Source organism: Capsicum annuum, chromosome 6 (genome assembly GCF_002878395.1).
Source record: "Capsicum annuum cultivar UCD-10X-F1 chromosome 6, UCD10Xv1.1, whole genome shotgun sequence".
In the NCBI taxonomy this organism is placed as follows: Eukaryota; Viridiplantae; Streptophyta; class Magnoliopsida; order Solanales; family Solanaceae; genus Capsicum; species Capsicum annuum.
In genome coordinates, this window is record NC_061116.1 from 173,523,118 (window position 1) to 173,595,206 (window position 72,089).

Below are 72,089 nucleotides of genomic sequence, written 5' to 3' on the forward strand. Positions count from 1 at the left end.
TTTCTTAATTATTTTAAAATTAGAATAAGATTTTATACATACGTATATCATATACATCATACACATTGTTCTAATGTGATGAACCACCCTCTTTCTTTTAAGAAAAAACTATACGCACTAAAATTTCAGTAATGATTGATTTATGTCTAACTTTTATATCATAACTAGATATCGATATATGTTATTTTTTATCTCAATTTAAATTAGAAAAAGGGATACTCTTTAACACTTTTTAAAATAAATAGCCCAAGTTTGAAAACTTTTCGAAAAGTGGTCAGTCGGATATACTAGTTCCGCTTTATAGTCATTTCTTAATTTGGATCATTTTGGCCTACGTAGTCCATATACAGTCCATATACAATACTGATACAGCCTATATACAATACTGATACAATATTCAACTTGGGCAGATCGACCATTTTAAAAATATTTTTATTTTTTTTTACTATAAATTTTTTAACCGATCAAATTTTCTATTTTTGTAATTGTTTAGAAATAATAATTAAATTATATTAAAAAGATATGATTGTTAAATAGAATATGTATCTATATAAGATATATGTATAGAAATTGTATAGTTCTATTAAATATGTATATGTATAAAATATATAGAAAGTGTATGAAAATTATATAATTATTGTATAAAATATGTAAAAAAAAATACAATTATTGTATAAATTGTGTATCAAAACTGTATAATTTTCGTAGTAGAATATTTATATGTATATGATTTGTATAGAAACTGTATAGAAGGTGTGAAGAAACGGTATAGAACAAGTCAGTAAATTGAAATGGCTAGAAAGTGGAATTTAAATTCCATGGCCATTTTCATGGAAATAGTTTAATTTGAAATGTCGTTTCTGTCCTTTTTCCAAATTATTAAAATAATTTATGTTCTTAATTATTGTGATTTATAATATTTTTTTGCCTTCTGTTTCAATTTAAATGATATAGGTATAATTTATAGAGTCAGTTAAATATTTTATATTTTAAAAATTTCTTAAGTTGTTAATTATGCAATTTATAATGTCTTTTACATTGTTTTTCAGTAATATATGAATATTCTTCCTGTCTCAATTTATGTGGCACATATAAAATTTCAACAGTCAATCAATTTTATATATATATATATATATATATATATATATATATATTAAGTTCTTAAATATGGTGATTTATAATACTTTATATTTTATTTTCAAATAATATACGTTATTTTATGTCTTGTTCTGTCCCATCCCAATTTATGTGCGCTAATATAGTTTTGATAGTCAATCAAATTTTTTATGTTGAAATATCATTTTATGTCTCTTTAACTTTTTTTATGAAATATTATCAATTTTTCAATACTTAGACGCTCATAATACTCAATTAGGGGTGATAGTGAAATCGTGATGAAAACAATGAAGCACACATGTCTTAAGTGACTTGTAATAACTAACTAGAAGCGACATAGTAAAATTACTACAAAAAATACTTGTATAATAATTAATTATCGATGGTATGGTAAAATTACGATTAAAACAATCATAAATGTCTATTTTATTTTTTTCTAATTAAATATTATTAATCTTTTAATATGTAAATGACTTCTAATATTTGATTAGGAATATAATAATTAATTAGGAATGATATAGTAAAATTACGATTGAAGCAACTGAAGCAGACATGTCATAAATATTTTTTTATTAAATATTATTAATTTTCTAATACATAAATAATTTATAATAATTAATTAGGGGTGATATAGTAAAATTACAGTTGAAATAGTTGAAGCAAGTATGTCCACCTCGTACTTGCTTTTCTGATATGATAAAATTATGATTGAAGCAGCTGAAACAGTCATAAATGTCTATTTTACTTTTTTTAATTGAACATTATTAATTTTATAATACGTAAATGACTTACAATATTTAATTAGAAATATAATAATTAATTAGGGGTGATATAGTAAAATTATGATTGAAACTGCTGAAACAGATATATCATAAATATCTATTTTAATTTTTATTAAATATTATTAATTTTAATATATAAATAATTTATAATAATTAATTAAAAATAATATAGTAAAATTACTATTGAAACAACTGAAGCAGGCATGTTGACCTCTTGTTTGTTCGGCTACTCAACTCCCTCTTATAAATACTCCGTAACTTATGGTTTTTTTAACTTAAATGATAAATTCGGCCATTTTCCCTAGACAGAACAATATAATTTGTTAGAATATCATGTCAAAAAGTCTAAACTTGAATAGGTAAAACCCATTTTCAATGTCAGAAAAACACATTTTTTTAATTAAAACCCATTTTCAATGTCAGAAAAACACATTTTTTTAATTAAAACTCATTTTCAATGTCAGAAAAACACATTTTTTTTAAATTCTTTATAGTTTAAAATTCATATAAAATAATAATGTTATTAAACTAGTGTCAAATATTTTATTGTAAAACAACTGTAAAAGTGCTATACGAGTTCAAATGAGGGGGAATCAACTTTTTAGTATTTAACTAAATAATGAAGGGCCATTTTACAGATCCAATATTACAATTTTAAATAAATCTATCGATATTTAATTAGTTTACAAAAAAATTAAATTAATATTTTTAAATAAATATACCCTTATTTAAATTTTATACCTCTTTTACAGATCCAATATTACAATTTTCTGACATTGAAAACCCATAAGTGAAAACAAAAATTGTGCGTACGAAGTCTTATACGAATATCACATATGTAATTATTTTCCATTTCTAGTAAAACATTTATAAACTGATTTAATGATAGTTTTTGTAAAAATATTTGATAATGAACGAAACATATATATTTGAATAGGTTAACAACTTAAATTTTAACCTGTCAAGTTCATGCGTGATAGTATTTTTTGAGAAAAAAACTAAAATATTAGAAGCTTAGAGTATTAAAAAATTCGACGGAGTCAGAATTTTCACTTAGAAAGTTTGAAATATAAGAAAATATATATATGAGGAAAAAAAATCAATATTTACCACATAAAAATTTAAAAATTATTTCTTTATAAACAATTTAATATTTCGTGAAAAGAGATTCAGATTATTTACTTAAAATATTACTTCATAAATAATGTGGTTGAATAAGTTGGAACTTTAAAGTAAAAATGTTGTTCGACACATAATGGATCCATTGAGAAAATAAAATACTATTTCATAAATAACATTGTTGAATAAGTTGAAACTTTGAAGTAAAAATGTTGTTAGACACATAATGAATCCATTGAGAAAATGTAGACACATAAGCTAGCAAAACAAAAATGGCTCATGAAATTCTTTATTAATATGATTATTGACTAATAATTGTATCTTTTAGACGTGAGATGATATTTATGTCCTTGATTGTCCTCCAACTCATATTTCTATATAATACTAGAGGAGCATGTCCTGTGTTAGCACGGGCCTAGCGTTAAGATATTTTTACTATGTACAGTAAGTTAAATTGATGTTAGTTCAAATTATGAATTATAAAATATGAATAAACAAAACATATTAACTGCTTGTAATATTTTTTCAAGGAACCAAATCTTACAAGATAATTATGTATAACTTACTCATATAAATAACAAAATTCGACGTATATAAAAGTCTATATATTTAATCATATGATTAAGATTTGCTACATTAAGTAGAAAATATGAGATTAAAATTAATACATAAGACTTGACACTTGTTGTATAAAATAGAAAATAATTGTTGAAAAAAATAAAAGATTATCTAATCATTACATATTACATCACATGTGGGTTGCATTTAATAACCCGCATTGTATTCCCTTACTAAGCCGCCATAAATATCATTTGCTTTCATTTTCTCCTTCTCTTTTATTTGTCAACTTGTTTTTTAAAGTTAAACTAAATTAATATTTTAAATTCAAATTTTATAGAACCATCTTTCATATTAATTTAAATTATTTGACTTTGAGAACACGATAAAACATACTTATGTAGATATTTTATTGAACTCTGCTTTTGTATATTCTCCTTCCATTTAAACGTGGAGTCGTTTGTTAGAGTGTATAAAAATAATGTTGATAGAATGTACTCCCTCCGTTTCATTTTATCCGTCTCAAATTTTCTAATCTGGTGTCTCATTTTACTTGTCATTTTTTACTTATCAAGACAAGACATTTTTTTTTTTTTGGCATGTTTTACCCTTTGCATTAATTACTTTTTCTTTAAATTAAAATATAAACATCATTTAATAGGGGTATTATGGTAAACTAGCCATGTTATTTTTTTTAATAGATGTGTCATCCCAATTTGGGACAGGTAAAATGGGACGGAGGGAGTATTAATAATGTTTGTATTAATAATATTGGTATTATTTATGCTTATATTATTTCTTATACACTGTTTGATGTACTGTATTAGAACTTGTATTTTCAATTTTGATATATTTAAACAAAAGTTTTTAAAAAAAGATGGATTGCATATACATCGTAAGATTCATCTGGGATTGAGAGTCAACCAAATATTTATATCGTTTAAATTTTTAAATTATTAATTATTGTGATTTATAGTATATTTTAAAAATATATAGTAAATCAAATTATTTTTAGATATTTCAAGTTTTTAATTATTGTAATCTATAATATTTTTTATGTAATTTTTAAAAAATATATACTACTTTCCTTGTCTAAAGTTTTGTGTCATTGATAGTTATATGTTTGATATGAAATTAAATAAGGAATAAAATTTATTTAATTGCATCAATTATAATTAATTTTTACAATAAATTATCATCCTACTAATCAATTTACTTAAATATATTTGAAACAATTTTATACATAAAAAAGATAAATAAGATTTAAAAATAAATAGAAGATAGAAGACCCACATGTGTGGAAATATATGCAAATGTGTTATGACATTATGGTAAATTCTTACATGACATTACTTGTAATTAAAGAGAAAAAAATGGGCTTTTATTCAAACTTTTGATGAGGTTTCAAAATCAAAGGACAAAAAATAATTAAATTGAGCTTATAATTTATTTTAATGACTTTAATACCTTTAAATATGAATTTAAAGACAAAAACTACCATGTTAAAACCACCTCTTCTATAATATAGAAACATAATAAAATAAATATAAAATAAAAGAAGTGTTTGACAAAGTAAATTTGAGAAGAAATCAGCGATTCATGGTAGGGATTTGAAACTTTATTCAATAATTAATAATACATATACAATTAAAACTAGATCATTGCTATAGTTACTTCCTTTTTTTTTTAATCCATTATGTTAAAATAGATATTAATTTTAAAATTTTTATAACATTTATCACTTAATTATTAATTATTTTTTTGATAACCATGGAGTCCGGCTAACTTGCACACACTTCAATTAAATCCACAAGATATCTGTTACCTCCCATTAGATGGGAAAAAAAATCTAGTGATTGTCTCTGAGAATTAAACCTGAGAACTCATGATATTCATCCCAACTTTATTGAATTATTAGGCCACACTTTTGGCTGCTAAATTTATTATATTTAAATAATGATACAATAAAATTATCAATTATTCATTGTTATAAAAAATATAAGCTAAATTAATACTGAACAAGTATAAATAGACAAAAGGAATATATCACTAGACCTACCAAACTTAAACCAAGCCAAAATTTAAGGATCGTTTGATTGGGAATGAGTTATTTCGAAATAATTAATTTTAAAATTAGTTATTCCAAGATTAGTTATCCACCATATATATGGGATAACTTATTTCATTACTAAGATATAAATGATGGAATAAATAATCCATTGACTAACTAATACCTCAACTAAACATGAGATAAAATAATCATACATTTTATTCTGGGACTAATATAAATTATATTTCACACTAAATGACCCCTTAGTATCTATTTGGACAAAAGAAGCAGGGATAGAGACGGATCTAAAATTTTAAATTTGTGGGTTTCTTAAGCAAAATAATTTTTTTTAAAAAAATGTCATTGATGGGGTTAAAAAGCACAACCAAGAGGGCAATAAGACTCCAACAAGTACCTTTCTTGCCATTAGATCAATCACACACTTTATTGTGGATTTTGAACTTATAATTTTTATATATTTACTAGATTTCTTAATATAAATACAAGATTCACACAAAAAGTTACTAGATTTTCAAAAATTCCACCCAACGCTCTAAATCCGCCCTAAAAAGAGGTCTCTTCTAACATTATTTTATGGAGATATTGTTCGCCTACAACTGTTTTGCTATTTTTTATTGTCTTTTATACCTACTTTTTAACTTTTTTTCGGATTGATTTTTATCTTGAGCTGAGTCTATTGAAAACAGTCTACTCAACCTCATAGATAGTAATATCAACAACATATACTTTATTCTCCCAAACTTCATTGTGTGGGAATACATTGTGTGTATTTTGTTGTTGCTGTAAATTCTTTTGAAATTAAAAAAATTCAAAACATTTGTTGCATTAACTTATTTATAAGAATTCAAAAACAACTTAAATTTATATTTATATTCAAAATACAAATCTAATTTTCATCTTTAAAATATTTTTTAATTTTTTTCATTAAAGTAAAATAATTTTTATGATTAAAAATTATTATTTTTATTAGAATGAAATAATTTTTTGAAAAAATATAATTTTTTTTATGACCATAGCCTACAAAATTAAAAAAACAAATTCAAATTTATATTCAAATACTATATCAATTTCAATTTCAGCTCCATTTTTAATTTTAAAAAATTATTATTTTAATAATCAAATTTACCCTTAATCATGTCAAAATGTAAACGTACCAAAACAAAAAATAGAAAGAATAAAAAGTTATTATTATTAGTATTTTTTTTAAAAAAGGAAGTGAAAAAGGGACTTACCTTTTTACAAATACAACACTAAGCAACAAATGTTAATAATGGCATTGTTCACTGTCCACGACCTTTCTTCTTCAAAACCTCTGACACTCTCCCCCTTTTTCACTTCCCTTCTTCAACCCTTTGGGCCCATCATAAACCCCTTTTCCTTTTTTTTTTTTTTTTTTTTTGTTTAAGACAAATCTAAATTTGCATTTTAGACCGGGAAAACAAAAATCACGCATAACAAAGCAATGAAGTAGAATTAGTACAAGAATTTCAAACATGAATAACACTTCTTTTTTTTTCTTCTCTATATCTTTGTTTACTGAAACTTCTGACAAAATTCACAAATCTCCATAAACATCACTCATCTCAATACATAATGTTTCTTGAATTGGGCATGTAAAAACAAATAATTTTCGAGCTTACTGATTATTATTATTATTATTAGAGTAAAAACAAACAATTTTGTCTACAAACTTCCATAGATCAGAGATTCGATTGATTTTGTTGCCCCCGCAAATTCGTATGGGCGGTCAAGATTCAACCCCCTCAATTTCAAAGGTCAGATTTTTATCCCCTCCTAAACCCCTCCTACCTTTCTTTTACTACTACTTTTTACTTTTTACTAGTACTAATACTTGCCAAATTTAAAGTCATTGTTTTCCCTTTTCACTTGGGATTTGGGATTTTTTGCATTCTTTTCACAATGCAATTTTGCAAACAGGTAAAGAGATGACCGGAGGCGGTGGAAAAGTTACAGTTATTAAAGGGGCTATATGGCTTGAGGACTGTTTGGTTATTCTTGATTTTGTTTTTGTTGTTGTTGTTGAGATGGGTTGTAATGAGTCTAAATCGGTGGATACAGAACTTGTAATTCGTTGTAAAGAGAGGAAAGAACTGATAAAGGCTGCTGCTAATTACCGTTATGCACTTGCTGCTGCTCATGTTTCCTATTTTCATTCACTTAAGGATGTTGGCGAAGCACTTAGGAAGTTTGTTGATGAAGAGCTTATTGTTGGTTCTTCATCTTCTTCCCTTTCTACGCCTTCTTCTCCTTCTTTAGTATTGCCTGGTGAAAGGAAAATTGCTGGTGGAACTCATCATAAGCATAAGTCTTCTGGATCTTCCATATCTGTTTCGTCTTCTAGTTCTATTTCGCGTTTCCATGATGAAGATGAACCTGTCCACGGCCACCTGCATTTGTCATCAGATTCATCTGAAGAGGATGATCAGGAGCATCTACATATGCCCCAAAAGGGTCATAGGAATGTACATAAACATGATGAGCCTTCGACTTCAAGGGGTCGTGGGAATGCTCATCAAGATTACGAGGGTGGAAGAGGTCATGGCAATGTACATGAAGACTATGAAGGTAGAAGGGGTCATGGGAATGCAAATCAACATTACGAGGGGATTCATATGGTTGAAGGTGGTGAACAATCAATTTCACCATATCCACAACCAGGTTGGTGGCCGGGGCCGAGGCCTGGGGGATTGCCATATGGGATGATGATGAATAATGAAGCTCCGCCACCACAAGGATTTTGGGATCCATTTTATGGAATGAATCCACAATTTCAAGCTCCTTGGACAGGAGGACAACAATATGGTGGAAATCCAAACACGTATGCTTACTACATGAAGAAATCTTCACCAGTGATGAAAACAGTATTTCATGAAGCAGATCCAGTGCCTACTGGGTATTCCAATTTGCATTGGAGCTACCCAAATGAAAATGGTGGGTATGGCTACCCAAATGGAAGTGGTGGGTATGGCTACCCAATGGCTCCTCCATTTGGTGAACGGGGCAATCAGAGTAATCAAGGTAAGAAACCAAGTCCACCTAAGGAGCCACCGCCGCCTCCGGCACCCAAGGCCTCTGCGTGGGACTATTTTAATCCGTTTGATGCTTTAGATAGTGGTTATATGGGCTACTTTCCGCATAAACAGAACAGTTCTGCATCAGTTAGTAGTAGTCCTAATTCAACTGAAGTGAGGGAGAGGGAGGGCATTCCTGATTTGGAAGAAGAAACCGAGACTGAGATGTATAAGGAGTACCATAAAGGAAAGAAATTGAGTGATGAGCCAAAGACAAAGCGCGCGGAAGCAAATTCATCCAGAAGTAGTGACAGTGGCAGAAAATCTATGCCATCAGTGCCTCATGGCATTGATTTAAGGGGTGTAGCAGGACACAGTAGTATGGGCAGTTCAAAACCAGATTCGTCATTACATAATTTGGATGGCTCATCAAGTTCAAAGGGAGTAAAATCTGAGGGTAGTGGTGGCAGGATGAAACCGATATCAACAATGTACGATTCAGGTTCTCACTATTCGACTGCAGAACCATCACATAGTAGTGGTGGCAGTACAAAGCCAATATCAACAATGTACGATTCAGGTTCTCACCTTTCGAGTGCAGAACCATCACATAGTAGTGGCGGCACAGGTTCAATTGACATTACTGAGGAAAAAAGCAATTTTGAAACTCTCGTTTCAGGAAGCCCAGAAGATGTGCATATGAAGAAGAAAGGGGTGACCTTTGAGGTGGATGAAATGTCAAAGAATGAGATTGAATCACCCAGGTCAAGTAGCTTGACCACATCACATGCTCAGGGCACCAGGGATCTACATGAGGTTGTTGCTGAAATTCGAGATGAATTTGAGATTGCTTCTAGTTATGGAAGGGAGGTTGCTTTGATGCTTGAGGTTGGAAAGCTGCCTTACCAGCCTAGCTTTGTTAAAGGTATGGTTTTGCCAATGTTCCTTAATCTCTTGAGTCAGTTGATGCTGGGTTTCCTTTACGTTTTTACTTTATGTCTGTATAACTTTTTCCCATTTCACTATGTTCGTAAGCTATTTCTGTTTTGCTGAGTGTAATTTGGTTCTGCTCAGTTTGATTTCTTTTCATGCCATATATTCGTAAATCTATTCAAATCAGACTAACTTGAAAACCTTTTCCATGGAATGATCGTGCAAATAGTTGCAGCAGTGGTGTCATTTTATATAGTTATTGTTCAATAAATTTGATACGATACAAACTTGGTATGCATCAAAAACACCCAAAAACAGTCCACAAATTCTAGACAAAACCGAGAGCTCAATAAACACACTTCTCGGCCAACAATATCAACAAAGAAGAACAAGATAATGAGGTGTTTTAGCACCAAATCAGCCAACCACAAACTAACCACAAACTAAGTTTAACAACACAAGATGAAGAACAACAATGTGATGAGAATAACAAGAACACAACTTCACTAGGAAAGAAGAACAAACGGATACAAGTCACAACACTAACAAGATTACAATAAGATAAAAGGATAGGTAGATAGACAATTGAAGATGTAATCTTAAGAACCCAAGAATTTGGTGGACTCTTGGACCCTTAACACCACACACAACAAAAACCTATTTCTTACGTGACACAAGATCGGATTCCACCTCTCAAGCATTGACGTTTCCAAGCAAAATGCAAACACAAGTGATTCCGCACTTGTATAAGCCCTAGTTTCGGGTTGGTGGTCTTCTCTCCTTAGAAAGGAAATGTTTCAAGTGTTATACACTCACAAATATCATCTAAAACTAATGAATGGAAACCCTAATATGTCCCTTATATAGTACATTACAATTAGAAGCTAAAAATGACCAAAAGGCCCTTAAGTGAGATCCAACATGCACTCCCGTAAGTCCATATCCGTGATTATTCTTGTATCCAAATCTGCACAGGTAGTTTGTACTGAGCATACTATATTGCTCATTATTTATGTGATGGGAAAATATTAGATCTCCAATGTAATTCGTCAAAATGTGGTACTAAATTCTAGAATTAATTATTGAAGCATGAGACTCTGTTTACTTAATGCTAATGTTGTTGGGAAATAGATAAAAATTTGACGCATTGCTTACATTCAAATTTCCGTTCATGTTGTCATTTGTCTTTCTTGTGCTTGTTCTCTGTCTCAATGTAAATTATGCATTCCCAGTGGATGTATGTGTTGCCTAGCTATTAGTAGTTTGTTAAATTATAATGTGAAAAGCATAAATGGCTATGGCCTGTGAATGGAAATTGTTCCAATGAGCATATCTAATGGCATAAGTGCACCCAGTTCAAGAATCTTCTGTGATCAGTACACTTATTTACCTTTATCGGGATTTGCTTGTTATCTTGGCTATCTTGGTAAATTCCCTGGGAGAAATGTGATGACATCCTTTTTGCTTGTCTAATTTTTACTATAACATCTATTTTTCTGCTCAGAGCTCCTATCCAGGATTCTATACCTGATTGTTCCATCCATGTCGGTTTCCCACACGGCGACAGTGCAGACAGTAAAGCTGGCTGCCAAAACAAGAAAGTTGGCGAAATCCTATTTCGGAGATGTTGGCCAAGACAATTCTGTGAAGCCTTGTAACCTGTCATCTACGCTGGACGAGCTATACGAATGGGAGAAGAAACTATATAAGGAAGTTAAGGTAATGAAAGGACCACTACTAAGATCTTTGTCTCGATTCTTAGTTTTTATAAAAAGGTTTATTCGTCTATATAATTTTTTGTCAAAATGTTCTCTAGAAGAGAAGAAAAAAACATGGTATTGCTCGTGTGCCATGTGAATTGATAATTATCCTTAAGTTAAAGCCGTTTTGTCTGATATGGTATTTGGTCTCTAGGGGGCAGGTCTTTTGATTTTCATCATCATCAAGAATTTTCATGTTATTCATAGTCTTCATTAATGATTTTAAGAACTTGTGCCCTTGTTAGAATTATAGAGGATAATGTGAAAGATTGATGGCATAAATTGGAATGGCAATGTGCAACTTTATTATATCCCACAATGATGTCAAGATCTCAAAGTGCTCAAGTCAGAGATGAATTAAAGAAGTCTTGAGTTCTTTCTGGTTAGCTCACTGAAGTTAGGAATTTGGATGACCTTATACTGACAAAAACTAGAACACTGCCTTCCATTAAAAGGTAAAAAGACTTTGGGGTGGGGGGTGGGGATACTAGTCTGTTCTATTTCCCCCTCCCCCCCCTCGTTTTCTTCTTAAGGATACTGCAAGCGTGAATGATCTCCAAGTGGTTTAGCTGACACATTCAGATGATTCATCCATTACTAATATTTTTCATTTACTTTCCCAAATTTGAAATTATTATCACAGTTATATTGTGGTTCTGGACTTTGTATTCATTGGGGTGGTTAGTCTGATGTAGGATGAAGAAAAACTGCGGATCATATATGAAAAGCAGTGCAGAAGGCTGAGGAGTTTGGATGAGCAAGGTGCTGAGTCTAGCAAGATAGATGCTACTCAGGCATCTATCAGAAAATTGCTGACAAAACTTAATGTCTGCATAAAAGCAATCGGTGCAATTTCCAGCAGAATTCACAAGTTAAGAGATGAAGAGTTGCAACCCCAAGTTGGAGAATTAATCCACGGGTATGTGCCTTCTCAAATTGGATCCGGGTCTTCCTTTAGTAGCAACTTTCCTTTTCTTCCTCTCTCAGTTGCCTTCAGGTTACTTGAAGTGACGTGTATCACTTTGTCCCCTTTTATATCTCTAAGCAACAATTGTATGTTTTCCTCTAGAGTTTAACTAACATCCACTTATTGTGTGAAGAATTTTTACACTATGAGATCAATTTACTCGATGTAATGGATAACCTTGGGTGACCTAAGAGTAATTCTTTACACTGATATATATAAGTTAAACTCTTTACAAAATACCTCTTCTCCCTCTACTTTTTACATCCCTGAGGCATATATTATATTTATAGATGATCGAGTGTCCGGTGTCCCTCATAGAGAACCATTTTAAGTTTTTTTTTAATTGTTTGGCATACTACTTGTTGAGGTGAGTCTAGAATTCCTAGAACAGGGGTGCACCTCTAGAAAAATAAGGAAAAATGGATCTAATGTGAATTGATCCCTAGTTCTCAAGGTAAATAACTCAACACTCAACCAAGTGCACTACTTATCCTTCTCGTAGCATGGGTGCTCAAATAAAATATTATATTAATTTTAAAAAATATATACCAAAAAATAACCAGTTTTACGAAGAGCACTGGTTCACGTGCCCCATTTTTCCCTTTACGCCACTCAGTCTACTTGTGCGCGAGTGGTTTTTTCCCTTTTTTAATAAAATTATTCAACAACGCCTCAGCCCAAATAAGTTGGGGTTGACTATTTATCTATTTAAGCTCATCATACTAAATAAAATAGAAGTGAAAAATAACTTAAATATTGTAAATTATAGTAGTAATAATTTCGATATTTTGCACTGGCTTATATATCTATGATAAGGTCAAAATACTCCTAGAAAAGCAATAGATCCAAAATGAATGTACTAACAAGACTAAAACCTATTCCTAGCTAGTAGATGTCACCTATATGGATCTTTTTCTTCCATTATGCCCCATCTTTAGCCAAGTCTGAATTGATTCCAAGTAATGGTAGTTCTTTTGAGACAACTTTCCAAGTAATTTTAGGTTTACCTCGTCCCTTTTAACACTTTCACTCACAATCGTTTTATCTAGATACTTGTGCATTGGTAGGTCGACGGAGGACATGACCAAACCATCTACAATGGCCTCTCATTTATCTTCAATCAGTGCTAGGCAAATGTGGTTCTTATCTAATCTTTGTTTGGCTGCACGTCTATCTTGGACTTCGCATCTCTATAATTGTGTTGGTGAAGTTATTTCAATTTGTTAGGCACCCTTATATCATATAACACCTGGGTTGCATTTTTCCATTTCAACCGTTTGTTTTTTGCACACCTTGACTAAATTCAGGAGATACCTACCATGTCCCATCAACAACAAATATTAGGTAACTTTGTCCACCAAGGCTACAACAGATGGAAGAGTCACCTAGTGTTTTTCTGATCTCTGCTGAGATTCGAAAATGAGACCTCAGGTTCGAAACCTACTTCATTGACCACTAGGCCACACCTTTGGGTGCTCAACCATTTGGTTGTAATTCAATGAACAATATCATCTATTATTGCATTCTCTTGAAATGGATTTTAGATATCTAAATTGTTTGCGTTTTGACACTAGAATCCCATTTAGTCTCACCTCAATTCATTCTTCTCATGCCGATTAAACTTTAGTCAGTAATGAATCTACTACATTGTGTCCATTGAGTGCTCAAGCAGCCATTGTTGTTTACTCAAACACTATATTTTATATTGGAAATTAGTAGCAATATGAGAAAAATAATGATTGAGCACCCAATCTTAGAAAGTAATCCTGTATTAAAGGTAGTTGAGCACTAACGACTCAAATCTTTGATCCACCACCGGTTGTAGTGCGTGTATTCAGTTTGTCTCTACTTATCCTAAAACCCTTTTCGTTAAGTGATTTTCCATAGTTCAACCTTTTGGTTGACACCCTCGTTAATTTCGTTAATTAACACAATATGTCAGCAAATAGCATATACCATGGGACCTCATCTTGTATTGTGTTGGTTGACTCATCATAACTAAGGTACAAATAGGGGCTCAACGTGACCCTGATTTACACCCATTGTTACATCAAGTTCCTGTGTATCTCCTATTACTATTCTCATGCTTGTTACGACCTCCTTTATATGTGTCCATTGTGGCATTTATATTTTTAGTATATTCTTTTCCTTCATTCCCAAAGGACCTCTTTGATGCCACTCTATCTTATGCTTTTTCTAGGTCAATGGACACCACGTGTAGATGTTCCTTTACTGTGCAATAAATTTTCATCTATCTTCATAGCAAGAGTATAATTTCCGTTGCACCCAAGGGTGCAGCCTATTGGTGAATGACGTGGGTTGAGAACCATGAGGATTTAGGTTTAAATCCCAACATATATCACCAAGTAATTTCTTCCCCATATGTTTTAGTCTTGGTGGACAGAGTTACCTGATGCTGGTGGGAACTGACAGGTATCATGTGGAATTAGTCAAGATGCATGCAAGCTGGCTCGAGCACCACAATTATTTTTAAAAAATAATATAAAGTCTATTGTAGGTCTGCCGGGCAGGACAAAGCAAGGAGGGAATATCGACATGGCCGTAGGAGGGTAGGGAGGTCCTTTTGTTAATATCTTCCTGTGTCTAGAAATGATGGTGCAGTCCTGTACTAAGTTGAATAAGCGTATGGTGGTCATGTATTGACTAGTTAACATTTCACTTTCATAAGAGATTGGAAATGCTTAGTGGTCTGTAGTGTTTAGCTTTTGAAGCTGCATTACAAATTTTGGACTCTCCTCTTCAGCAAGTTGAGAAGGTTTACAATATTTTTGGGTGTTATTGTACTTGGAGATGTTAAATGTCCTCTCGGGATATTTATTCGACAATAGTATTGAATTTTATCAAAAGAATTGACTGCATCTCCTTCTTGTGTGAATTTATTCTTAGGTGTGGGTAGCTTTAGTGTATAGCTGTGCATAATTCTTTTCTTCTCTTTTTTGGTAGGTGTAATTATCCAGCTGTTAAGAAACTACTAACTCTTAAATGGTTTCATACCTTGTGTAAACTTACGTTTGCTGTCAAGATATAGGAGTGTTTTTATCTGAAGGTTGGAAGTGGTTTTTCTGAGTAAACTGGATTTGTGTGTTCCGTTGGAAAAAGTAGCTAGAAAAGAAGATTAAGTATTGCAAGCTTGCTTGTTCTGCTAAGTTTGTCTTGCAGGAGTTTGACTCGCTATTAGTAGTGACTACGATCAGTAATTGCTGAGTGAATTCTTATTTCCTTTGTGTTATTTTTGTTTCTTTTGTTCTTTATTCACCTTCTTAAGCCAGCTTCTCTGTTAGTATTTAATTGTATTCCTGCATTCAAGTAATAGTATGAACTTTTGCTTTATCATGATTGTAATGCGTCATGAACTTACGTTGATAGTTTATTTTGTATTTCTCCACTCAAGATGGTATGTAAATGTTTAATTTGTCATGCATTACAAAGTATCATAAACTCAGCATTGTAATGCATTTTTTTTTTTCCATTCTCCCTTCAATAAATAATACTATGAACTTCTACTTTTCATGCACTGTAATGCCACATGAACTGAGCATTTCTTCCTAACATCAATTTTGGTGAAACTTTTACCCTCATGCATTTGTAATGCAGCATGAAATAACCGAGTCACATAATTCTCCCTATTGGAACCTGATTCACATGCTGCTGGTGCGCCTTTTTAGACCTGATCTGATAATCTTCTGTATGAAAATAAGCAGGCTGGTAAGAATGTGGAGGTCAATGCTCAAGTGTCATCAGAAGCAGTTTCAAGCAGTGATGGAGAGTAAAACAAGGGCACTCAGAGCAAATACTGGATTTCAAAGAGATTCGAGCTTGAGAGCTACTCTTGAACTTGAGGTGCAGCTTTTGTCATGGTGTAACCACTTCAATGATTGGATTTGCAGTCAGAAGTCCTATGTAGAATCCTTAAATGGCTGGCTTCTACGATGCCTTAAATATGAGCCAGAAGAAACTCCTGGTGGACCTGTCCCTTTTTCCCCTGGTCATCTTGGAGCTCCTCCAGTTTTTGTAATTTGCAATGATTGGAGTCAGGCAGTGGAGGCAATCTCTGAAACTCGGGTAGCAATTGCAATGAATGAATTTGCTTCAAATTTGAGGCAGCTATGGGAACGACAAGATGAGGAGCAGAGACAGAGGATCAAAGCAGAATACATCTCAAAGGACTACAAGAAACGGCTAGCCATGCTTCAGCAAAAGAGAGGGAGCTTGGAGCACGAGCAAGATGCGAGGTCTGACGGAAGTCACATAATTGTCTCATCTGAAAAAGGGATTTCGCCATTGGATGATCTAAAGGTGGACTTGGATTCGTTCAAAAAGAAATTAGTTGAGGAGAGAGCAAAGCACAAAGATGCCATTAAATTAGTGCATGATGCAGCTTCAAGTAGTTTACAAGGGGGCTTACTTCCAATTTTCCAGGCTTTGGAGAACTTCACTTCAGAAGCTCTGAGAGCGCATGAACAAGTTAGGTTACAGAGTGTTAGAGATAGTTCGTAGTTTCTCAATTGAATCCTAACCTTGTTTTCCTATTTGGGAAAAAGATGGTTTAAAAGAGTTGCGCCATATCAAATGGATCAGTCGCCGTGTCATATGGATATTACCAAGGTAGGTAGTAGCCAAACCTTGAAAGAGAGGTAAGAGTAGGGGATTTCATATTTTTGACATACACTGGTTAGACATGTGGATCGTTGCACGTGGAGGATTGCTATTTGATGACGAGGTGGCTAGAAGAAGTGCAGCTTTTCAGAGGGTAACTTTAGCATATTTAACAGTTGGTCATATAGTTTCAGACTCGCCCTTTGACGTTAATAGTAGGTTCTTGTACAGTTATTCATTTATTTGTTTATTGGGTCGTATGGGTGGATGATCATATTCTTAGGGAGTTAATGTTGCACTTGTGGTTTATCAAGGTTGGGGAAGGGGTGCACCATGGAAGTTGGAGATTTTTAAAATCTTGTGCCATATGGTAGATGATGAATGAAAATTTTGGCAATGATGCAGAAAATAAACTAGTTCCGCCTTCCATCTTTTTTCTTTTTTGGTAATAAACTGTGAATGTATTATCAGAACCCAACAAATTATACAAACTAAGAGCATCTGGTGTCATTGCCCTCTTCTAGGAAGATTGCAATTGCGCATCCAGACCTCAAGAATTAAACACAAATCTCACTGTTTCTATACAGCTTAAATGCAAAATTTTTGAAGTAAACTGTGACATTTCCTAGCTTTCTTTGAATTGGTAGTCATCTGTACTCTCTCCTTCAACTCCTTTTGAATTTTGTGTAATATAAACTCCCTATTTACATTTATTTGCTTGAAAAGTTTCCAGTTCCTTGCCTGTCAAGTGTAATATGTTAGAGCTCCACAAATTGCAGCCGCTATCTCCTTCTTGAGTCTACTTTCGACCCTTTATCCATTGTAGACTTTGCCTGGCAGCTTGCTTTGGAAATGCAATCCCAGCCTAAGACGCCAGGGTATTCCTCATCTCAGACACCCATTGACACTCAACAAAAAGATGCTCGACAGTTTCAGGTACATCTGCATAACAGAGGCAGCAGTCTCATTTTCTACATACGGAAAAGGTATGAATATACCCGAATTTTGATAAATGGTAAAGATATATTCCTCGTTATACTTTAGGTACATATATACCCTCGCCGTTAATGAAAAGGTACAAATATACCCTTATCACTAACGAAAAGACACGTATCGATTTTCTATTTGCTAACTTTTTTTAAAATTAAATTCAGCTAAATTCATCACAAATCCAACCCAAAATAAAATCAAACCCGATCCAACTTAAAACCACACTCGACCCGGTCACTTGAACATTCAAACGCGTCTCTTGTACGCGTAAAACCACATCCGACCCGACAACCAGACCTCAAAAAATCATGATATCCATCACATATGATGCAAAATAAGCAATTAACCGTGTTAAGTTATTGATAGAAACATCTGCAACCTGTCACCAAATAAGAGATTACAATTTAAAGTGGACAAATCAAGTCACGATTAAAATTGCTATACACCTGTCACTTTAAGTTCTTTACTTTTATAAACCAATTCTTATACTTGAACTGAGCCAAACACTTAAAAGTTTTCAACTGATCTATTCTATTTTTTACAAAGACTACAATTTATAGCTTAAACTTGTTTCATGGAATATGACTGAGATCAACCACTGCACAGACAATTGCACCACCAGAACAACCAGCTTTGTGTAATGTCTGGGGGTTGTATATAATTTTGGTTGATGATTTGGGGAATAAGAGTAAAGTGAAAGGCACCTGTGTAGTAGAAGCAGCCACGTCACTAGTGGGGCTGCCCAAGAGAATAAAACAAATAGTTGGGATTTGAAGATCATTTCGTGATCCAATGGTGCAGATCAAAAATTCTAGAAGATTCATCTCCAATTCACTAAATATCCCAATTGGAGTTAGATCATTATCGGTATAAACCATTCTCAGAAACTCACCTTACCTTTCCCGATCCTCACTCTAATTTCTCTTACAGGAACTTAGTTGAAGGTTCAAGTACCATCAATGGCGGAATAGATGAATGCGTAGTTACAATTTCGTTGTATTCTTTCAGTTGAAATTGTAAAATTCACAATAGTTGACTATCAATAATATTCCCCAATTCGTTACAATCGATTCGTATTTTTGGACATTACAAATTGGTATCAGAGCCACGTCCTAGCCCTATAAATGCCAATGGCAGAAACACGATCAAAAACGTTGGAGGAGAACATCAGAAAGCTGGAATCTCAATTCACGGCCCATGTATCAGCAGCAAATCAGACGGCGGAAGCTACAGATGCCAAAATTGATGACCTTGGTAGGAAATTGGATGTTATGATGGAGAGGTTAATTCCAGCGAGAGACGAAATTTTGAGAGCACCGCCTGGAGTAGCTCAAGCTAGTGGTTCAGTTGGACGGCATGGGAACATGGAACATCATGAAGTACCTGGAGTAAGACAACACCAAACGCACAATTTTAATCACAAAGTTGAATTTCCCTATTTCGAAGATGGTGATCCACAAGCATGGTTGCACAAGTGTGAGGTATTTTCACTACCATCGAGTCGAGATGCCGAAAGAAAAATTGGAAATGGCGGTGTTACATCTTAGTGGAAGAGCAGAAGCTTGGTATTTCTCTTATCAATTGAGTCGAGGAACTGTTAGATGGCCGGAGTTTGTAGACGAAATTTGTAAACGATTTGCGGATGCAGCTAATAGTGCATTAAATTTGCTGGGAGAGTTCAAGAAGATAGAGCAACGGACCACTGTCAATGAATATCTGGAGAGGTTTGAGGATTTGAAGGCTTGGGTATTGATAAGAAATCCTACCATACCAGAGGAGTTTTTCCTGGGATTCTTCATTGAAGGACTAAAGGAAGATACTAAACATACCGTGAAAATGCTTAACCTTTTTTCCTTTAGTCAAGCTGTAGATAAGGCTCGACCCCAGGAAAAAGTTCTAGAAGCAGCTAGCAAGAGAAATAAAATCCAGTGGAACAAGCCTAATAATCTATCCCTCACATATCCCAGTAAACAAATCAATAATGCATAAAAGGAAGGACAATCTGGCACAATATCTACTAGCAACAAGTTAATAGAGGCGAGAAGAACACAAGGCTTGTGTTACAAGTGTGGGGATAAGTATTATTACGGGAATCAATGCAAACATAAACAGTTAAATGCTTTAACAACTACTGAAGAACAAGAAGGGACAGTTGAGGAACCTGTAATAGAAGAAGTATAGGAAGTAGGGGAATTCAATGGAGAACTGGAAGTGGATGAGGCCATTAGCCTACATGCATTATCAGGGGTGGAAGTTCCAAACACTATACGACTTCAAGGGGAAGTGGGCAAGAAAAACTTGATGATATTGTTAGATTTAGGGAGTACATACAGTTTCTTAGACATAGCAGTAGGTAAAGAGATGGGATGTACCATACGACATGCTAATCCAATGAGAGTGACAGTTGAGGATGGAGGTATCCTTATGAGTTATCACTCTTGTCCTATGTTCAAATAGAAAATTCAAGGAATAGAGTTTGACGACTCAATCAGATTGGCAAAATTGGGAGCTTGTGACATGATTTTAGGGGGTGATTGGATAAAAAATCACAATCCGGTGCTGTTAGACTTCATAGCTTATGAAGCTTAAGTCTCATACAAAGGAAAAATGGTGAGGTTGAGGGGTATTTACCATGATGCTACATTGCAAAGTATGTTAGCTGGAACTTTGAAACAACTAATGAAGAAGGGAGAATTTATTTGGGGTCATTTTTTCACCATTACACCAGTAGAAGGAAAAGAACAGGAGAGCTTACCCGGGATTTTTAGTTCAACAATGGAAGAATACACTGATGTTTTTATGGAACCAACCACTCTATGTCACGCCTCAAAATGATAATGACGGACAGGAACCCTACACACTTACTCTACAAGCACGTTACGACATACGCGAGGTTATAAGATAATAACGGGCAAGATATTCGATAAGTGTTGCATATATAAACAAGGAAGTTATATTAACAAGACTATACAATACAATACTGCACGATGTCCATGAAGCCTCTAGCCAATTTACCACGCTATACTACAAGTGACTAGTTGGCATAGGGCCCGTTATGCCCAACTAGGGACCTGTACATGTAATTAAATACTATGCATAGACTAGCTCCAGAGAGAGTTGGAGTTCACCAAAATATCAACTGATAACGGTAATAGAACCTAAAGTGGACGTTTGCTATTCTGAGGATCTGAGCCTGCATTAGTAAAACATGGTGGGACCGTAATGTCAGTACATAAACAATATGTACTGGTATGAAATTAGACAGAATAACATCTAGTCAAGTACAGAAGCTCATATGAGTCAAATGATAAAATAACAAGTGTATGAGCCAAAAAGTAACACATATATGATAAGTACTGATAACTTATGTACCGACCTTATTAGCATCTTATACAATGTTTTTTTTAAAAAAAACATTCACTATAATTTAGGGCCTATGCTCTTATCCTACAAGTCGCATACATGATCATAAGATGGCCTTCCGAAGGCGATCTGAGGCAAGTATAAAGCATATGTTGCTCTCACACTCATTGCTATGATATCATACGTGTAACTGTAATCGCAGTTTATATCCAGGTACGCCCCACCTAGGGGCTCACTATGAGGGTCTGCCCGCAGACCATATATGCCATATGTTGGCTCGAGTCAGGGGAAACCAATACATGACGTTCCAACCGACTTCCAATACAAATGATGCCACAAAGACGGGTACCCCCAATGATTGGGCTTGCTATAGTGGTCTGGTCTTGATCCTTTGCACAGAATAACGTCGAGCGATATGCCAAGCCAAACCTATGTACCCTCCCGTTGTTAATGTTTATCAAATAATGCCTTTAAGGCCTATGACATGTGAGTTACGATAATGATCGTTTGGCTAGCAGATACAAGTGCAACTATGCTATCACCGTTTACCTTTTTACTCTTAACGTGTGATATATATACATATACTGAAGCCTAAGGGGTTCAGGTAGGGAAAATTATGATAGTATGAAAGTATCATAGAAACTTAACATAAAGAGGAAAAGATAGATACTTATAAACTTGAAGTCCTTTAGGGCTGCCACAAAATTCTTTAACTTATGATTCAAAGAACATGAATACTTTTTCCTCCACATATAATCCCTTCTTGATACCCTAAATTAATTTGCTCGTTGATAGAGAAGAAAGGGAGGAAGAACGGAAGAAGTGGAGAAGGAAATAAATATAGTAGTTAAAGAAACAAGGCAGCACCACCTGTTTCCTTGTTTTCCTGGTAGTGTTTCCAGGACGGATTGACAAAGTAAGTCCCTAATTTATTTTCTTTATCCTTCTCTTTAATCTAATTATGAAAATAATTAAAGGTGGCACCCACATGACCCTAATATTACCAAATACATAAAAGAAAATATAAAAAAGATACTTATATTATTCTTTATAAACTTAATGTTATACCCTTCTAACAATATTAACTTAGATTCAAAATTTTTTGAGGTGTTACAATCTCCCCCACTTAGGATCATTCGTCCTCGAATGATGCTTATAGCTTGTTATCCATTCCACCATGGTCCAACACCTTCATTATAACATTTAACCACGTTCGGTCTTACTTTGTCAATGATAGTCAAAAATTTGACTAACCCTCTAATTTCTAAAAAATTTCGCTAGAGTTTCCTTTGTAAATAGGACTATCGGGTACCTGTCAGCTAGCCAGAACACATCCAAATACGCTTCACAGAGCGTCACCACACATATAATACTCAACAAATAACATAAGAGGCTCCACTTGGCCTTAAATCCAAAAATAGTACACAAGGCTCCCCCCTGGCCTTACACACAATTAAAAGTCATAACCAACCATGTAACTTACCTTATACCCTGCATGTGCATGCTATTTCCATGTAAATATCAAGGCTTTTAGGCACAAATCATGTACCTAAACATATCAAATAAGAATCAGATATCAACATAACAAATATAGTAGAAACTAATGATCATATAAAGGGACAAGTAATTCAAGAACCTTCTGATAATTTTTGAAATAAATAAGGGTATTTAGTTTTCATATCCACTTTTTGTTCCCACGTGGCTTCTTCTACGTCCTGGTTCCTCCACAACACCTTTACTGAAGCTATGTCTCTAGATCTTAACTTCCTGACCTGTCGATCTAGTATGGCCACGGGGAATTCCTTGAATGATAAGTCTTCAGCAAGTTCAATACCCAACGCGAGACGACTCTCCTAACCATTTACTTAGCATAGACACATGAAAGAAAGGGTGCACTGCAGCTAACTCTAGAGGTAATTCTAGCTCATAAGCTACCTGCCAATTTTGCGAATAACTCTATAGGGCCTAATATACCTGGGACTCAATTTACCCTTTTTACCGAATCGCATAACGCCCTTCATCGGCGACACCTTTAGGAACACAAAATCATCAACATAAAACTCTAAATCTCTACGTCGCACATCCGTATATGATTTTTGCCTACTTTGGGCAGCCTTCAACCGCTCTCGTATCAGTTTAGCCTTTTCAACAGCTTGATGGACTAAATTCGAACCTAATACCTGTGTCTCGCCTACTTCAAACCAACCAATAGGTGATCTACATCGTCTTCTATATAGAGCTTCAAAGGGAGCCATGCCAATACTGGAGTGATAACTGTTATTATAAGCAAATTCTATTAAAGGCAAATGATCGTCCCAATTACCTTTAAAGTCTAGCATACATGCTCTCAACATATCTTCGAGCGTCTGAATGGTGCGCTCAGCTTGGCCGTCTATTTGAGGATGAAATACCGTACTTAGGTTCACCTGCGTACCCAAGCTCTTATAGAATGATTTCCAAAATTGAGCTTTAAATGAGGAACCTCTATCTGAAATAATAGATATCGGGGTCCCATGTAGGCGGATAATATCTTTTACATATAACTTAGCATAATCTTCAGCCGTGCTGGTAGACTTAACAGGAAGGAAATAGGCAGATTTCGTCAGTCGATCAACTATTACCCAAATAGAGTCATGTTTCCGGTAAGACAAAGGTAAGCCTACAACAAAATCCATATAAATAGCATCCCACTTCCACAAGGAATACTAAAGGTTTGAGCTAGGCCACCGGGTCTTTGATGTTCCGCTTTCACCTGCTGACAGTTGGAGCACTGTGCCACATATTTTGCTATATCTTTTTTCATATCGTTCCACCAGTAGATCGCTTTAAGATCATGATACATTTTTGTAGATCCAGGATGGATTGAATAGCGAGAGCAATGTGCCTCAGCCATAATCTGTTGATGCAAACTTCTACATCAGGCACACATAATCTACCTCGACACCTCAAGGTGCCATCACCTACTAGTTTAAATGCCGTGATTTGATATTGTTGAATCATCTCTCTGTATTGGAGCAATAAGGGGTCATCATACTGTCTCTATTTAACCAGTGTCACAAGTGACGACTCGGCTGTATTGAGTACCACAATGCCACCATCTTCAGAATCCAAAAGGCGAACGCTGAGATTAGCCAATTTGTAAACATCTTTTGCTACTTCCCACTGAAAAGGTAGCAGATGTGCTAGAATACCTATGGATAGTCGACTATGAGCATCAGCCACAATGTTACCTTTACCTGGATGATAGAGAATATTAACGTCATAATCCTTCAATAACTCTAACCACCTTCTTTTCCTCAAGTTCCACTATTTCTGTTTGAATAGATATTGAAGACTCTTATGATATGAAAAGATATCAACATGCACTCCATATAAATAATGACGCCAAATTTTAAGTGCAAATACCACTGCTGCAAGCTCTAAGTCATGAGTAGGGTAATTTTGTTCATGTTTCTTTAGTTGTCGAGAAGCATACGCTATAACTCTTCCATGCTGCATTAGAATGCAACCCAAACCAATACCTGAAGCATCACAATACACCACATATCCTTCTGTGCCCTCTGGTAAGGCCAACACTGGCGCCGTGGTTAATCTATGTTTCAGCTCTTGGAAACTTCTTTCACAAGTATTTGACCACTGGTATTTAACCGTTTTCTGCGTCAATTTGGTCAATGGGGCAGAAATAGAGGAAAATCCCTCCACAAATCTCCTATAATAACTTGCTAGCCCCAAGAAACTACGCACCTCCGTAGGAGTGGTTGGTTGAGGCTAATTCTTCACAGCTTCTATCTTCTGAAAATCTACTCTGATGCCTTCTCCAGATACTACATGACCAAGAAAGGCTATCGAGGTCAACCAAAACTCACACTTAGAGAACTTAACATACAACTGGTGCTCTCTCAGCATCTGCAATACTGACCTCAAATGATCTGCATGCTCAACTTCATTATGTGAATATATTAAAATATCATCTATAAATACAATCACATACATATCAAGAAAAGGTTTGAAAATCCTGTTCATCATGTCCATGAAGGCTGCCGGAGCATTCGTTAGTCCAAATGACATGACAAGAAACTCAAATACCCATATCTTATTCGAAAGGCTATTTTGGGAATATCTGCTTCACGAATTCTTAACTGGTGATAACCGGACCTCAAATCGATCTTTGAAAAGCTTTTAGATCCCTGTAATTGATCGAATAAATCATCTATTCGGGGAAGAGGGTATTTATTCTTTATTGTTACTTTGTTCAGCTGCCTGTAATCTATACACATTCGCAATGTGCCATCTTTGTTACGTAAAAAAAAGTATTGTCGTACCCCAAGGTGATATACTGGGCTGAATGAAACCTTTATTAAGTAAATCCTTTAACTGTTCTTTTAGCTCTTTCAATTTTACAGGAGCTATTCTATAAGGTGAAATTGATATCGGCTGCGTATCGGGATCCACATCAATACCAAAATCGATTTCCCTAACAGGAGGTAATCCAGGAAGCTCATCAGGAAACACATCTGAGTACTCGTTCACCACTGGTACCGATTCTAGAGTCGGTGCCTACTTCTCAGCCTCAACGTCTTTTACTTGGACTAGGTGGTACAAACACCCCTTTGCAATAAGTTTTTGTGCCTTAAGAAAGGAAATAAACTTCCCTCTAGGCACCATAAAGTCACCCCTCTACTCTAAGACTGGCTCTCCTGGGAAACAAAAATGAGCTATCTTGGATCGACAATCAACTATGGCGTAACAAGAGGATAACCAATCCATTCCCATAATAATGTCGAAATCAACCATTTTAAGTTCAATCAAATTAGCCAATGTAGCACGACCACATATTATCACCACACAATCATAATATACTCGTCTAGCTATAACAGAATCTCCTACTGGAGTTGATACTGCAAATGGTTCGTGTAACAACTCTAGCTCAATTTTGAACTTCTTAGTAATGAATGGAGTAACATATGACAAGGTAGAACCTGGGTCTATTAACGCATATACATCATATGAAAAGACAGTTAAGGTATCTGTGACCACATCTGGAGATGCCTCTGAATCCTATCGACCAGCTAGTGCATACATATAGTTTGGGCCTGCGCCCGAACCAGGCCCTCTATCCCTACCTGATCCTCTGCCTGCTGATGCCTGAGGACCTCGAGAAGAAGAAGACACTGATGAAGATGAAGCTGATGCAGACCTTGTAGGCTGTGATTGATCACTTCTACCTTTACCTCTGAGATGTGGACAATTACTTACCATATGAGCCTCTATACCACACCAGTAACATGCACTGGAACCACGCCGACACTCTTCTCCATGTGGTCGTCCACACTGCCTGCATGTAGAACAAGGTGGTAACCCTCGACTAACACCCCTCTGAGGTCGTAAGTCTGGTGCTCTAGAAGTCTGAATTTGCTCATACCTGTGCCTCAAGAATTGAGTTGGAGTATTAGATGTGGAGCGCACAACTGACTGGATCTGCCTAAGTGGCCTTCTACTAGTGGAAGCTCCACTGCTTCCCTGATACTGGTTAGCCGTCCTAACTCTCTTACTCTACCCTCTCTCGCTATCTCTTTCACGATTTCGCTGATCTTCCTCTATCTGCTGAGCACGTGCCATGATCCTTGCTATATCCAAATCCCTATTCATAATAGCAACAGAAAAAAGGTCCTTTAAGGGACTCGTAAGGCCATTCATAAAGCGATGAATCTGTTTTGCTTATGTGTTAACCACCTCTGGAGCATATTTGGACAACTGAGTAAACTGCAAATAATACTCCTTAACACTAAGATTACCCTGCTTTAAAGAAAGAAATTCATCTATTTTTGCCTCTCTGAGCTCTAATGGCATGAAGTGGTCCATAAAAACTTCTGCAAATTCTGTCCAGACCGCTGGAGGAGCTTCCTGACCTCTCAAATCAACCCATATCTCATACCAGTCAACAATAATATCTTTCAGTCGATGGGCGTCCAATTCAACTGCATCTGTATTCGGGACCCACATCACCTTACAAATTCTATGAGTCTCATCAATGAAATATTGAGGGTCCTCTGTAAGCTTGGAACCTGTGAATTCTGGTGGATTCATACGGAGAAAATCTTTGATCCTAGATTTGGCTATCCCTTCCTGAGTAGCAACGGGTATGTCCACATTCTGTCTTTGGGCCTGAGCAGCAACCAACTGTGTAAGCAACTGTATCGCTCCCTTTATATCTGGGTCTGAGGCACCTGATGGGGGGATAGGAGCTACCGTTGGTACCTCTAGAGGTATAAAAAACCCTATAGGTCTTTTTCTTTCGGGCATTTGAGAACCTGAAAACATAGAACCCAACGAACTTTCTTGAGTCCTATTCAGATCCACCAATACGGGAGATGGCCCGATAATGGCTGCCTCCTGAGTAGTGCTAGTAGCAGCCTGCTGGGCTGCTTTATCCTTTTCTGCAGCAGACATGGTCTGTATCACAAATAAGCAGAATAGGGGTCAGAAGTAACTTTCTACAACTTAACTCTATTGCACGATCTAGATTATATATAAAGGTCAAATTCCTAAATGCCCACGTAATCCCTTAATTATCAAAGTGGAGCACAAGACATCGATAAGTAAGGTCCTACTAGACACGGCTTCATAGACTTCTGAGGACACTTGAACCTAGGCGCTCTGATACCAAGTTTGTCACGCCCCAAAATGATAATGACGGACAGGAACCCTATACACTTACTCTACAAGCACATTACGACGTACGTGAGGTTATAAGATAATAAAGGGCAAGATATTCGATAAGTGTTGTATATATAAATGAGAAAGTTATATTAACAAGACTATATAATACACTACTACACGATGTCCATGAAGCCTCTAGCTAATTTACCACGCTATACTACAAATGACTAGTTGGCATAGGGCCCATCATGCCCAACTAGGGATCTGTACATGTAATTAAATACTGTGCATAGACTAGCTCCAGAGAGAGTTGGAGCTCACCAAAATATCAGCTGATAACGGCAATAGATACTAAGGTGGACGTCTATAATTTTGAGGACCTGAGCCTACATTAGTAAAACATGGTGGGCCCATAACGTCAGTACATAAATAACATGTACTGGTATGAAAGTAGACAGAATAACAGCTGGTCAAGTACAGAAGCTCATATGAGTCAAATGATAAAATAACAAGTGTATGAGCCAACAAGTAACACATATATGATATGGACTGATAACTTATGTACCGACCTTATTAGCATCTTATACAATGTTTTGAAAAAAAACATTCACTATAATTTAGGGCCTACACTTTGCCTAGGTGATGCTCTTATCCTACAAGTCGCATACATGATCACAAGATGGCCTTCCGAAGGTGATCTGAGGCAAGTATAAAGCATATGTTGCTCTCATACTTATTGCTATGATATCATACGAGTAACTGTAATCGCAGTCTATATCCAGGTACGCCCCACCCAGGGGCTTACTATGAGGGTCTGCCCGTAGGCCATATATGTCATATGTTGGCTCGAGTCAGGGGAAACCAATAAATGACGTTCCAACTGACTTCCAATAAAAATGATGCCACAAAGGTGGGTACGCCCAATGATTGGGCTCTCTATAGTGGTTTGATCTCGATCCTTTGCACAGAATAACGTCGAGCGATATACCAAGCCAAACCTATATACCCTTCCGTTATTAATGTTTATCAAATAATGCCTTGAAGGCCTATGACATGTGAGTTACGATAATGATCATTTGGCTAGTAGATACAAATGCAACTATACTGTCACCGTTTACCTTTTTAATCCTAACGTGTGATATATATACATATACTGAGGCCTAAGGGGTTCAGGTAGGGAAACTTATGATAGTATGAAAGTATCATAGAAGCTTAACATAAAGAGAAAAAGGTAGATACTTATAAAATTGATGGTAGAACGAAGGAATGATATGTAAGGCAATATAAAGATTCTTCTCTCTTTTCGAGAGTTATATTAACATCAACAGGGAGAAACATGTGACGTAGGGTGGTGCCTTAGCGGTGGGGGAGGGTTTAACTTTACATACCTTAGTGCTTAACTAGGTAGGATAGTATTTCGGGTCCCCAAATGACACTACCCACGGGAGTATAGCTTTTGTATTTCCAACCACTAAGTTCCGCTATCAAAAGGCAACTTAATAACTGCAAGTATAACATATGCGTCCTTTACTAATTCGTAGGAACATTTAACAATTTAATTCCATATTCATCAATTATACCTGAATTCAATTGAATTTCTTAACGATAATCCGAAAGGAATTCTTCCATTTCCAATTTATACAATTCACGATAAATCCACACAATTGATAGGAAACCCTAAAACCCCTTCTTTCACCAAAATCTTCTCTTTTTTTTTTTTTTTCCTTTTTCTTCTCATGAACCCATTTCAAATACTAGTGCCAAAAATTCAAATCAAATATTCCCAAATACTAATATATAATTATATTCAAAATAAACAGTAGAGAATTTACCTCTTGGAACTCAAATTCCAACTATAGACTATATGAACTAGTTCTTGAAGTCCTTTGGGGCTGTCACAAAATTCTTTAACTTATGATTCAAAGAACATAAATACTTTTTCCTCCACGTATAATCCCTTCTTGATACCCTAAATTAATTTGCTCGTTCATAGAGAAGAAAGAGAGGAAGAACAGAAGAAATGGAGAAGGAAAGAAATATAGTAGTTAAAGAAACAAGGCAACACCGCTTGTTTCCTTGTTTTCCTAGAAATGTTTCCAGTGACGGATTGACAAAGTAAGTCCCTAATTCATTTTCTTTTTCCTTCTCTTTAATCTAATTATGAAAATAATTAAAGGTGGCCCCCACATGCCCCTAATATTACCAAATACATAAAAGAAAATATAAAAAAGGGCCATTCATTAATATAAATAACTATACTTATATTATTCTTCATAAACTTAATGTTATACCCTTCTAACAATATTAACTTAGATTCAAAATTTTTTGAGGTGTTACACTTTGCCATCTCGAAGACAACATGATCACTTTATTCCCCTACAACCTGAAAGTATTCCTGTAAGTATAAGACCTTACAGATATAACTATTTTCAAAAAAATGAAATTAAAAGTTAGATCAAAAGAGATGTTGAAGCATGGCATTATCCAGCCCAGCCACTCCCTCTTTTCCTCCCCAGTGTTATTAGTTAAGAAGAAAGATGGAACCTGGAGATTTTGTATGGACTACAGGGAACTAAATAAAATGACTGTGAAGGATAAATTTTCCATTCCCTTGGTTGATGAACTATTAGATTAACTACATGGGGCAGTGGTGTTTTCAAAAATAGATTTGCAGGCTGGCTATCATCAGATTAGAATGAATGAGCCAGACATTCATAAGACAACTTTTAGAACACACTTGGGACATTATGAATTCAAGGTCATGCCCTTTGGACTGACCAATGCCCTTACCTTCCAAAGTCTCATGAACCATGTGTTCAAAGACTATTTGAGGCAGTTTGTTTTGGTATTCTTTGATGATATTCTTATGTATAGTACTATTCAAGAGCATGTGGTTCATCTTTAACAAGTACTGGATGTCCTAAGGAAAGAACAACTATATGCAAAGAAATCAAAATATTCTTTTAGTCAAGACAAGATAGAATACTTGGGACACATTATCACTGGAAAAGGTGTTAAAACTGATCCGACCAAGATAGAAGCTATGGTGAATTGGCCAATGCCAAAAACACTCAAGTCATTGATGGGCTTCTTAGGGCTCATGGGCTATTATAGGAGATTCATCAAAAAATATGGATGGATTAGCAAGCCTTTAACTACCTTATTGAAGAAGAATACTTTTAGTTGGGGTTCAGAATCCACTATTGTATTTCAAAAATTGAAAGATGCTATGAATACAACCCCTGTATTGAGCCTAGCTGATTTTACTAAATCTTTCATTGTGGAAACTGATGCATGTACTAAAGGGATAGGGGCAGTTTTGATGCAGGATGGCAGACCTATAACATATTTTAGCAAAACTATAGCTCCTAAGAACTGGGGGCTTTCTACATATGAAAAAGAGTACTTGGCAGTACTATCTGCTGTTGATAGGTGGAGACACTATCTGATGGTAGGGCATTTCATCATTAGAACTGACCATCACAGCCTCAAATATTTGCTTGAGTAGAAAATTACTACTGCCTTACAATAAAAAGGACTAACTAAGTTGCTCGGCCTAGATTATGAGGTTCAATATAAGAAAGGAACAGAAAATAGGGTGGCTGATACATTATCTAGGAGGTTGGAGAATGAAGCCAGTGTAACAGCTATGACCAGCTTAGAACCTACTTGGATGCAGAAGGTGATTCTTTGCTATGAGCATGACGTCAAGGCCTTACAATTAATTACTGAGTTGATCACCAACCCCACTAATATGGGAAGATATACACTCCATCAAAGAGTAATCAGATATGATCAGAAGATATTCCTTGGAAAAGGAACTGACCTGAGAAGCAAGGTATGCCAAGCACTTCATCTTTCTCCAATGGGGGGGTCACTCTGGTCAGCAGGCCACCTACAAAAGAATAAAGATGATATTTTATTGGCCTAATATGAAGAAAGACATATTTTAGTGGGTGAGTGAATGTGATGTCTGCCAGAGAATTAAATCAGAAAATGTGCACTACCTAGGTCTTCTATAACCACTACCCATCCCTGAGAAGCCATGACATGATATTGGGATGGATTTCATTGAAGGGTTGCCCGATTCTCATCACAAGAATTCTATTTTGGTAGTGGTGGACAGATTGACTAAATATGGTCATTTTATTGCCCTAAAATACCTTACACAGCACAGACTATAGCTGAAGTGTTTCTAAGGGAAATTTATAGGTTACATGGCCTTCCAAAGTCCATTGTGACTGATCGAGACTCTGTCTTACTAGTTTATTTTGGAGACAGTTGTTTAAATCCTTGGGAACTACACTCAATCTGGCCTCAGCTTATCATCCCCAATCGGACGGGCAGATTAAACGGCTCAACAAATGCTTGGAGACTTACTTGAGAGCTATGGTATTTAATAATCCTAAGGAGTGGAGTAAATGGTTGTATCTCACTGAATTTTGGTATAATACCAACTACCACCAGTCACTCAAGTCCACACCATTTGAAGCCCTCTATGGTATCAAACCATCTCAGGTTCCCTTGGGTTCACTAGGCTACTCAACCCAGACACCAGCTGGAGCATGTATTGTCCACACGCAACAAATATTACAATATTTGTGGGATAATCTACTGTTGTCCCAGTCAAGAATAAAGTTTTATGCGGATCACAATAGGTCAAAAAAGACTCTACAGGTGGGTGACAAGGTCTATTTAAAACTGCAACCGTATCGTCAATCCTCAGTGAAAGTGAGGCACAATCTCAAGTTATGTGCAAAATATTATAGGCCCTACGAAGTACTGGAAAAGATAGGGTCAGTGGCTTACCATTTGCATCTTTCACCATGGCCTCAAGTGCACCCAGTCTTCCACGTGTCCCAGCTTAAACGTTGGGTAGGTACAGACATCACCTTGCAGTAGCAACCACCAGTTTGTGACAGTACTAGTCGGGTTATGGTGGAACCCCTCGCAGTAATTCGTCGATGAATGATGCATGCAAACAATACTGCAGCAGTGCAAGTGTTAGTGCATTGGGCTAATCTTAGTGCTGAGGAAGCAACATGGGAAGATTGGAGTTACATTCATAGCCAATTTCCGTAGTTTGTTTCATAGAGTTAACCTTGAGGACAAGGTCGATTTGAAGGAGGAGGGATTGTAATGTCTGGGGGTTGTATATAATTTTGGTTGATGATTTGGGGAATAAGAGTAAAGTGAAAGACACTTGTGTAGTAGAAGCAACCACGTCACTGGTGGGGCTGCCCAAGAGAATAAAACAAAGGGTTGGGATTAGAAGATCATTTCGTGATCCAATGGTGCAGATCAAAAATTCTAGAAGATTCATCTCCAATTCACTAAATATCCCAATTGGAGTTGGAAGTGCCAGTTAGATCATTATCGGTATAAACCATTCTAAAAAATTCTCTCTTTATTTTCTTCTTCTTCTTCTTCACCTTACCTCTCCCGATCCTCACTCTAATTTTTCTTACATGAACTCAGTTGAAGGTTCAAGTACCATCAATGATGGAATAGATGAATGTGTAGTTACAATTTCGTTGTATTCTTTCAGTTGAAATTGAAAAATTCACAACAGTTGACTATCAATAATATTCCCCAATTCGTTACAATCAATTCGTATTTTTGGACATTACACTTTGAAGGCACAACTTTAGTGCTTCCACAGCTTCTATGCACTTCAGCATAGAGGCTAATTATGTAGCTTTGAAGGCAAAACTTTAGTGCTTCCACAACTTCCATGCACTGAAGCATAAAGGTTGATTTTTTGGGGTTGATTGAATATACAGATCATCTACTACTGAAAATGGTTGAAGCAGGGGATAGTTCTTTAACTTCCCCTGAAAACTGGGGCATCCTAGAATTTAATTAAGACGTGTACAAGAGACGCGTTTGAATGTTCAAGTGATCGGGTTGGGTGTGGTTTTAATTTGGGTCGGGTCTGATTTTAATTTGGATTGGATTTGGGATTTATTTTAACTGAATTTCATTTTAAAAAGTTAGCGAATAGAAAATCGACATGTGTCCCTCTGTTATTGATAAAGGTATATTTGTACCTTTTCATTAACGACGAGAGTATATATATACCTAAAGTATAACGAAGGATATGTTTGTACCATTTGTCAAAGTTGAAGATATATTCGTACCTTTTTTGTTCTACATATATGTTCAACTTTTTCATTCTCTCTTTAGTAAGCAATCTGTTTTTGTATGCTAGCCACATGATTACTCTTTGCTTTGGAAGCATGACCGAACTCCACAGTAAATCTGCTTCCCTTAATATAGGAAGGGCACCTAATAATTCAATGTAACTACAAAACACTAAGTAATTGCCTCCTTTAGTCAACTTATAAGTCCCTCTATTGTACCAGTTTGCCAGCTCAACCTTTAAAGTATTTAATTTTCTCCAATACCAACTACAGTTCTGAGGTGGCATATGACTCCAAATATCCCTACTAGTCTTCATATATAATTTATGGACCTATTTTACCCCTAATACATCTTTTTTCACTGCAATTGTCATACGAGTTTGCCTACAGCTGCAACATTCCAATTTTTACTTCCTTTAATATTCAGCTCACCACACTTTTTTGGAGTGCAAATATCTTCCCAAGACACTAAATTCATCTTTCTCTGACCTTCTGAAGCTCCCTAAAGAAATTCTCTACATCTCTTATCAATCTCCTGGAATACACTTTGGGGGAGAATAAATACTGCCCCCCAAAAATTATACATAGAGAAGAAGATTGAAGTGGTAATTTGTATCCTCCCAGCATAGAATAATTGCTTTGCATAACCTGTCCTGATCCTATTAGTAATCTTCTCAATCAGGGTGTGACAATCCACTTTAGACCACTTCTTTGAGGTTAATGGTAGACCAAGATACCTCATAGGCAATGTGCCTAGTGAGAATCCTATTCGGTCCAAAATCCCCTATTTTGTGCTCACATCAGTACCAACCAAAAAGATATTTGATTTGTCCATGTTTACCACCACTCTAGACACTTCACCAAAATGTGCAAGTACTTTCATAATCCTATTAACAGAGGTTATATCTCCTTTACAGAATAACATCAAATCATCAGCAAACACCAGGTGGGTTAATTTTGTAGCCTTACACATAGGATGAGAAGTAAAATAAGGTACTTCACTCATACATCTAAGGCTCCTACTTAAGTACTCCATCACTAGTACAAATAGAAGTAGTGATATTGGATTGCCTTGTCTCAACCCCTCTTCCCTTCAAATTAGCCATGCCCTTCACCATTAATCTTGATGGTAAACTTTGTAGACATCACACATGCCATTACTCGGCTTACAAATGATATAAGAATCCATACCTTGGTAAAACCTCCTCCAAAAAATCCCAACTTACCATGTCATAAGCGTTCCTTAGATCAATTTTCATGAGACATCTAGAAGTAGTCTTTCTATTATAATGCCTGAGAAGATCATGACAAATTAGAACATTATGAGTCAAAGACCTCCCCTCTACAAAAGTTGTCTGGTTTTCAGCCACCACCAAGGCAAGTTTTTGTCTAAGCCTCTTGCAAATCATCTTTGAAATACATTTATAAACTATTTTACAATAAATAATTGACCTGTGCTGGCTAGCATAATGACGTTTGTCAATTTTTGGTATAAGAGTGATGATAGTAGAAATCACCTGACTAAGAAGTTTTCCATTCGCAAAAAAATTCCAGGTCTGCATCAGATATCTCCTCCCCTATTATATTTCAAGCACCTTTGAAAAAACCGCTCCCATAGCCATCAGGGCCTGGGCTCTTGGTGCTACCTATACTGAACACGGCAATCTTTATATCTTTGGAAGTGTAAGGTTTAAGAAGGTCAAGTTGTTACTGAGTAGTCAATATGTAACCCTTCCTTAGGAAACTTTTAAAAGCTTTGACTCTAAACTTTTCCTTTACACCCAACATAGCTTGATAAAATCCAACAAATGTGTCTGCAATAGTCTGCTTATCAGTATGCACCATATGTTGCTCATCCGTGATTTGCACAATGGCATGTTGTAGCTTCTTATGCTTTATTAGTGAGAAAAAATACCTAGTATTATCATCCCCTAATCGTATCCACATAGCTTTACTCCTTTGTAGGAGGAACATCTCGGCCAAGTATGAGGATTCTCTAAACTTCTGGTACATCATTTTTTCTTCCTGGTGTAACTCTACATCTAGAGGTCTTTGGTGTAGTTGAGTTTGGAATTGGGCTAAGACCATTCTATCTTCATCTGCTACTGATTATATTTCAGAAGTATTGTTCATTTAATTTTCTCAAACTCTTCTTCAAAAGCTTAAGCTTCCTGACTATCTGCAACATCTTGCACCCTACCACTTCTACACTCCATCCTTCCTTAACAATTTCCAGAAATTTAGGATGTTTAGACCACACATTACAATATTTAAATGTTGGTCTCTTCATTCTCTCTGCACCTAATACTTGAAGCTTCATCGGGCAATGGTTACTAATCCCTTCAGGCATATAACAAACACTGTAGGCAGGCATAGTATTCAACCATGTAGTATTGATAAACACCCAATCGATCTTAGATAACACTCTATTCTCACTTTGTCTGTCTGTCCATGAATATCTACTTCCCTGGTGAGGCAATTCAACTAAACCACATTTTTCTACACACTCTTGAAAGTCTACAATCTCTGTCATATTTACCACAGTACCTCCCACTCTGTCACTCGTACTTAGCACAGAGTTAAAATCACCCATTAGTAGCCAAGGTAGATTCACTCCTGCGTACATACTTTAATAACTCCACAAACTTCTTTCCTCCATTATATTGAAAGCATACACTATAGTGAGTATAAACGTCTTATTTAACCCAAGATGATCAACATGACATGTTATGGCTTGAGCATTACTACTTAATAAGTGAATTTGGATCAAGTTAGGCCTCCAAGATATCCAGATCCTTCCATTATAATGGTCAGTCAAGTTATTGATATAACCCCATCCTCTAAACATTTTGCTTGCCACTTTGTTGAAATTAATCACTTTCACTTTAGTTTCCACCAATTCCACCAGTCCAATATTCTCTTTATTACAAAGGAGCATCACCTCCTTTAGTTTGTTAGGGGCATTCAAGCCCCTAACATTCCAACACAAGATACTATCCATGAGCCAGGAGAGGTCCTTTCCCTCCTCTCAAATTTTTTATTGGACTATCTGCAGTCTGCTTACTTTTACCTTCATCTTCTAATGCATTGAAGGAGTTTTGTGCCGGAGCATTCTGTTTTGAACCATCTATCAACTGTCTAGGCCGAACTAAATTCCTACTTAGTGGTGTTAACCATCCAGTTGTTACCAACTTGGCACCATTAGGAGAAGTATTAGTCTCAGAACAAACTTGTTTCCCTTGTTGCACCTGCACTTTTCCTGCATCCTGTACCCGCTCATTCTGTTGCATTGTTGGTTCTTCATTTCTTTGAGGCTTCTTCTCCCCTGCTGTTGTCTTTGCTCGATAAGCATTTTCATCATGCCCATATTTTTCACAGAACTTGCATAATGTGGGCTTCCAGTCATACTGCACCCTCTGTTCCACCAGGTTTCCTTTCTCATTTTTGAACAAAATTTTCTCCGGTAATTTTCCATCCATTGCTACTTCAATTAGCAATCGAGCAAAATTTAGCCCCATTTTCTTCTCCGTATGGCTGTCCACGATCAAAGGTTTCCCAATCAAACTATCAATCTTGCTCAATCCCTTAGGGCTCCAGTACTTGAATTCCAAGCCTGGTAGTTTAACCCATATGGGAACTGTGTATAATTCCTCCTTAGTGAACTCCATGTCCGAGTGCCAAGCTTTGACGATGAACTGTTTGTTATCAAAGTGGTATATCCCACCTTGAATAACCTCAGTTCCCCCTGACTCAGTATCAAATCGAACTCCGTATCAATGTCATCCATCTCAATTTCACAAACCGTTTCCTTTCCATGTGTTGCGGGTTCAAAAAATTCCAATTTAAATCCTGCATTTTCCACTTTAGCTCAGAGGCGGATCCAGAATTTCAAACTTGTGGGTTCCCAAGACTCCTTTCCTACCACTAAGTTATCCCTTGGTTTAGTTATGGGTTCCCACCTATTAATATTTATAACTTTGACGATTTTTCTATGTAATTTTAAGCTTTACGGTAGCGGATGTGGGTCTCGGGAACCCACACCTTCTACTCTACATCCGCCGCTGCTTTAGCTATGTCGAAATTATCCCAAACTGAAGCCCGTTTCGTATTCTCCTCCATGGCCTCCACCTCCTCTGCCTAGGACATCCGACTTCGACTACTTGACCCTTGATTCCCCTCAGTCTGGACCATATGTACTGCTTCTGCATAGTTAATTATTGTTGAATTGCTGGTTCATAGTGTGTGTATTTGCTTCCTTCGCCATTTGTGCCTTTCCAAGTCAGGGTTCGTTCTCTCCTCCCCATGGGCGGTGCAGTTAAGCTAACATGCACTGAGAGAAAACGATCCCTATTGAAAAGTTCCGCCTTCCTTGCTGTCTAGTTAAGTTCATAACTCTTTTCTGGATTGGAATGCATTTTAACCACAACCAAGTTCTAGCCTCCTGGCACTACTTGTTCTATGACTTGCTTGTTACCACTGCCTGTGGTATGCAAGAATTGCATGGGATGTTAAAAGATGCTCAATGAAGTCTCTCATGTCTTGTGGTTTGCCTACTCTCCCACCAGCTCTCAGCAAAAGATATCCTCAAATGATTATGAACTTACATAGAACGTTGGATGGGTGCACCCAAGGGTGTGACCTAGTGGTCAATGACATGTTTTGAGCACCATGAGGTCTCACAGAGTTAAATGATACTTGTTGCTGGTGGAAGGTGGCAGGTATCTTTGGACACCACGGTTATAAAGAAAAACCGTAAAGCCGTAGGATCAAGGATGGGTCGTTAAGAGTATCTTTGGCTTGCCTTACCTTGCTCTAAATGAGTCTCAGAAATGGAAACAAAAATGCTTTTCTTCCCCTACCAAGTCGATTTTCTCAATATATCATATACAGGCAACGTATTTGGGAGAAAGTAAGTTCATTTCTCACCAAATAACAAACAAAATTATGTCAAATTAAATACATTATAGATGTGATTCTGAAAAAAAAACCAGGGTTATCATTAAACTAACTAAAACACTAAAGTGGTTTGTATGTAAGTTCATTTCTCACCAAATAACAAACGAAATTATGTCAAATTAAATACATTATAGATGTGATTCTGAAAAAAGACCAGGTTATCATTAAACTAACTAAAACACTAAAGTGGTTTGTATGAAGTAAAACTAATATTTTCAATTTTTATTATATATGGTTGCTCACAAAATTTTAAAAAGAAATCGCTTTCCTACCGGAAAGGAAAAACAAGTTTCTTAAGTAACACCCTAGGTGTGTCCGATATGGAAGAAAAATATTTTTTTAGGAAAATAAGTGGTTTCTTATATGTGAAGGGGAGAGAAATGTGGGATATTAATCCAAACATCTTTTTTTTTTTTTTTATAACTGTGGTGTCTGGGCTACGCACCTCGACTAATTCCACGGGACATCTCAGATGTTACAAAAGATAATGATGTCCAAGAAGTTCTTAGTGGAAGCAGGATACAATCTGGAGTTTCTTAGTATTGACAAGTTCTCAATCAAGAAGCTATACTTGAAGATGTCAAGAGGAATCTCAGAAAGTTCTATGATTAAGAAATATTTGCAATAAATTTGGAGTTCCTAAGTGGTGCTTCATGGTGATGGATGACCAAATAAATATAAAGGATAATTGAGGTATATTATAGCCAACAATGAGTATATTCTTTGTAGGATAGCTAATAAAATTGAGATAAAACTTTATTTTTCAATGTGTTTTCTCTTCTGCTATACGTGTAAATTATTGCGACGGCTCGGAACATGTAGACGAGCTTTATAGGAAGAAGTGGGCAGTTATGAAATATGAATGGGAAAAAGAATTAAGGCAGAGTTTTATAGGATGACACTGTAGGGATAGCATATGCTAGATTTCATTAAAGTATGGCTAGCATATTATTAATTCATTTTATATTTATATGTATGAAATTATATATAATTACTTTTTTTTATACATAAGTATTATTTGAGGGAAGTTCTAGATGAGGTTGGAGATGATTTCTACTTTGATGAGACGGATAAAAAGCATATGAATGTGGAGTTAAAGTATAGTTACTGCCTACGGGTACAATTCTTTTCCAAATTCCTATTAATACATAGGAGTAATATTTTATGCACCAAAGTGTTTTTTTATCCTCTATTTAGCCAGAAAGACACCATGTAATCTTGGGGAATCAAAAAAGACAGTCAAGGTAGTTATACAAGAAGTTTCTTCAAGAGGATTGCTGCGAACTAGGCTAAGAAAATATATTTACAATAGCGGACATTCTTTTATTTTACTAGGAAGAAAGATCGCTCGATATGAAAAGGCATTTTCCTGTGTATGGCAACAATAATAGCGTGTTTCGTCAAAATTTTAAAATCTACTACGCTTTTTACCAATATTGGGGAATCGTTTGGTCATAGATTTTTTCAATTAGTTTTTAGGAAAAAAAAACTTGGTAAATAGTGCTTGGCCATACAATTTGTCATTATCTGATTAAGTATTTTTGACAAATAATTTAAATTCTTAAATAATAGAAAAATTAGTATTTGGGCTAAATTTCATTTTTTGTGCAAATTTTATTTATTTTTATGTTCTTTGTTTGTAATACTGTTATTTATCCTGAGTCGGGGGTCTATTGAAAATAGCCTCTTTACTTCATCTGAGGTAGGGGTATGCATCGGTCGGTTTAGTTCGATTTTATGTGTTATTGGTTCGGTTTACGATTTTTAAATGTGCAAAACCAATAACCAACCAATAAGATATTTTCTTTTCGTTTTTCGATTTATCGGTTTTTGGTGCTTAACGGTTCGGTTTTCGGTTTAACCAATAAGAAAATACTTATAAAATAAAAATAGTAACAACTAAAAAAATAAATAAATCTTAGTTGCTGCCAAAATCATACGCAATGCGTTTTAGTTTACAAGAATCTTCAAACTTGAACTGAATGTTAGTTCAAAAAAAAAAACTGAATCCTAATTATTGGAAGCTACTAAATGCTCCAAGTTTTTCAATATGACAATACCCGAGTTTTGTATTGTGCCTTTGTTGCCCTGAATAGGTTAATACTTTGTGAATCTCTGAATTAGGAATAAGTAGTGTGTGTGTATATATATATATATTAGTAATATAAATATTTAGATATATAACACAAATAGAAGTAAAACAATAACTTAGTGTATCCTTATTGGGTTATCGGTTAACCGATAACCCAATAAGCTAAAACCAAAATCGAACCGTTTACCCAATAAATTTTTTTTTTATAAAACCAATAGAAAATCATTAACCCAATAACATTTTTATCGGTTCGATTTATCGGTCAGTTCGATTTTTGCACACTCCTAATCTGAGGTAGTGATATAGACTGCGTACACTTTATCCCTCCCTTTTCTCCCAACTCCACTTTATGGGAGTACATCGGATATGTTATTATTGATATTTTAAAAGTTTAATTTTACTCTAAATTTTATCTTTTATAAAAACACCCTCTATTTGTTGATCCCAACAAACATATGTATCTGCGGCCGAATGAGTAAAAATAATTTGACAAGCTTGAGAAACGCACTGTAAAGGACTCGCTCACCTTATGTACTGTATTTTTATTTATGACATATTTTTTTGGTGTTCGACTCTCGATGGTATTTTCACATTGCATTGTAAAAAGGTAACGTGGGTACAAAGTAAATGTTCCTTTTTAACGTTCCTAAGTACTGCTGCATATTTCTTATTTTTGTTAATATAAAATTATGATTATTTTTAATAATTTTTAAAACTTATAGCTATAAATCATTATTTCTTAAAAAGTGAAACATATTTTTCAAATATTGATTAAACACATGGTAAAACTTTGCCTAAATCTTCACCTTAAAACAAGAAGTTAAAAATATTTGTTAATCTATGGTCAAACGCTAGTTAGAACGGTACTTTGTATTTGGCCAGTATTTCAAATACTTTCGATTAAGAAAACACTACTCTTCTAGTTTTTGAAAGACAATTCTTATTACTACTTGAAGACACTTATCTATTCTTTAAAAACTTAGCCTAAAACACACTAAAGGACAACCCTGTTAGGATTTGCACTGAATTTCCTACTTTACCTGATTTTCTACCATAATTAAAATTACCTTTTTTGGTGAAAGAAGTTTCCTATTAGCTTCCGCATGATACCCTTTCGATTTCGAACCCACCCCCCGGTGTATTAACGCTCCCGCTATGCGCAGGATTTGGGAAAGGGCCCCACCGCAAGGGTGTAATGTACGCAACCTTACCTTGCATTTCTGTCGGAGACTGTTTCCATGGCTTGAACCCATGACCTCCTGATCACATGATAACAACTTTATGAGTTACTCCAAGGCTCCCTTTCAATTTTCTAAATAAGGATTTTTGAATATATATATATAAGAGTAGTCTTAGGTAGGGGTGTTCTGCTAGCCTCCTATATTGATATATTGTGTTTTAATAGTGACAAACTAATAAAGGAAATATGCAGGATACACCGAAGAGGTTATCAAGGCAAGAAGGATCATTTTTGAAGCTGAACTTGGAATAGCATCTCACAAGATCCCTAACTTCAAGAAAGTCAGAGCTAGATTCGGAATAGCATCATGAGAAGATCTCATTAGATTTCTAACTACAAGAAAGCCAATCGTACTAACGATGGATCACAAAACAAACATGAAAAATAGATTTCACAGGGAATCATGGAAAAAAAAAAGAAGATCACACCATCTATATTATCTAATATTGACATTATGACAGTGGGTCTAATTTTGAGAAAGAAAGATCTTATTATACATATAGACATATCTGATATGGACGTACCGTATGATGTGAATCCTAAATCAATAAATCAATTCAAATCCTTTATTGAGAAGAATTCTGTTGGGTTTTCCTTTTAGAGCAAAGAAGCCAGATCAGATGAAGGTATAAATAAAAAGATTGAAGACCGAAGATAACACAAAACTTCACAGGAAACTCTTAGTGTCTCAATCTTAGTCTTCATAAATCTTTATAATATTTTATTTATAATAGTTACAAAAAGAGAAAGATTGAGTCAACTTAGTTATACAAGTTGAGGTTGTGTCACAAGATCTGAATAACAAAATAAGATTCAAAAATTGTGTAACTTTTCTGTAATTCCATTCTCTTTTTGAAAGCTCTAAATGAAGCCCTTGTAACCCAAGGGGACTGGAGTACGCACCACACTGGTGATCTGAACTAAGTTAAATTTCAGTATTTTTACTTACTTGCTTATTTACGCTTTCAGTTTTAATTCGATTTTGTTTAGTATATTAACCTACAGGTGAGTTGACTGTCAAGATTGATCAGTCAACTCAGAAAAAGTTTTCAATTCACCTTCCCACTCTTGAATTTCAATTGACCCCTTTTGAATTTCAGTTGGTATCAGAGCAGGTCTCACTAAAGTGTTGCTTAACCGCACATCAGAAAAGATTAAATGGCCAACTATCAAATTCCAAGAGCACTTCTTCAAGACGGGCACTAATCAATAAGACCATCATACTTCAATGGACAACACCACTCTTATTGAAAGAACAGATTCAAGATTTTTGTACAGTCAAATGACTTTCAAGCCTGGGTGGTCATCAAGAAAGGACCAAAACCTATACCAAGGATCAAAGACAATGACAAATAGAAGGACAAGGAATCAAGCAGCTTTGACTTGGACGACTTCGAAAATTTTAAAATCGCCAAGGAACAACAAGAGATAATTGAAAATAACACAAGAGCTATAAGTCATAGTGTAGTTAGCAGAGCAGAGTATGACAAGATATCAACTTGTAAAATGGCAAAAGAAATGTGGGATAAATTAAAAGTTACCTACAAAGGTACTATTAAAGTAAAAGGAGGCAAAGACTAATGCTTTGGTCAATGAATATGAGCTTTTTGAAATGGAAGAAAATAAAGGCGTGGAATCAACGTTTGCACCATTCAACAAAATTATTTATGAACTAAAATCCTTAGGAATGATCTACTCAAATAGTCTTCAAAGTCAAAAAAAGTTTGTAAGGAGTCTCCCAAAAGTACAGGAAACTAAAGCTGCCATTCTAGAAAATGAGGATCTTCACAACATGACCTATGACGAACTAAGAGGTAATCTTATTGCTTATGAACAAAATCACATAAATAGGTACACCAAAGAAGAAGGAAAAACTTGTGGCCTTCAATGCCGTAACCCGTGGAGAATAAGAGTATTTGGACGAAGATAACAATGAAGGAATGGCTCTCATAAATCGTGGAGTAAGGTAAATTTTAAGGCAGAGGCAGCAGAGACCTCAAAGCTATATTTTCTAAAGTAGTATATATTTAACATGTACATGTGTATATGTTTTATAAATTAGTATACAACTATATATTTAGTGTGTGTATATTGTAGTAGTATATGTTTTATTTAAAGTAGTACATATATTGAATGATACGTATATATGTGTATATATCTTCTATAGACATATATATTTAACGTATACATGTGTCTATGTTTTATTAACTATATATTTAATGTGTGTATATATTGTAGTATATGTTTTATTTAAAGTAGTACATATATTGAATGGTACGTATATATGTGTATATATCTTCTATAGACGTATATATTTAACAAATCCATGTGTATATGTTTTATAAATTGTTATATATATCATTATATTGTAGTATATATCTTGTAGTATATATTTTATTTAGAGTAGTATATATATTTAACTAACGTATAGTCGTATACACGATTACATGTGTAATTGTATATATGTATTATGTGTATATATTTTTTAAATTCTAATGTAGTATATACTATATATATAGTGTATATATATTGTTTAATGTATTTAAAATGTATATAGGTGGGTATATATAGTGTATATTGGAGAAAAACTTTTTTCTTTGTTTTTGATCGATTTTGATTGGATTTTTAACTGGTTTTGACCGGGTTTAGGTAGGTTGGACCAGGTTGGGTTAAGTGAGTCGGTTCAGGATTGTTTTTAAAAATTTTACTGTTGGGTCCGAAATCGAACCGACCCATTTAATCAGACCCGGAACCGGATCGATCCACAACCCGGCTAAATCTCACGGACCGATTCCGAATTGATCCGGACCGACCCACTTAACACCCTTAAGTTCTGCTTGATACTGAATGGTGCAAAAAGAAATCTGCCAAAGTAAAGACTGATCTACCCAAGATAAGCCAAAATATTTCTAATCCTATACTTTATGATGAAGGAAATAAAGAAACTCAAGGACCGACCAATTCGATTGAGGGAGGATTGCTGACTCTTCAGGAGTCTACTAGCAGGTTGCTGCAGCTGAGTAAGGAAACTAGTACTAATGTAGACACAGTTTGCTTAACAATTGATGCATTGAAGCAGGAGGGTGTCAACCTCTTTAACAGACTATTTGCTAAAGTGGACTCTATCAAATTCTAGGTCAACTTCTCCAACAACGAGCTTGTCATTTCAGTCCAGAACTTCTACTTTATTTTCTCCAAAAATATTGAGAAGTCTTATGAACGTTTCTATCACAATATGCACAATATCCTTACTTACTTTCTGGCTAAATGTCTTGTGACTTCTTATTCAAAAGGGATTTTGTTTTTCTACTTTTGATTTGTACCTAATAGTTTTTAAACTGACTCTGACATACACTCTGCTTACCTCCCCGCTTCCTTTTTTTGCATAAACATTGACTAGTTATCTAGTATACAGTCTGCTTGCTTTTCATATTTGTCTATTTTTGCAAGCTCTGTTTATTTTTATTATATCAAGAAGGGGAGAAGTCAAACATAAGATAGATCTTCGAGTAAGGGGGGAGCCAACCAACTACAAATATAAGTGATTCAGCTAATGATGACTCAAAAGGAGTCAGCAAGTAAAGGGAAGTCAGCCGACTACAAACGCAGGAAAGTCAATCGATGTTTATTATTTGTCATTATCAAAATGGTGAAGATTGTTAGCCTCCTCTATTGATATATTATATTTTAATAATGATAAACTAATAAAGAAAAATATGCATGATACACCGAAGAGGAAATCAAGGCACGAAAGATCGTTCCCGGAGATGAACTTGAAATAGCATCTCACAAGATCCGTAACTTCAAGAAAGCCGGAGATGGATTTGGAATAGCATCGTGAGAAGATCTCATTAGATCCCTAACTACAAGGAAGTCAATCGTACTAAAGAAAATCACAGAGCAAACATGAAAAGCAGATTTCACAAGGAATCACGAAAGAAAGGAAGGAAAATTATACGCGCTACATGGACATATCTGATATGGACATGTATGACTGTGGGTCTATTTTTGAGAAAGAAAGATCGAATCATACGTACAGACAAATGTAATATAAACGTACCATATGATGTGAATCCTCAATCAAGGAATCAATTCAAATCCTTGATTAAGAAGAAATCCCTTGGTTTTCCTTTTAGAGCAAAGAAGTTAGATCAGATGAAGGCTATAAATAAGAAGATTGAAGATCGAACACGGCACACAACTTCACATAAATTTTTTAGTGTGTCTTAGTCGTTAGTCTTCATAAAGCTTTGTAATTTTTGATTTATAATAGTTACAAAAAGAGAAAGATCGAGTCAACTTAGTTACACCAGTTGAGGCTGTGTCACAAGATCTGAATAAAAAAATAAGATTCAGAAATTGTTCAACTCCTCTGTAATTCCATTCTCTCTTTGAAAGCTCAAAGAAAGCCCTTGAAACCTAAGGGGAGTAGAGTAGGCACCACACTGGTGATCCGAACTAGAATAAATTTATGTGTTTTTACTTACTTGCTTATTTTACGCTTTCAATTTTAATTTGATTTTGTTTAGTATACTAACCTGAAGGTGAGTTAACTCAGAATAAGTTTTGAATGCCCCCACCCTCCACCTCCACCTCCAAAGTTTCACGTCATGATTCGGTGTAGATCTATTTTTTAAGTTTCTAAAACTAAACAAAATCAAATAATAAAAATCATTGGTTAATCTTGTCTATTTGATTTGATTTTTTCGATTTTTAACTAACTAACGATAAATTGATAATGATAAAATAATGAAGACGTAAAACAATATTTTAAATGAACATTAAGAATCAACAAATTTCTCTTTATTATTAAGTGTATTCATATCTTCAATTATTTTTGAATAATATTTCAATGTTTTAATATGTTTAACTTGCATAATTATAGAGGGTACTCCACATCACATGTCTAACATCCACAAATATGTAACTTTAAATAAAATGATTAATTCTGCAAAAATCAAAGAAAATGATTAATTCTGCAAAAATCAAAGGAACAAGACATTTAAAAGCACACGGATTCCTTTGACAAAGAAAATTACATATAGAATTAGAATGTTGGTTTGAGCATATCTTTTTAAAATGTGGTAATACACGTGAAAGAAATAAACTAAAATCAAATTAATGATTAAAAAATATAAAATACTTGTAATTATTTATGAAAAGCTAATATCATATATTTAATTAATTATAAAATTTATGTGTATAATTTAACGATTAGATTTTTTATTTAGTCAGTTAATCTTCAATAAACTAAACTAAACTAAATATTTCAATTTTTAAAATTTAAAAATAAACCAGACCAAATACCCTTTTTTAAAACAGTTTGATTTGGTTCACGGTTCAAATTGGTTTTCAACCAATCCATGAAAACCCCTAGGCCCCTCAGCTTTCCTCCAAGTTGGCGAACTTGGCCGAACAGTATGATAGGCAACAGACATAACGAAATTGGTTTGAAAACAAGACGCGAAAGCATTCAAAAGTAAAGATTCACTTCGCTTCGTAAATAACTTAAAATTAACAAGTTTCTCTACAAATTCATCCAACATACTGAAATGCAACTAATCAAGCCATTGAGACTTGCTATGATGCCTAATCCTCAGAAAATCCTGCTCATCACAAAACATTTGATTACAGACCTATGGTAAAAAGGGGCTATTTTGGGGGTTTGAGGGAGGGGTGGCAGAGGTGGAAATGTTGTGCGCTTGTTTCTTTCTTCTCACTTGATAGGAGCTTGTAAGTCATCATGGCAGCCAACACAATGCCAACTGCAATAGGAGACTTCAGAATCTTCTCTCCTTCATTTTTCATCCTGTAAGAAGGACTCTGAAAATTTACACAACATAAAGCAAACAAAAACCAGTGGAAACTGATTCCGAATATTATTAATGTCTAAAAGCACGTTAACATTTTCCCTATATATGGCATAGTTGAGAAAGGGAAAGTTTGAGGGCTTTCCTTTCTCTTGTTTAGTTTAATCACTCGAAGAAAACACTACAGAGAAATATTTTCCTCTACTTCATCCACAGTTTCTCTCTTCCTACTTTCCCTTTTTTTCTCTTCTTTTTCCTAAATCCAGACAAAAGAACAGAAGACGAACATCCTTCATGTTTTACCCAGTGGCTGACACTAAATACAGAAAATGGAGCTTTTTCCAAAAATAAATAACTGAACAAAAACCAGAGAGAATGCATCCACTAGATATTTCTCATACATCTTAAACGCTGATTAATTTCATTTCTTGTCCATCCATTCCAACTACTACAAAAATTTACCTCAATAATTACCTCTTTAACCGGCACTACTGAAAACACCAGCTATGGTTGAATCACAGGTAAACTACAATTCAGACTGAAGAACTCCATGTGCTATGTTTTACTTGACATGTGGTAATAATGTTCAGACCTACCAAGTGCACTTACCTTTAATTATAGCTCATCTTTTCCTGGACCTTGCTCTGCAGCTTTATCCCGATTCTTCTGGATATAGTCAATAAAGCCTTCTTTGGTCCTTTCACCTTGATACGGCGAGATCTTTCCACTTGCTGACTTGAAATAAAGAGTAGGATAACCTTGGACCTCAAAAGTTCCCTGTGGAATATCATTAGCAGTAGCATCCTACATAACAAAGCAAAAGAAAACTTTGTTAGAAATTTCCAATACTTAAATTGCAAATATTTAGAGAAGACTGCAGTAGCTTCCCGACAAAGGTGAACCTATACACTAAGGTGGAAGAATAGCGAGACGCATTTATAAAATAGAAGGCTTCAAACACTGTTCTTTCAGATAACTGCAACAACATTTAAGGACATTGTTTCACATGTTAAGCTTGCAAAATCTGCTAGGTAACAATTCATACAGCATGTCCAAGTCTATACTGGCAAGCAGATGCATGATGCTCGGGCTTGATTGTTTTACCTTCAGTACTATGTAGCACTTCACTATGCTGGTAAACACTCTGCCCTAGCTATGAGAGCATCAAAGTGAACAATGGATGGTACTTTGTCCAGATTGGATGTTTACTCATTTTTGTTATCAGGGGCCCAATCTAATCCGGTTTTACATAAACTACAATTACACACTACACGTGGCAAAAAGTTACAGAACCCACTTCTAATTCCTAGAATTTACATTCCTCCATTACTGAAAACCAAAAAGAATTTAGTGGCACAACATGTTCCTCCATTTTTACTCTAAAGCAAATTAACAAATTCAAGGTTCACAATATATATTCCAGAACTATAAGATAATGATGAGCTTTGAGTAGGAATCTCACAATTTTGGCAATCATAACATCTGCATCATTTTCAAACGAGGCAGCCACTTCATCAAGGATTGGGGCCAACTGCTTGCAGTGTCCACACCAAGGGGCATAGAACTCGAGGAGTACTATAAGAAACAACAACCGCATGAATTATTGTTACTGCATATCCAACAAAAATTCTCACAAAAGAACATGAATGAGTTCAGGAAGAAGAACAAGTTGAACACAAGGATGATGAGCCTCAGGGAAAATGGAAGAAAGAAATTGAACCATGCCACATAATTGACTCGTTATTTCCCATGTGGCAGTGAATAGTGATAACATGACATCATACTGCACGTAAAAGATTATGATGCAGCTTGTTTAATTAATGTTACGCCATTTTCTGCAGATGTTGATGTTACTTATTCACATTTGCTTAACAGCCAAAAACAAGAAGTTCGAGTATCTCCAGATAGCCACTGTTTTAATTACTCCCTCCGTTTAAAAAAGAATGACCTATTTTGACTTGACACGGAGTTTTAAGAAAATAAAGAAACTTTGGACTCTTGTGGTCTTAAATTAAAGTTGTGTCAAATGTACCAAAATGCATTTTAATCTTGTGGTCTTTAACATGCCATGTGGAAAGTTGGAATTAAAGTATTGCCAAAAAAGGAAAGGGAATTCTTTTTTAAACGGACTAAAAGGAAAAGTAGGTCATTCTTTTTTAAACGGAGGGAGTAATTATATACATATGTCATGCTGACAAGCCACACGAGATGGTGAAATACAATTTGATTTTCAATTATTTATACTCCCTCCGTTTCATTTTAGTTGGTCTTCTTTCTAAAAATATTTGTTTCAATTTAGTTGTCCTATTGATAAATCAAGAGGATTTTAATATGTTTTTCCAATAATAACCTCATCATTAAATGACTAAACAAGTCGTATATATTCAAATTTTTATTTTCAAAGCATAATTAATAAGGCAAATTAGGTAAAATAGACCCCTAATAAATATTTTTTTTAATGGGTGTGTCAAGTCTAAGGCCCAACTACTACGAAACGGAGGGAGTACTACACAAGAATGCATGACAAATAAGACAATAAGACAATAAAACATATATGAACTACCTAAGATGCAACTGAACAAAATGTCAATAAATTTTGCACATTTGGTAGGGAATACCATTCTTCCCAGAGTTGAAGACCATATCCTGGAAACTGTCAGCAACCACAACTTTAACAGGTTCACTGTTAACCTCTGGGGTAGGTTCTGATTTTTTGAAAGGTTTCACCTTGCCATCCTGAAATATGATCGAGAAATTACTTTAAAAACTATACAAGAAACAAATTGCCCACTGAAATAATGTTTCTTGAGGACTTCTCTTTTCATTCAGTTTGCTTACTTATTAAGCAAAACTTTGAATTTAAGAAGATAATAGAATGTACAACCAAAGAGATGATAAGATGAATTTAATAGATGATGGGAGAGAAAACCTGGGAGAAACAAGCAAGAGAAAATTTTTTAAAAAAAGGGAGCATCATCACCTTAAACTCTTTAACCCATGAAGCAATGTGATCAGGCTCAACATTTGGTTTGAGATATTTCTCTCCATCATTTTTCTGTATGATGATCAGAGGTACCTGATCCTCTTTAAGTCCAAAGTACTGCTCAATGATGCCAAATATATCATCATGTTAACATCATTCGATAAGAAATGATTCAAATGCAACTGATAAGAAACCTTACCTGGAAGGCACCTTGACTAGCCTCAACATCACCAATTAAGAAACTAATATCGCTGCTTTTGTACTGCTTGGCAACTTCATGATACTTAGATTTGAAAGTATCAATTAGGTCACTGTTGAAGTTGACGAACAACATGGCCTGCAGGTTCCGTAAATCTATGATTAGAAACTACTCCCAAATGTGATAGGGAATTGTGGTTGGGTGGACGGGTGTGGGTGGGTGGGTAGTACTTCAGGAAGTGCTTATGCTGATTGCAGAAATGAAAGAGAATCTAAGAACGAGTGCAATTAAAGACCATAACCAGAATTGAAGCAAATAACTGTTTCTAAACTGATTTGTTTTTTATTTTTTTGAAACTGATAATTGAAGAACAACAACAACAACAACAAACCCAGTGTATTCCCACCTAGTGGGGTCTGGGGGGTAAGATGTACGCAGTCCATACCTCTACCTCTGAAGAAGTAGAAAGGCTGTTTCTGATAGACCCCCGACTCAAGGCACGAGATACCACACAAACACATAGTAAAGCACAGAAGCAGATTACATAACATAAATACGGCACCCATAAGTAATATAAAACAGAGGAGAGCAGAGGAAAGCACACAAATTCGTAATGAAACATGGAACACGGAATCATAACAGGAATAAAAACCCCACCAAGTAATTCCCTACACTAGCGACCCAAACTGATAATTGAAGAAGTTATCTTAAAAAGAACCTACCCAAAAAAAAACAACTTAAAAGAAAATCCTGTTCCAAGTTTACTCTTCTAATATATCAAACAATATTCCTCCAAAATGGAAAACAAGATGCACCAAGAGAAGCTAATAGCATGCGTTATGCGATTCATCTGTATAGCGTCTTATATGTTTAAACTAAAGAGATCTATCAACAAAACACAGATGCGGGTTTAGAAAGCAAGAAGACTATCAGAATCTCAACAGACACTATAAATCTGGTAGAGACCAAGTAAACGTCGCACCTTAGCATTTGGACTGTTGAAGAATTTAATAACAAATGGATGGTTGTTGGGGTCCTTGTTAAATACAGTCACGGTAGGAATAGTTGCTTCTTCAACTAACTTTGCCAAGGCATCCACATCAAACTCCTACAAGTACATATGATCAATTGTTGATTGTCTAGTACATCAGAAAATATAGAAGATTTTCACACAGATATAATACCTGGAAATCTATGAAAAGCTCATCAAAGGGCTTGAATAACCGAACCACGGGGCCAGAAACTGATGAATCCCCACGAGGAAGGAGTTTAGCATCCGAAGTATGACCAAAATCATAGTCAGCACGCAATCTCTCAGCCAGAGCTGTAAAATTCTCAAATTTCTCCCCAGAGAACTCAGGAAAGACACCAACCTATAAGAATTTTCATACTTATCAACTCCAGTTCTGTATATTTCTTGAGGTCTAAAAGAATACATAACAAACAGTGAGAGAGTGTGATTGTTTATTTATTGGGTCACTCCAGTGTGAGCAGATGTATTTGTGGCCGTGTGTACACATATAATGAGAGAGATGCAGAGAGGAGCAGCCACTCACAATATTGATCTTATTGACATCGATGACAGCATCTGCATCCTCAGAAGATTTAATTTCAGCAGAAGCAGGGCCACTTTGTTTCTTCACGTAAGAAACAATACCATCCGCCTCACGTGGTCCTTTATAATCTTGAACAACGCTACCTCCATATCTCAAGATCTTAATTGTGGGGAAACCTCTTATCTCGAACTCACTGGCAAGAACCTTGTTTGCCTCCTCATTGGCATCAACTTTGGCCAGAAAAATTGGTGGATCAGTTTGGCTTAAAACTTGCGCTGCTTTCTCAAACTGCAAATTAACCAAGAAAAATGTTTAAATATATTGTCCTTCCTTATGCTCCAAAGGCTATTACTCTTTTAAAATACGAAGGAATGTGTTACTGGTTCTTACTTCTGGAGCAAGTTTCTTGCAGTGACCACACCTATAAATATCAAAGTAATTAGTAAACTTGGAAAAAAAAAGGTAATTTGGTTCTAATTTGAGGCATTGAATTTTCATATAACTTGAATAGAAACAATCATCAACAGAAATGCAAATAACTTCATTGATTCAATTATCAAGATGCACAAAAGCTTCTAGCTTTGACCGTTTAGTCAGAGTCTCAGAGAATCAACTGTATCATTAAGTAAAAATATACATCATTCTTGCTGAAATTATTTCCTTTCCAGTATTTGGTAACCATGAATTTTGGAAATTCAAGGAAAAATGGTAGAACGACCGTATTCGTCCAAAAGTCACTTTTCTTTATTAAAACAAAAAAATATTCCAACTCTTGTTTCATATCACTTACTCCATTCAAGACTTGGACATAGTAATCAATCTTCACTACTCGAGGATATCCACAATAATTATCCTGCACCTCGTATGAATAACCATATATCTCCAACTTTCAATTCAAATTAAACACCAGAAAATAATTTCACAAAGTAAAATATTTGCCCAGCAGAATATATTTTTCATGAAAACCATACTATTTCGCAAAAAAGGCAATCTAGATCTAAAATAGTAAAAGATCCAACTTATGGTAATTTCCGTAGCTTTTTTTTTTTAATAAGCCTGATGTCCCGGCCAGTATGCACGCACCTCGACTAAATCAACGGGACACCTAGCAACAGGTATCACATACTCTGTCCACAAAGGCTAGAACATACAGGAAAATTTCACCTATTTTTTTTTGTTTCTGTTGAAAATTGAACCTGAGTGCTCAACCCACACGTCATTGACCACTAGGTCGCACCCTCGGTACTAATATCCATCCGTAGCATCTGTTTAAGCTTACATTTACAGAATCCGGATCGACTTCCAATAGTAAAAAAAGTATACAGACAAAAAATCAGTCTTTTAACGGATAAAATATCTGAAATTTGCGTTCGAACAAAGAAGCTACAGATTCAAAAACAAATAGCAAAATAAAATCAGAGCGATATTTAGTTACCAAGGAGCGTAGAATTCGACGACGATGAATTTGTGTTGACCTACAAAATCAGAGAAATTGGAGTGATCCAGAGTAACAACGAATTCCTTTGATTCGCTCTCAGAAGCGTGAGATGTCAATCCCAGCAATGCGAAAATACAGATAAATAAGGCAATCCAAACCCTAATCGCCATTTTTTTACTCTCTTTTCAGCTCACTGAATAATACTAATATCTTTCAGTTTTGTGTGTGGATATCGACAGGATTTTATATAGGATGCAGATGGGAGCTATGTGCGGAGTCCTTTTTCACTATTGTGAGGAAATATCTAAAATAGCCCCTCCTATCTTTTATTTCGCATTCCAATTCTCTCCTAATAAAAATATACTACAAAAATGGAATTTGATTTTTATTGAAAGGTTTACTACTCCTATAATCTTTTACTTTCTCTGTACCGGGCAGCTTAGCAAATATTCAGGGTTCTCTTTTGGTAAAAATTATATACTCCCTTCGTTTTTTAAAAAATAACCTGCTTTTCTTTTCAATTCATTTAAAAAAGAATGATTTTTTTTCCTTTTTTAGTAATACTTTAATTTTAATTTTCCATATAGCATGTTTAGAACTACAAGATTAAAAAACATTTTGGTACATTTGACACAACTTTATTTTAAGACCACAAAATTCAAAAGTCTTCTTTATTTTCTTTCATCTTGTGTCAAGTCAAAGTAGGTCATTCTTTTTTAAACGGAGAGAGTAATAAATATTGAACGTTCTTCAATTATTTTATCTATGTACTTTTAAGTTCTTTTGACAAAACTCTCCATTATCCGTATGTAGGTTCATTTTTCTATTTTGTTAGAGAACTTTCACTTTATAGTTAATACTTTTATTAAAAAGGTTTTTATTCGATATTTGATATTCATATTAAAGTCTAATTAATCAAAATTTGTGTCAAATAAGATTTTGATTGAGAGTAACACACCCTATCAAGATTTTTCCATTCTCAAACTCAAAATCAAAATCTCTAAAAGCTTATATATGCATTGAACACGAATTCTTCGATAAATTGATATTTAGGTAAAATCATAAGTTGAAATATATCCTTCAGACTCTAATTTTAAATATGTATTCTGTAATGAAGCAACATTGGCATCAGTTATTTTGCTTTTGTATGTTCAATTTGGATTTAAAGGGGAACCGTAAAGTTTATGGTAAATAGAGTTAAGATTATGCTATTTAAGATTGTATATAACATACCTTTGTGGTTCAACAAATTTTTATACTCTACACATCAAGAGTTTTAGTGATTGGGCTGCTCTTTATATTCAATTTGGATTATTTGAATTTATATAATGTAATGTTTATTAAAGGAAAAATGAGTTTTATTAAACAAAAATCAGTATTTAAATTTAAGTGTGATTTCTAATGAAAATTTGAAGGAATCTTATTTATCATCAATGTTTTGTGTAATAAATATTTCTTATTAATCTAACAACTAAAGTATGTGAAGATAAAACATGTCTTAATTTAATTGGACATGAAATTTAAAAAATTAAAGATTTTTTTTAATATTGTTGTCCTTTGAATCATGTCGTCTTAATATTATTACTAGTTTCACGAGGCACGTGTTAAGTTCAGACCCAAGCTCAAATTATAAAATAATAATTTAAATTTAAAAATATATTTTATATTATATCTTTTTTACTTTATAATCAGTATATCTAATGATCTGTTAAACAAGTCTTGTTGATAAATTTTCATAATTATTAGAGTTGTTAATCACACAATTGGATAATATTAAATAAAATATTATTTATGAGGAAAAGAATATTATTAGAGAATTACAATATATTAAAAAACTACAAGTAATTTGATATTTTATATAATTAAATAGTTAAAATATTTAATAATTATGCTTCGATGAAGATCATAAATAGAAAAAAATATTGATATTTTTATAAAATTTGCAAGTATATCTTATAGAAGCATCTCAAAAAAAGTCAATACTTTTAAGTTTATATTATAATAATTATAACCTCAATCAAGAGTCTTTATATAAATCAACTTAATAAGGATATATAAAGATATTAAATGATAATTAAACTACATTAATAGATTACTCTATTCGGTCTATCTATTTATTATATTATTTTTTACACACTCCTTACAAAAGTAACCTATTCGTTTCATTTTAATTATTATTTTATACTTTTTTTTCACTATGAGAAATAATAGATATAACATATTGTTTATTATACTATAATATCAAAAGGAATCATGAGATTGTAGTTAAAATCATTGAAAACTTTAATATTGTGTCAAAAAATAGCTCATTGAAAACTTTAATATTGTGTCAAAAAATAGTTTGAATTTTTTTGAGTTAAAGCGATTGTTGATTTAAAATGAAGAGAGTTTTAATTTAAATAGTAATCTAACATATGGTAAGAAGAAATCAATTATAAAAATCTAAGTGAAATGGTTTTAACAAAAGAAATAAGGGCGAAACTGAAAATATGTAATAAAAATATACTACCATGTGTAGTAATTTTATTTCACTAAAAAATTTAAAAATCAAAAAAATCTTTGTGAGGACTATCAAAATTTCAAGATCTAAATAGATATTCTAATATATAAGTAGATAACGTAGAATGTTAAAATTTTAAAAAAAAATACTAAATATAAAAAAGACACTTTTTAAAAATTAAAACAAATCAAAAATAAAGTAAGACAAATAAATCATTCCCTCTGTTCCTAGTTACTAAATTAGAATTGTTCAAAAATAGAAGCAAGACATATCACTCCCTATATTTATTTTTATCTATCACGATTTTTTTTTAGAATCAAATATTATGAATTTTGATCAATAATTTAAGATATATTTTTGTTAATTATATTAAAATGTATAAAATGTAATTTATAGTATTATTTATATAATTTCTAAATATTCAAATTCTAACTTAAAATAATAAATTAGTTTTATTTAATTTAACTTTAAAAATTAATAAAATGGCAAAATGACCTTCTGGACCCCTGTACTAGGTCGGTTTTGTAAGTTGGACATTTCTACTTACATGTTTGTCATCTGAACCCCCGAACCCACTAAAAAATAATATTTTAAACCCTTTGATCGTTGACTTTCCCTATGTGGAATTAAAATGTTGACTAGGACAAGGAGTGTGATTGCACTCGCCTATGATGCAAGTGAGAGTCAACTTTATATTAAAATATTTTTTAAAAAAATAAAAATAACATTAAAATTTTAAAAAAATAAAAAGGATCCTTTTTTTTCCTCCATATTTTTAATTTAAAATATTTTTTAATTTTAAAAATAATAAATTTAAAAATAAAAAATAAAAAGTCCCCCTCCCCGTCCAACCCACCCCAGCCTTCACCCTCATTCAGCCTCCTCCCCGCGCCTAGCCACCACCCCACCCCACCCTCACCCCCGTCCAGCCCCCTCTCCCGTACGAGAGACGTAAATTGAAGGACAACACAAAATAAGGGCAAAAGTGCAAATGACTCGGTATACAACTGTACATCATTCTAATTGGAGCAAACTTAAATGTAAGCACAAGAGGTCCACAGTTCGATTTTCAGAAATTTGAGGCTCAGAATTTTACATTTTTGCTCAGACAAAGAGAAGACAACCACGCCATAGCTGCAAAATCACCAGTTGCACGCAAAAAAGTAAGCCTCGTTAAAATTTTTCAACTTTCTTTTTCTTAGAGGGCTACATTAGAAATCAAACACGGATGACATTCATCATAAAAGCATTTCCTTTTGTACCAAATACACCCTTGTAGAATAACAATACAACACAATAGGTAACAACCATCCAAACAAGTTACAAGAGTAAAATTGAAGCTCAGATCTGTTGATAAAATAAGAGAATGAAGACATCGCCATGGCTGCAAACCTCGGATTGTGTCTAGGTCACCCAGCCAAGATATGGGCCTATTAATATTTATATATTCCTAAAGAGGGTCTGTAGTTGATATTGTTGTTGTTCATTGTTAAAAAAAAAAAAGTTGTTGTTTTACTTTTTAAATTTTGTTTTATTTACTTTCTTAATTTATCGGAAACAACCTTTTTACTTCTTTAGAGGTAGAGGTATGAACTGCGTACATCTTACCCTCCCCAGACCTCACTATGTGAGAATACACTGGGTTTGTTGTTTTTGTATTTTACTTTCTTAATTTAAATTTTTATTTTGTTTAGGATTAATTTTGTAATTTTTATAAATTGTTAAAGATATTTAAATAAAAATTAAAAATTCATTTGTTTGTGTATGTGAATTTATAGTTAAAACTTTAAATTAATTGGAGAGAAATTTCAATTATTTAGAATAAATTTGATGTTTAATTAAATTTATTGTGTTTGTGTATTAGAATTTATAATTAAAAATTTAAATTTATAGTTGAAAATTTAAATTAATTTAAATTAAAAATTTATTGTGTTTGTGTTTTAGGATTTCTATAATTTATAAAAAGAATTTATTTAATTAAATTAATTTTATTATTTAATTTTTTATCTAGTATTTTAAAAATAACATAAAATTTAATGTAATACTTAAAAATGACATGGCGGCTGGCGTGGCAGCTGACGTGGCGAAAGTGTGTTACACTCACCAAAAAAGTGTTTAAAATATTACTTTTTAGTTGATTTAAAGGTTTAGATGACAAATATATAAGTAGAAGTGTCCAACTTATAAAACCGACATAGTATAGAAATTCAGAAGGTCATTTTGCCTAATAAAATTAACAATTGGTAAGCAAAATATAGCAATTATTTTTAAAAAAACAGTGTATATATAATTGTTCTAGACTTGTAAATTATTATTGAAAAGGATACTAAGGTTATTTAATAAGAGAAGTAGAGTTCTTGGAGTCCTTTTCGTGATTCAATGGCCCACAAATTTAAAAAAGAATTGCAGTAGCTGTTAGAGAAGGGGACAAACGAGGATACTGCCTCGTGACTGGACACTACACCACTCGCGAGGCTAACAATTAAACAACACACTCGCTCACTGCTATGTCACATGTAACACGTGGAAGAATATGATTTGTGGTTACATATCAGCTGCCAAATGAAATCCAGACAGCTCTTAAGTGTTACGTGCATCGTTAACGTCGGGAGAGCCGCACGTGCTGTGCATGTGTGCTCTTTCTGGGTGCTCAATTTCTTCAAAAATACTGCTGTATTTAGTGCCACTCAATAGAATAGTAGTAGTAGTACTTAGCTATCAGCAAATGGCCTTACAAGAAAAATTAAAGAAACATGTGGCGTTAGGCGTTATTAGCCTTAAGACATGAGGTCGAGCCACAGATTTTTAACACGGTAAGGGATCGGTTGGTAGGAGAGATAAAAGTAAATAATTTGGAGATAAAATTTTAATATTTTATAATTATTTATTTAGTTGTATATTTTAAAATAATTTATTTTAGAATTATTAATTAATATCGGAATAAGTTATTCCTTTAGTATAGTAATATCATGATAAGTTATCATTGATTAAAATAATTAAAATGATAAAAGTACTCCATAAACTCTTTTTATAATCATTTTTCACATCCAAGCATATTCACAATATATTTAATACTCCATCCGTTTCATAAATAAATAAATTGTTGGATTTTGACACACAAATTAAGGAAAAAACATTAAAGACATAAATTTAACACAACTTTCTATTTTTACCCCCCAAGAAGAAAAAACTGACCTTGTAATACCTTTTCAAAAGTTAATTGGTTGTCAAATCATAAGGGTAAATTTGAAAAAAATTCAATGATTCACTTATTTTGAAACATCAATAAACACCCCAATAATTCATTTATTTCGAAACGGAGGGAGTACCATTTATAATAACATTCACAACCTTCACTACTCGTTATTTTATGACAAAACTTTATATATTTTTATTTAAAAAATTACACTATATAAATATATTTTTTATTTATGAATATATTACATGTTAAATTTGTTTGACTAATTATTATGTTTATTTATATATTTTGATTTTTCTTAAGAATAATAAAAATATTGATTTTAAATTAAATAATTTTTTAATCACTTGAAAATTGATATTGTATATATCAATGAAAATGAATTTTAATATTTTATAGTATATGAGTGACATGTGTTTAAATGAAGTGATATAAACAATAAATTCTCTCTTACTTTAACAAATTTAAATTGAAAGTTTTATTTCAAACTAAATAAGTTGTAGTAAGTTTTTTTTTAAAACACACTGGACATAATCATGGAAAGGCACACAAAAAAATTAAGCTAAATAATTTCAAAATTTTATTTTTAAATATACATGACATAATCATGAAAATGCACATAACAAAAAACTAAGCTACATAAGATGGAAGTTTTATTTTTAAGAATGAATATTTAAAGTTTGAAAAAAAATTATATAATAAAAGCTAAATAAGATGGAGGGTATTTTTGTAATCAATTAACTTATTCTTAGAAATTATACCATGCATATTATTTTGAATACAACAAACCAAACACTCAATAAGAAATAATCCTAACATAATTAATTCAGTATGACTTATCCCAGCATAACTTATCACATCATAACTAATCTCAGTATAACTTATATTCAAATCAAACGACCTCTAAGGGTCGTTTGGTAGAAGAGACAAGAAAAATAATTTCAGAATAAAATTTGAGATTAATTTTATCCCATGTTTGATATAAAGTAGAATTTAATTTTGTGACTATTTTATTCCACCATTTATATTAAAATGATAAAAATACTATCCCATGTAATGGGTCGGACAAAATAATCCCATAAAATATTCCACTCATGAGATATCCCTATGTATCCCATCCGATGTACCCAACGACCCCTAAAACTCAAAAAGCTAGTGAGAGTTTCCAACCAAAACAAAATTAAAGAAAAAAGTTAAATATGAATAACAATAACTTATAATATAATAATGTAATAATATAATAATATAATAATATAATATATAATAATATATTAAAAGTGTGAAGGGCCTTAAAAATATCGTTTGAACATTTTCCCCTTCATTCAAAGTCTTTGCTTTCGACAAAATCATCTTTTCACTATTTTTTTAATATTTAAGAGTTAAAAATTAATTAAATATATTTATGATAAAACCTTTCCTTATTAGAATTCATCAAAATTAGTAACCACATTTTCATTAGTTTAAGAATTCTAAATCAACTGAATTTAATTTTAAGAAAACTTAAAACCTTTTTGCCCTTAGACATAAAATTATCTTTTATATTTAAAAACACTTTTGAAACACCCTGGATTTTGGACTTGGAAAATTCATGAGCTTTGAGCTCACTATCCTAGTAACGACTCATCATATGAGTCATATGGTGTGGGTACGGGTCAGGTGACCCTAGTCGTTAGGTGTCCAATAAGTGGTGGTTGAATTTTTGGTCCTAGTAATGACTTGGTGGTACAGGTCGTTAGGGGTGGTGACGGGTCGTTAGGAAGATCCTTAACTAAATTAGTAATTTAGTGACTTGACTTGGCTCTGAGTACGAGTGACTCACTAAGAGCGTTGAGGATACGTTAAGAGTGGTAGGCTTGAGTCATATGTTGTCCAGTGTCCAATCCCTTGGGTTCTGTCTTGGATACGTCTAGACCATACGAGTCGTATGGTCAGGTCACGAGAGGGGTCATGCAGTCGTATGATGGACGGTATATAGGTGTCCAACTCACTGTCTTGGTGACGACTCAAGGGTGCGAGTCATATGATATGGTGACGAGTCGATGGATCGACTCGTAACCAAGGATGGTTTTTTACATCTTTAAGCCGGGGGCACTTTAGACATTTCCCACTCAAAAACCTTAAGACCCCACGTCCTTATAACACTTTTTGGTCATTGATTCCACACTTTACAAGATTAAACATCCTCTTTACTCTCTCAAAATCCTCTCAAGCAAATTGGCTAGGATTTCTCCAAAGTGGTCGTTTAAGGGCTTAAGGATCAATTTCTCTCTGTGAATCTTTGTTATTCAGTCATATGACTCTTCCCTCATTGTTAGATTACTAAAAACACATGTTTAAAACATTGTTCATGAATCATTAATGGTGGTTATGAAATCAAGTTTGAGGGGTTTGAAGGCATATTATTGAATATTGTTTTCTATGATTTAAATTATTATTTTGCATGTTTTTATTATGGTTTTGCACATGCAGGTGCATGAGAATGGTGATTTGATGAAGGAGTCATGATTGAGCCCCAAATTTGATGATTTTAACTTTGATAATGACATGCCCTCAACCTGTTTGTGAAATTGTTAATGAAAATGATTTTGTCACATAGTTTGATTATTCTTAGAATCTTTGCATTGCATAAATGGTAAATGGAACATAAATTGGTTTTGGTTGGTTTTATATGGTTTTGGAAAGGCCTTGGTGGCCATGGTTTGATTATAAATGGTTTTGATTAGTTGAAAACGATGGAGTCTAATTTGGTTTAATCGTTTATATGGCATAAGGTAATAAACTTGAAAGCTTTAATTTTGGTATGATGCTATCAATGGTTAATGTCTAATTAAAAGACTCCTTGATAAATTATTAGGAATATGTAAATAATTTAATATGGGCTTAAAGAGGGTTGAGTAGCAAAATCGTGGAAGGTGGAGATCTCGGGGGGACTGACATTGGAAACTCACATTTGCCGATGTGAGGGTGGTCTTGGTGACTGTGAGCATGATGTTACATTTTATATTTTATGATGTACTAGTTATCTCATATTCTTTTCTTCGATCGTAGGCTCATATGCACTAGGCCCCTTTCAGTAGGGGGAGCTGAACCCATATAGCCCGTGGATGGTTTTAGGACGACCAAGCTACACAACCCAGATTAAGGTTTTAAATGCATGCTAAGCCTTGTTCCTTATACCGGTATGATATATATATATATATATGCATATATGTGATTGAATATGGTTATTTAATTTGGTTTTAAATGATGTCATTATTTTGCCTTTATCCCTAAGTTACATGCTAGTGTTCACTCTGCTAATCATCTTTGTGTGCTGTATTCCCATACGATGCAAGAACCGGCCATAGTACCATTCCTCCTTCTCAGTGACTTAGATTTGGGAACAACTTTGAGTCAAATTGAAGTGGTGAGCTTTCATACTCCGGAAGACCTCATTTCATGCTATGGACTTCTTTTTATTATTGTCATTTCTTTGGTCTTGGTTTTGGCTATGGTCGGGGGCATATCCCGATCAAATGTTCTTTGATTCTGGTTAGAGGCTTTGTCGGACTACTATAGGCATAGGCGGTGTTGGTATTAGTGTTAGGCTTGATATTGATATTGGCATTGAGATTGGTATTGGTTGGACACTTGGTTGTGACTATTTGGTTATGGTTACAGAATTCATCTTATGTTTTTAAATTATTATTGTTTTATCTTGTTATATGCTCAAAATTCTTTCTATAGAAGGAGTAAGACAGTTATGATTGGGTATTTTGGGTGATCTCCGGTCCTGATTGGACTTGAGATACCCAACACGACTAGGCCTTGGTTAGAGTCGTATCAGATTGGTATCAGAGCCCTAGGTTCATGATCAATTGGAAGTCCACAAAGCCGTATTGAGTAGAGTCTCTTTAAGGGGTGTGTAGCGCGCCACACTTATAAGAAAAAAGCTACGAGGCATTTAAGAATATTTTTTTTCTTGTGTTTGTTTGGGAGCTGTAGAGTCTAAGGTCCTGAAATTTTCTCTAATACCCATTTTGTTCGCTTTTTAGATCATGCCTCCCTGATGATTTGAAGCTTAAGACAACTCCTCTGTCCCACCCGGGGATAATTTTGATGGAACACATCCTACTTATGAGGTCCAGACTCGATCGAGGGGTCCAATTCTTGATTATTCTCCTTGTGTTCCACCGGTCCCCTCCAATTCTTCTCGGGCTCCTCAGGCTGATGTGACGAATGCTGAGTTTCATCAGTCTATTCAAATATTGGCACAGTTGGTAGCTTTTAAGGCCGAAAATGGTGCTTTTGTTACTCCATCTTCTGAGGCCACAAGGGTTGGACAATTTATGAGGTTGATCCCTCATGTGTTCACTAGTGTTACGATTGAGGAAAATCCTTAAGGTTTTATTGATGAGATAGAAAATATTTACCATGTTATGCATGCTACTAATGCGGAGGGTGTAGAATTTTTTGCCTACCAACTGAAAGGCATAACATACCAATGGTATGAGGAATGAGAACAGGCTAGGGGCGACGATGCTGAGTCGGCCTTGTGGGATGATTTCTCTGGTGCTTTTTTGGACTGTTTCTTTCCACATGAGCTGAGGGAAGAGAAGGCGAAAGAGTTTATTAACCTGAAGCAAGGCAATATGTCAGTCAAGAAGTATGCGTTGATGTTTCACCAGTTGTCTCAGTATGCTCCGGAGTTGGTTGCTAGCATGGGGGCCAGAATGAGGAAGTTCGCTTTTGGGTTATCTCGAGACTTGATTTTGGAGAGTAAGGTTTCCTTGTTGAACAAGAACATGGATATCTACAGGTTGGTTGTGTACATGCAACAGGTTAAGGAAGAGAAGAAGAAGTAGATGGATATTGGGAAAAAGCAGAGTAAGAAGTTTAGATTTTTTGAGCAGGGCGATGGCTAACAGCAGAGTGGAAGAGGTGGTGAAAAGTGGTCCAAAAAGAAGTGGGGTAGTTCTGGGTCTCACTCAACGGCTAGTGCTCCCTACCCAAAGCTTTCGGGTGACAGGAGTTTTCATGGTGGCGATAATTATAGGGCACAAGATGCCCAATCTCAGGCTAGTGAGGCCCAATCAGCTCCTTCATATCCTCACTGCAAATTTTATGGTCGATTGCATCAGGGTTACTGTGATAAAGGAAAGGACAAGTGCTTCAACTATGGTCAGCCAAGGCATATGATTAGAAACTGTCCTGTTGGTAAAGTTGCTTCTGTGGCAAACAAGGTTCCCGTTGCCACTTCATCAGCTCCGGCACCAAAGAGTGCACCATCTGGCTCCGCCACTTGTCAGAACCACCTCTACATTCTTACTACCCATCAGGAGTTCGCGGCATCTCTTGATGCGTTACTGGTATGTTGAAACTCTTTTCCCATGATGTTTACTATTTACTTAATTCGGGGTCTACTCTTTCTTATGTGACCCCATTTGTGACTGTGCATTTTGGTTTTGATCCAAAGTATATTTCGGACCCATTTTCTATTTCTACCTCGGTGGGTGACTCTTGGTTCCAGGAGAGTCTAGGGGTTGTGTGGTATCTGCGGGTGGTCGAGAGAGTTTGGTTGATCTATTTGAGTTAGACATGGTTGATTTCTATATCATATTGGGGATGGATTGGTTTCACTCGTGCTATGCTTCTCTAAACTATTAGACCCGTAAGGTCATCTTTAAATTCCTTAGTGACCCAATTATTGAGTGGGAGGTTAGTTCCTTAGCTCCTAAGGAGAGGTTCATATCATCTCTTAGATTCCATAAATTAATTTCCAAGGGGATTTGGTCGGGGTTAAAGATTCTAACTCGTAGTGTCCTTCTTTACATTTCGTCTCAATGGTAAATGAGTTTCTCGAGGTCTTTTCTAATGACCTTCCTGGTGTTCCTCTCAATAGGAAGATTGATTTTGGGATAGATCTTGTTTCGGACACTCGTCCTATTTCTATTCCCCCATATAGAATGGCTCCAACCTAGTTGAAGGAACAACTAAAAGATCTTTTAAAAAAGGGTTTCATCCGTCCTAGTGTGTCTTTGTGGAGTGCACCAGGTTTAGTCGTGCATAAGAAGGATGGTTCCCTTTGACTGTGTATTGATTATCGGTAATTGAACAAGGTGACGGTAAAGAATAAGTACCCTCTTCCAAGGATATATAATTTGTTTGTTCAACTTTAGGGTGCTAAGTGCTTCTCCAAGATTAATCTTTGGTCTGGTTATCATCAGCTAAAGATTCAGGAGGTGGATATTCCTAAGACTGCCTTTTGTATCTGGTATCGGCATTTTAAGTTCCTGGTTATGTCTTTTGGATTGACCAATGCCCTAACGATATTCATAGACTTGATAAAATAAGTATTTCATCAATTTTTGGATTTGATCATCATTGTGTTCATTGACAATATTCTGGTGTACTCTAAGAGTGAGGTGGATCATGCCTATCACCTCCACATTGTGTTGTATACCCTAAAAGTACAACAGTTGTATGCCAAATTTTTGAAATGTGAATTCTGGTTAACGCTGTCACTTTTTTGGGTCATGTAATTTTTAGTGAAGGGATCATGGTGGATCTTCAAAAAGTTTCAGTGGTTAAGAAGTGGCCTAGACCCACGACTCTAATCGATATTCGGAGCTTCTTGGGTTTAGCTAGCTACTACAAGATATTTGTGGAAAGTTTTTTGGGTGCCCCATTTACTAAGTTGACTCAAAAGAAGGTAAAGTTCTCATGGTCTGATGCTTGTGAGGGTAGCTTTGAGAAACTAAAGGATAAGCTGACTTCAATACTGGTCTTGACGTTTCCTAAAGGCACAGATGGATTTATGGTTTATTGTGATGCGTCCCTTGTGGGGCTTGGTTGCATTTTGATACAGTATGACCAGGTGATAGCTTATGTCTCTAGATAGTTGAAGATGCATGGGAAGAATTATTTGACTCATGACTTAAAGTTATTGGATATGGTATTTGCATTAAAAATTTGACGTCACTATCTGTATGGAGTGCATGTGGATATCTTTTCAAATCATAAGATCCGACAATATGTGTTTACTTAGAAAGAGTTGAACCTCATGCAAAAGAGATGGCTTGAGCTGCTTAATGATTATGACATAAGTCTTCACTACCATTTTAGTAAAGCTAACATGGTTTCTGATGCTCTTAGCAGGTTATCCATAGGGAGTCTAGCTCATGTGGATAAGGGAAAATAAGAATTGGTGAAATATGTTCACCGTTTGGATAACCTTGGAGTTTGCCTCTTAGACTTTGAAGATGGTGGTATGTTTGTTCAGGAGTTGGCGAAGTCGTCCCTGGGTGCTGAGGTAAAGAGAAATAATTGTTAGATCATATCTGATGAGGATCAAGGGTGATATAAATGGGCAGAAAGTAATGAATTTTGAGATTAGTGGTGATGGTACCTTACGATACCAAAAGAGATTATGCATTCCAGATATGGATGGATTGAGAAAGAGGATCTTGGCTGAGGCGCATGAGTTGCGCTATGCTATTCATCCTGGATCGACAAAAATGTATCATGACCTTAAGAAAATATATTAGTGGAATAATATGAAGCGGGATATGGCTAGTTTTGTGGCTAAATACATGGTGTGCCAACAAGTAAAAGTTGAGCACATAAGGCCCGAAGGGTTATGTAAAGAGATTGAGTTGCCTGTGTGGAAGTGGGAAGTAATCAACATGGATTTTGTTACTTGTCTTCCTTGGTATCAGAATCAGTTTGAGTTGATTTGGGTCATCGTGGATAGGATGACTAATTCTGCTCACTTTTTGCCAGTGAGGACAAACTTTTTGACAGAGAATTATGCAAGGTTGTACCTCCAAAAGATTGTGAAGTTGCATGGGGTTCCTATTTCTATCATCTTGGATCGTGGTACTCAATTTTCATCACACTTTTGGTGGCCATTTTACAAAGGTTTGGGGACCAAAGTGAGTCTTAGTACTGCTTTCGATCTGCAATTGGATGGGCAAGCGGAAAAGACTATTCAGACATTGGAAGATATGCTTTGTGCTTGCATGATTGACTATAGTGGTAGTTGGGTTGAGTATTTGCCTCTTATAGAGTTTACATATAATAATAGCTACCACTATAGCATTAGAATGGCTCCGTTTGAAGTCTTGTATGGTAGGAGGTGTAGTTCTCCTATTGGGTGGTTCGAGGTTGGTGAGGCAGAAATATTTGGTCCGAATTTCGTTCACCAAGTTATGGAGAAGGTGAATGTGATTCGAGATAGGCTTAAAGTTGCCCATAGTCGCCAGAAGTCCTATGCAGATGTGAGGCATAGGAAGTTAGAGTTTGAGGCTGTGGATAGGGTGTTCTTGAAGGTGTCTCTCATGAATAAAGTGATGCGGTTTGGGAAAAAAGGGAAGATTAGTCCCCACTATATTGGTCTGTACTTGGTTATGAGAAGGGTTGTCAATGTTATGTATGAGTTAGAGTTGCCTTCTAGTTTGAGCTTTATTCACCCAGTGTTCCATGTTTCTATGTTGAGGAAGTGAGTGGGTGATCCATCGCAAATTATGCCTATCAAAGGTAGTGGTATTTTGGATTTTCTGTCTTATGGGGAGGTCCTTATTGAAATCTTGGATCAACAGGCTTGTCGGTTGTATACCAAGGACTTAGCTTCGGTAAACATTCAATGTAGGAACCACAAGGTGGAAGAGGCTACATGGGAAGCTTAATAGGACATAAAGTCAAAGTATCCATTCCTATTTCCCGTTCTAAAAAATCGTGCTTGAGGTATGTGTTGTTCTTAGCATCTCTATTTTCTGTCATTGTTAAAGGTAAATTGTGAATTCCTTGGTAATCTATTTTCTGTCTTAAAGCCTAAAGGTAAGAGTAGAGATATTTGGGGGTTTAAATCGTGATAGTCATTGCCTTGTTCAATTATTCGAGGATGAATGATCCAAATGGGGGAGTGTAATACCCCATATTTTTGGACTAGAATTCAAATCATTGTTCCTATGCATACAGATCTGAACCGATTGAATCTATGTCTATGTATGGGTGATTATCAATTCTATAGTGTGGTGATATCTTTTTATATAAATCGAGATCATAAAAATCTCCTCACTCAAAAACAAGTTAAGGACTCTTCTATCGATAGAGTTTTAACGAATTCTCCAACTAGGGTACAATTTAGATGAGTGTATCCCCTAGAAGATATCAACTTAGGTGTCATACTATATATCAAATGAAAGGTGTTTGAGTCTTCTTTCTAATGCAGTTGATTTCACCTTAATCCAATATCGAAGTGGAAAGTTCTGCTCATTTTAGATCAGCATGCCCGGCTGTCAACAAGGTGACGACTTGAGGTAAAAAGCCGTCCACTAAGTGACAACTTTTTAACCAAGTTGTTAGCCTTAACCAGAATGTGATCAACTCTAGATAAAAAGTGATGACTTAAGGTGATAAGCCGTCAACTAAGTGATGACTTATCAACTAAGTCGTCACTCATAACCAAAATATGATCAACCTCAATTACAAAGTAACGATTTGAGGTGATAAACCATCAATTAATTGATGACTTATCAGCCAAGTTGTCACCCTTAAACAAAAAAGGTCCAAATCAAACTATAGGTTGACAACTTAAGTTGATAAGCCATCAACTAGTTGATAAGCTATCAACTAAGTCATCAACAAAATTTCAGCAATTCTAATTTAGCTTCGAAGGGGTATTTTGGTCTTTTCCTTACCTCAAACTCTAACCCTCCCCCCACGACTTAAATCACCTCATAAGCGTATTTAGTCATTATCAATCAGTTTTTACAAGCCATTAACCCTTTTTATTCCCAAGAACAAGATTAGGGTTTTCTCTCAAGATCATCTCTCAAGAACAAGATTCAAGTTCTTCTTCAAGAAAATCAATAAGTTGTGTTTCCCAATCCAAGAACGTTCAAGAAAAGTTAATTCTCTTACAAGATTAAAACTTTAAGGTATGTTTGATGTTCATCCTTGGGTTCCTTTAACCCATGGAGTCCAAGAATTCATTTTCAAGATTTAAAATCATGAATTTACATATTTGCAATGAACTATCTCCATGAATCCTTATGAATATCAATTTTACATGGTGTTTACAAGTAATTGTTGTTGAAGTTAAACTTTACAAGTTGGAATAATGATGTTTTCATATTAAATCCTAAATTTATGGTTCAGTATTGTAGCCACGTGATTAATTATATGTTTTAAACTATTCCCATGCTTTAAATTTATGGCCCTCATGTGTTTGCTGAAATGTCTAAGGGATGAGTTTTTGCAAAATGGTTCCTATCATGGTTTTAAAGTGTTCATGTGTTCCTATTGTTATTGCCATCGAGTCCTGGGGGTTATGAATACACGAAAACTTAGCTATTTCCTTATTCTTGGTAGTTTCAGAATGGTTCCAGATATGTAAAGAACATTAACAGTCAGCTATTATATTCAGTTAAACTGAGAACAGTTCAGAAGTCAGTGTCTTTCAGTTAGGAGTAAAACTTAGCACCGACTAAAATGATTCACTTGTATCCCCCGTCAGTACGCATGAGACGTTAGTAGTAGTACCTAGGTTCCAAACCTACGGCACCACTGTAGACTTTGAGGGGTCCTCATCAATTAGGCATGACACTCTCGTCCTTTGAGATATCAAATTAGTGGATCCATACAACCATTGTCACTATCCATGGCACGGTATTGACACTCTTCCAACTGGGGTTATAGGTTGGACCCTGATAGTACATTAGGACATGTCAGTTATAGGTAGCTCCCATAGTCTCAGTTCAGTATTTAGTACAGAGCTCAGTTTCAGGGTTGCTTGATCATAACATACATCTATCAATTATTCAATATCAGTAATTTAGTATTTCAGTTTACAGACTATATCAGAAACATGTTTTATGCTTGGTCATGCATTCTCAGATTTTACAACGTTCACACATTCATACCAGTTATTCAGCTACCTTGAGATATTGTCAGTCTTTTAATTCATGCATATAACCCATGCATATCAGCCTAACCTTATCTCGTATACCAGTACATTCAAAGTACTGATCGCATACTCATTTCTTGCGCTATGATGTCTTATATCATAGGTTCAGATGCTCAAGTTTCCAACCGTACTTAGACATAATAGCGCCTCAGTAGCAACAACAGTGGTGAGTCCTCATATATCGAGGATTATTTATGTTTATTTAGGTTTTTCAGTTCAGTAGTCAGTCAGAGTTAGTTGGGAGCTTGTCCCATCAAGTCCTCAGTCAGTTAGAGGCTTTCAGACACTTTCAGATAGTCAATTAGATTATCAGTTTTTATCAGTTTTCAGATAATTGCTTTCAGTCTTATGATTCAGTATTGTTTTTATTTTCTAAAACTTTATGGCATTATCAATTGAATTTTCTACATATGTCTTCATCATTATTATATTATTCAGTGCTCACACTAGGTACCAGATTATTGGTTAGCTTGTGGTCTTTCTCGGGACCGTAAGCACTGTATGGCCACCAGGGTGTATTTTTGAGTCGTTAGAAATTTGGTATCAGAGCCTAAAGTCTTACAGTATCCTAGGGAGTCTGAGAGCCGCGTTGAGTAGAGTCTTATGCATGTGTGTGAAGTGCACCACAATTATGGGTGAGAGGTTACAAGACGTTTTAGGAAAAATTTCCCTTCTTTTATGTCTCAGATCATGCATTAGAAGTGTTCTCTAAGGAACTTATGCAAATTCACACTTTACTCTATTTGTGCCAACTTTGCCTTATTCTTGAGGCAACAGAAATAGCCAAGCTTAAATCCTTTCAGATAGAACTTTCTCAGACATTCCCCATAGACAGTTATGTGATTGCATGCCTGATTAAAAGGATCCCATCAGTGCCCTCACGTTCTAAAGTTTGAAATATTTTATTCTTGATCATGAAAAATTATGATTTGACCCAAAGCCAGATGTGCTTTCAGATCCCTTCTCAGAATCCTATGACATGTATGACCTAGAGTTAGAAATATGAATCCAGAAGTTTAGTAGCAGTAAAGTGGGGGGATAGTGTTATCTAAATTTG

General features: G+C 34.8%; 4 protein-coding genes across 9 annotated transcripts; 1 reads left to right on the top strand and 3 right to left on the bottom strand.

Annotated features, from left to right (window-relative positions):
* Positions 1–6,919: 6,919 nt before the first annotated feature.
* LOC107873000 (nitrate regulatory gene2 protein) lies at positions 6,920–17,382 on the top strand. Of its 2 annotated transcripts, XM_016719690.2 has the most exons (5): positions 6,920–7,421; positions 7,585–9,603; positions 11,116–11,330; positions 12,067–12,290; positions 16,061–17,382. In XM_016719690.2, the coding sequence occupies exons 2-5, from the start codon at positions 7,593–7,595 to the stop codon at positions 16,854–16,856; spliced, it is 3,246 nt and encodes a 1,081-aa protein (XP_016575176.1). In that variant the 5' UTR covers positions 6,920–7,421; positions 7,585–7,592; the 3' UTR covers positions 16,857–17,382. The 2 variants fall into 2 exon arrangements, with proteins under 2 accessions (XP_016575176.1, XP_047269504.1); XM_047413548.1 differs by having other exon boundaries at positions 6,920–9,603.
* Positions 17,360–34,456, bottom strand: LOC124899265. 5 transcript variants are annotated; one of them, XR_007056489.1, is made up of 4 exons: positions 32,778–34,438; positions 31,795–31,863; positions 22,792–22,857; positions 17,360–17,897 (listed from the first exon to the last, which is right to left on the bottom strand). XR_007056489.1 is itself a non-coding variant. In XM_047413549.1 (3 exons), exons 2-3 carry the CDS (start codon positions 31,822–31,824, stop codon positions 27,027–27,029), a joined length of 765 nt encoding a protein of 254 aa, XP_047269505.1. In that variant the 5' UTR covers positions 31,825–31,863; positions 32,778–34,456; the 3' UTR covers positions 22,871–27,026. The 5 variants fall into 5 exon arrangements, 1 of the variants encoding a protein (XP_047269505.1); XR_007056488.1 differs by lacking the exon at positions 17,360–17,897 and adding an exon at positions 18,911–19,328; XR_007056486.1 differs by lacking the exon at positions 22,792–22,857 and having other exon boundaries at positions 32,778–34,433.
* A 1,771-nt stretch (positions 34,457–36,227) lies between these two features.
* LOC124899558 lies at positions 36,228–36,704 on the bottom strand. Its single transcript, XM_047414464.1, has one exon. It carries the CDS (start codon positions 36,702–36,704, stop codon positions 36,228–36,230), a length of 477 nt encoding a protein of 158 aa, XP_047270420.1.
* Positions 36,705–47,871: 11,167 nt separating this feature from the next.
* LOC107872999 (protein disulfide-isomerase) lies at positions 47,872–54,790 on the bottom strand. Its single transcript, XM_016719689.2, has 11 exons — positions 54,383–54,790; positions 53,338–53,368; positions 52,948–53,235; positions 52,576–52,764; positions 52,374–52,499; positions 51,392–51,529; positions 51,190–51,309; positions 50,828–50,945; positions 49,672–49,784; positions 48,819–49,013; positions 47,872–48,208 (listed from the first exon to the last, which is right to left on the bottom strand). The coding sequence occupies exons 1-10, from the start codon at positions 54,553–54,555 to the stop codon at positions 48,825–48,827; spliced, it is 1,485 nt and encodes a 494-aa protein (XP_016575175.1). The 5' UTR covers positions 54,556–54,790; the 3' UTR covers positions 47,872–48,208; positions 48,819–48,824.
* Positions 54,791–72,089: the final 17,299 nt, after the last annotated feature.

Coding starts and splice junctions, on each gene's coding strand:
- LOC124899558 (XM_047414464.1), bottom strand. CDS start 36,704: ATGGGTGATTTTAACTCTGTGCTAAGTACGAGTGACAGAGTGGGAGGT.
- LOC107873000 (XM_047413548.1), top strand. CDS start 7,593: ATGACCGGAGGCGGTGGAAAAGTTACAGTTATTAAAGGGGCTATATGG. Junction 9,604..11,115: donor CCAGCCTAGCTTTGTTAAAG/GTATGGTTTTGC, acceptor TTTTCTGCTCAG/AGCTCCTATCCAGGATTCTA. Junction 11,331..12,066: donor AACTATATAAGGAAGTTAAG/GTAATGAAAGGA, acceptor AGTCTGATGTAG/GATGAAGAAAAACTGCGGAT.
- LOC124899265 (XM_047413549.1), bottom strand. CDS start 31,824: ATGAAGTGCTTGGCATACCTTGCTTCTCAG. Junction 27,762..31,794: donor TGGCATACCTTGCTTCTCAG/GTCAGTTCCTTT, acceptor TTTGTGATACAG/ACCATGTCTGCTGCAGAAAA.
- LOC107872999 (XM_016719689.2), bottom strand. CDS start 54,555: ATGGCGATTAGGGTTTGGATTGCCTTATTTATCTGTATTTTCGCATTG. Junction 52,500..52,575: donor AGCTTTTCATAGATTTCCAG/GTATTATATCTG, acceptor ATGTACTTGTAG/GAGTTTGATGTGGATGCCTT. Junction 49,785..50,827: donor CTTCAACTCTGGGAAGAATG/GTATTCCCTACC, acceptor TGTTTCTTATAG/TACTCCTCGAGTTCTATGCC.